General features: G+C 50.5%; 1 protein-coding gene and 1 long non-coding RNA gene across 2 annotated transcripts; both read left to right on the top strand.

Annotated features, from left to right (window-relative positions):
• Nucleotides 1–37,194: 37,194 nt before the first annotated feature.
• Nucleotides 37,195–39,186, top strand: LOC103637679 (RING-H2 finger protein ATL5). Its single transcript, XM_008660274.3, has one exon. The coding sequence runs from the start codon at nt 37,508–37,510 to the stop codon at nt 38,645–38,647; it is 1,140 nt and encodes a 379-aa protein (XP_008658496.1). The 5' UTR covers nt 37,195–37,507; the 3' UTR covers nt 38,648–39,186.
• Nucleotides 39,187–40,133: 947 nt separating this feature from the next.
• Nucleotides 40,134–43,421, top strand: LOC118476029 (uncharacterized). The gene is made up of 2 exons (XR_004855282.1): nt 40,134–42,218; nt 42,293–43,421. It is a non-coding gene; the product is annotated as an uncharacterized lncRNA (long non-coding RNA).
• Nucleotides 43,422–71,421: the final 28,000 nt, after the last annotated feature.

The raw sequence follows: 71,421 nt of genomic DNA on the forward strand, positions 1-71,421 counted from the left end.
AGAGTTTATATACATGGTTAGGGTACTCACTATCTTCAAAGCCGGGAGGTTGCTCAACATAGACCTCCTTGATTGGTCCATTGAGGAAGGCACTTTTCACGTCCATTTGATAAAGCTTAAAGCCATGGTAAGTAGCATAGGCAAGTAAAATGCGAATTGACTCAAGCCTAGCTACGGGTGCATAGGTTTCACCGAAATCCAAACCTTCGACTTGTGAATATCCCTTGGCCACAAGTCGGGCTTTGTTCCTTGTCACCACACCATGCTCATCTTGTTTGTTGCAGAAGACCCATTTGGTTCCTACAACATTTTGATTAGGACATGGAACTAAATGCCATACCTCATTCCTCGTGAAGATTTTGAGTTCCTCTTGCATTGCCAACACCCAATCTGAATCCCTTAATGCATCTTCTACCCTGTATGGCTCAATAGAAGACACAAAGGAGTAATGTTCACAAAAATGAGCAACACGAGATCGAGTAGTTACCCCCTTATGTATATCACCGAGGATGGTGTTCACGGGGTGATCTCGTTGGATTGCTTGGTGGACTCTTGGGTGTGGCGGTCTTGGACCCTCATCATCTTCCTTGTCTTGATCATTAGCATCTCCCCCTTGATCATTGTCCTCCTCTTGAGGTGGCTCCTCTTGATCTTCATCATCATCATCTTGAGCTTGATCCTCATCTTGAGTTGGTGGAGATGCTTGCATTGAGGAAGATGGTTGATCTTGTGCATGTGGAGGCTCTTCTGATTCCTTAGGACACACATCCCCAATGGACATGTTCCTTAGCGCGACGCATGGAGCCTCTTCATCATCTAGCTCATCAAGATCAACTTGCTCTACTTGAGAGCCGTTAGTCTCATCAAACACAATGTCACAAGAAACTTCAACTAGTCCAGTTGACTTGTTAAAGACTCTATATGCCCTTGTGTTTGAGTCGTAACCAAGTAAAAAGCCTTCTACAGCCTTAGGAGCAAATTAAGATTTTCTACCTCTTTTAACAAGAATAAAGCATTTGCTACCAAAGACTCTAAAATATGAAACGTTGGGCTTTTTACCGGTTAGGAGTTCATACGATGTCTTCTTGAGGATTCGGTGAAGGTAGAGACGGTTGTTGGTGTAGCAAGCGGTGTTGATTGCTTCCGCCCGAAACCGGTCTGAAGTCTTGTATTCATCAAGCATGGTCCTTGCCATGTCAAGTAGAGTTCTATTCTTCCTCTCCACTACACCATTTTGTTGTGGCGTGTAGGGAGAAGAGAACTCATGCTTGATGCCCTCATCCTCAAGGAAGCCTTCTATTTGTGAGTTCTTGAACTTCGTCCCGTTGTCGCTTCTAATCTTCTTAATCCTTAAGCTGAACTCATTTTGTTCCCGTCTCAAGAATCCCTTTAAATTCTCTTGGGTTTGAGATTTTTCCTGTAAAAAGAATAACCAAGTGAAGCGAGAATAATCATCCACAATAACTACACAGTACTTACTCCCGCCGATGCTTATGTAAGCGATCGGGCCGAATAGGTCCATGTGAAGTAGCTCAAGCGGTCTGTCAGTCGTCATGATGTTCTTGTGTGGATGATGAACACCAACTTGCTTCCCTGCTTGACATGCGCTACAAACCATGTCTTTCTCAAAATGAACATTGGTTAGTCCCAAAATGTGCTCTCCCTTTAGAAGCTTATGAAGATTCTTCATCCCAACGTGGGCTAGTCGGCGATGCCAGAGCCAACCCATGTTAGTCTTAGTAATTAAGCAAGTGTCGAGTTCAGCTCTATTAAAATCAACTAAGTATAGCTGACCCTCTAACACTCCCTTAAATGCTACTGAATCATCACTTCTTCTTGAGAGCACCTAGAGGGGGAGTGAATAGGTGATCCTGTGAAACTTGAAACTTAATCCACAAAAACTTGATTAGACGTTAGCACAATAATGCCAAGTGGCTAGAGAGGAGTCTCAACAAAACACAATAACCACAAGAGATCAATCACAGAGATGGCACAGTGGTTTATCCCGTGGTTCGGCCAAGACCAACGCTTGCCTACTCCACGTTGTGGTGTCCCAACGGACGAGGGATGCAATCAACCCCTCTCAAGCGGTCCAAAGACCCACTTGAATACCACGGTGTTTTGCTTGCTTTACTATATCCCGTTTGCGAGGAATCTCCACACTTTGGAGCCTCTCGCCCTTACACTTGAAATTCACAAAGAAGCACGGAGTAAGGGAGGGATGAGCAACACACTCAAGACAAGAAATCACAGCAACACCGCGCACACAAGTCGCAACAAGAGCTCACAACACAACTCAATGAGTTCACAACTCAACTAGAGCTCTAATTGCTATCGCAAGGAATCAAAAGCGCGGAATCGATATCTTAGTGCTTAGGAATGCTTTGAGAATGCTTGGTGTCCTCCTCCATGCGCCTAGGGGTCCCTTTTATAGCCCCAAGGCAGCTAGGAGCCGTTAAGAGCATTCCAGGAAGGCAATTCTTGCCTTCTGTCGCTAGGCGCACCGGACAGTCCGGTGCACCACCGGACAGTCCGGTGCGGATTTCCTTCCTTATTTGGCGAAGTCGACCGTTGGCAGCCTTGGAGCCGTTGGCGCACCGGACACTGTCCGGTGCACACCGGACAGTCCGGTGCCCCTACTAGCCGTTGGCTCAGCCACGTGTCCCGCGCGGATCGCGCGGCCGACCGTTGGCCTGACCGACAGTTGGCTCACCGGACAGTGTCTGGTGCACACCGGACAGTCCGGTGAATTATAGTCGTACGCCGTTAATTTCTTCCCGAGAGCAGCGAGTTCGCCTGAGCCAGCCTGGCGCACCGGACACTGTCCGGTGCACCACCGGACAGTCTGGTGCACCCAGATAGAGCTGACTTTGGCTGAACAAAGCCATCTCTCTTCCAATTCAATTTCTCCTGTTTCCAGTACTTAGACACAATACATTAGTCTCTAAAACAATGTACTAAGTCTGAGAAACATACCTTTATACTTGATTTGTACTTTGTCCACCATTTGACACTTAGGCACTTGTATTGGACACTAAATCACCAAAACACTTAGAAATGGCCCAAGGGCACATTTCCCTTTCAATCTCCCCCTTTTTGGTGATTTATGCCAACACAACATAAAGCAAGTAGAACAAGTGCAAAATCAATTCAAATAAAAACTCAAATTTGTTTTGACTCAAATTTGGCATATATGGATCATTCTTTGCCACCACTTGGTTTGTTTTTGCAAATCGACCTCAATTTCCTATCTCTAAGTCAAACACACATGTTGAAACATAAAGAGAGATGTTTCATGAGAAATTGATCAAGGATTCAAAAACTCCCCCTTTTTCCCATAATTAAGCCATTCTCCCCACAAGAGGCCAACTTTTGACAATAAGAGGCAAACAAGAGTATTTTGACAAAAACTCTAACTCTACTATTTTCAAAACTCACAACTCAAGAGTATTTTGACAAAAACTCTAACTCTACTATTTTCAAAACTCAAACTCTAACTCTACTATTTTCAAAACTCACAACGCACAAGTGGTAGCTGATCCATTTATTGCTTTGGCCTTATTTTCTCCCCCTTTGGCATCAAGCACCAAAACGGGATCAATTTTGGCCCTTTAACCCCATTGCCTCACCAAAATCTTCAACTAAGAGTAAAAAGGCAATAAGAGTACAAAGATGAACTTGGAAAAGTTACTCTTTCATCAGAGTGCAGTGGAAGTCTTGCATGGTCCAAGTCCACATTTTCCCTTTCAAACCTCCTTTGAGACTAAAATAAGCAGACTCAAGCACACGGTTAGTCTCAAAGGGTCAAGTTGTAGCACATCTCCCCCTAAATTTGTGCATCACTTGCAAAGGACTTGTGAGGTCCGGGGAGTGCTTGTACAACTTGAGCACCATAAACACACAAAATGTATTAAGGAATATGATCAAGGCATAAAACACATGTATGCTATAAATCAATCCAAGTTCCGCGAATCTAAGACATTTAGCTCACTACGCAACTTGCAAAAGGTCTGCTCATCTAAAGGCTTGGTAAAGATATCGGCTAGCTGGTTCTTGGAGATAACATGAAACACTTCGATATCTCCCTTTTGCTGGTGGTCTCTCAAAAAGTGATGCTGGACGTCTATGTGCTTTGTGCGGCTATGCTCAACAGGATTATCCGCCATGCGGATAGCACTCTCATTATCACATAGGAGTGGGACTTTGCTCAGATTGTAGCCAAAGTCCCAGAGGGTTTGCCTCATCCAAAGTAGTTGCGCGCAACACTGTCCTGCGGCAACATACTCGGCCTCAGCGATGGATAGGGCAACGGAGGTTTGTTTCTTAGAACTCCAGGACACTAGGGACCTTCCTAAGAATTGGCACGTCTCCGATGTACTCTTCCTATCGACCTTACATCCAGCATAGTCGGAGTCTGAATATCCAATCAAGTCAAAGTTAGACCCCTTTGGATACCAGATCCCGAAACAAGGCGTAGCGACTAAATATCTAAGAATTCGCTTCACAGCCACTAAGTGACACTCCTTAGGATCGGATTGAAATCTAGCACACATGCATACACTAAGCATAATATCCGGTCTACTAGCACATAAATAAAGTAAAGACCCTATCATAGACCGGTATGCCTTTTGATCAACGGACTTACCTCCTTTGTTGAGGTCCGTGTGTCCGTCGGTTCCCATTGGAGTCTTTGCGGGCTTGGCGTCCTTCATCCCAAACCGCTTGATCAAGTCTTGCGTGTAATTTGTTTGGGAGATGAAGGTCCCATCCTTGAGTTGCTGAAAGGGAAATGTGCCCTTGGGCCATTTCTAAGTATTTTGGTGATTGAGTGCCAACTCAAGTGCTTAAATGTGAATTTATGCAATGGATGAACAAAGTGCAAATCTAGAGCAAAGGTATGTTTCTAAGTCTTAGTACATTGGTTTTGTGTACTAATATATTTGTCTAAGTGTTAGAAACAGAAAGAAGAAGAGAAGAGAAGACTTGGCTCTGTGCAGCCAAGGGGCTGCTTCGGTCTGGGGCACCGGACTGTCCGGTGGTGCACCGGACAGTGTCCGGTGCGCCAGGCCGCCTCGGCTGAAGAGGCCGCTCTCGGTTTTTTTTTCTCCGGCGACTTCGGCTAAAATTCACCGGACTGTCCGGTGTACACCGGACTGTCCGGTGAGCCAACGGTCGGCCGGGCCAACGGTCGGCCGCGCGATCGGCGCGCGACACGTGGCCGAGCCAACGGTCGGAAGGAAGCACCGGACTGTCCGGTGTGCACCGGACATGTCCGGTGCGCCAACGGTGCGCAGATCTGACTCAGACAGCAACGGTCGGATGCGCTGTGTATGGAAACAAATCGGGCACCGGACAGTGTCCGGTGTGCACCGGACTGTCCGGTGCGCCACGAGACAGAAGGCAAAGATGGCCTTCCAGATTTGTTCCCAACGGCTCCTAGCTGCCTTGGGGCTATAAAAGGGACCCCTTGGCGCATGGAGGAGTACACCAAGCATTCCTACAACTCTTCTAAGCACCAAGACATCAATCTCACGCATTCGTTTCATTGTGATAGCATATAGAGCTCTTGTGGAGTTGTGAACTCTTTGTGTTGCATTGCGAGCTCTTGTTGCGACTTGTGTGCGTGTTGTTGCTCCGATTTTCGAGTCTTGTGTGCGTTGCTCATTCCCACCTTACTCCGTATTTCTTTGTGAACTCAATTGTAAGGGCGAGAGACTCCGAGTTGTGGAGATTCCTCGCAAACGGGAAAAGATCAAAGGAAAGAAAAAACACCGTGGTATTCAAGTTGATCATTGGATCACTTGAGAGGAGTTGAGTGCAACTCTCGTCCGTTGGGACGCCACAACATGGAGTAGGCAAGTTTTGTACTTGGCCGAACCACGGGATAACCACCGTGTCAACTCTGTGATTGCTTTCTTGTGGTTATCGTGTTTTAAGTTCTCTCTAGCCACTTGGCATAAACTGTGCTAACGCCTAATCAAGTTTTGTGGCTATAAGTTTAAGTTTTTACAGGATCACCTATTCACCCCCCCCCCCCTCTAGGTGCTCTCAATTGGTATCAGAGCCGTTCTCTTCATAAAGGGACTTACCGCCCGAAGAGATGGATCCTAAGGGGAAGGGAATCGTGATCAACGACAAAGAGAAGGAATCTTTCGTCAACGAGCCGAAAGACGACAAGCCTACCGACTCCGGCTCGGGGCATAGACGGAAGGAAGGGAAGAAGAAGAAGACAAGGCGCATCAAGGAGATCATCTACTACGACGATAGTGATGAGTCTACTTCTTCCCAAAAGGATGATGACAACGACTACAAAAAGACGGTCAATTCGAACTTTTCATTTGATTATTCTCGTATTCAACATAGTTCGAATTCGCATTTGCTTTCCATTCCTCTTGGCAAACCTCCACACTTCGATGGGGAGGACTACGGATTTTGGAGTCACAAAATGCGTAGTCACTTATTCTCACTCCATCCAAGCATATGGGAGATTGTGGAGAATGGAATGAAATTTGATAGCTCGGATAGCCCTATGCTTATAAATGAACAAATTCATAGAAATGCACAAGCTACTACTGTCCTCTTAGCTTCTTTGTGCAGGGAAGAGTACAATAAGGTGAGCGGCTTGGACAATGCCAAGCAGATATGGGACACCCTCAAGATCTCTCATGAGGGGAACGACATCACCATGCTCACCAAGATGGAGTTGGTGGAGGGCGAGCTTGGACGATTCGCCATGATAAGGGGCGAGGAGCCAACTCAAACATACAACCGGCTCAAGACCCTTATCAACAAAATAAGGAGCTACGGAAGCACGCGTTGGACGGATCACGACGTCGTCCGACTACTGCTCAGGTCATTTACCGTTCTTGATCCTCATCTCGTGAACAATATTCGTGAGAATCCCAGGTACACGAAGATGACGCCCGAAGAGGTACTTGGAAAATTCGTGAGCGGGCGGATGATGATCAAGGAGGCAAGATACGTCGACGACGCGTTGAACGGTCCACTTCACGAGCCTCAACCCATTGCTCTAAAAGCCACAAGGAGCAAGGAGGCACTACCCAGCAAGGTGGCGCAAATTGAGGCAGCCGGTCTTAATGATGAAGAAATGGCCCTCATCATCAAGAGATTCAAGACGGTGCTTAAGGGTCGCAATGGACAGCCGAGCAAGACTAAGACCAAGGGGAAGCGATCATGCTTCAAATGCGGTAAGCTTGGTCATTTTATTGCTAACTGTCCTGATAATGAAAGTGACCAGGAAAAGGGGAACAAAAGGGAGAAGAAGAAGCACTACAAGAAAGCCAAGGGCGAGGCGCATCTAGGCAAGGAGTGGGATTCGGATTGCTCCTCCTCCGACTCCGACAATGAGGGACTCGCCGCCACCGCCTTCAACAAATCGGCCCTCTTCCCCAACGAGCGTCACACGTGTCTCATGGCTAAGGAGAAGAAGGTAAGTACTCGAAACTCTACTTATGCTTCTTCTAGTGATAATGATTCTAGTGACGATGATGAAATAGATTATTCTAGTGTATTTAAAGGTCTAGATAGAACTACAATTGGCAAAATTAATGAATTAATTGATGCATTGAATGAGAAGGATAAACTCTTAGAGAAACAAGAGGATTTATTGTATGAAGAGCATGATAAATTTTTAGAAGCTCAAAAATCTCATGCTCTAGAAGTTAAAAGAAATGAGATGCTTACTTGTGAATTATCCTCATGCCATGAAACAATTTCTAAATTAAAGAGCATTAACGATGAGTTGAATGTTAAGATAGAAATAGCTAGTAAATCAACAACTTGTGTAGAAAATGTTGCTATTTGCAATAGATGTAAAGAATTTGATATTGATGCTTGTAGTGAACACATAGCCTCTATTGCAAAGTTAAATAATGAAGTGACTAGTCTTAATGTCCAACTTAAGACTAGCAAAAGTGAATTTGACAAGTTAAAATTTGCAAGGGATGCCTACACAATAGGAAGACATCCCTCAATTAAGGATGGACTTGGCTTCAAGAGAGAAGCCAAGAACTTGACAAGCCATAAGACTCCCATCTCCACCAAGGAGAAAGGGAAGGCTCCTATGGCTAATAGTGTTAAGAAGAATCATGCTTTCATGTACTATGATAGGAGATATTCTAGAAATGCTTTTAGAGGTCATGATGTTTTTGATTCACATGCTTATGACTCTTATGCTATGACTGCTTCTAGTTCTCATGTTATGCATGGTAGAAATGGGCTTAGAAGAAATGTTGTTCATCAAATGCCTAGGAGAAATGTTGTTAGGAAAATAGTGAATGAACCTTCTACAATTTATTGTGCTTTGAATGCTTCCTTTGAAATTTGTAGAAAGGATAAGAAAATTGTTGCTAGGAAGCTAGGGGCAAAATGCAAGGGAGACAAAACTTGCATTTGGGTCCCTAAGGATATTTGCACTAACCTTGTAGGACCCAACATGAGTTGGGTACCTAAGACCCAAGCCTAAATTTGCCTTGCAGGTTTATGCATCCGGGGGTTCAAGCTGGATTATTGATAGCGGATGCACAAACCATATGACGGGGGAGAAGAAAATGTTCACCTCCTACGTCAAGAATAAGGATTCCCAAGATTCAATCATATTCGGTGATGGGAATCAAGGCAAGGTAAAAGGGTTAGGTAAAATTGCGTTTTCTAATGAGCATTCTATCTCTAATGTAATTTTAGTAGAGAGTCTTGGATATAATTTACTATCTGTTAGTCAATTATGTCATATGGGATATAACTGTCTATTTACAAATGTAGATGTGTCTGTCTTTAGAAGAAGTGATGGTTCACTAGCTTTTAAGGGTGTATTAGACGGCAAACTTTACTTAGTTGATTTTGCAAAAGAAGAGGCCGGTCTAGATGCATGCTTAATGGCTAAGACTTGCATGGGCTGGCTGTGGCATCGCCGCTTAGCACATGTGGGGATGAAGAACCTCCACAAGCTTCTAAAGGGAGAACATGTGATAGGTCTAACCAATGTTCATTTCGAAAAAGATAGACCTTGTGCAGCTTGTCAAGCAGGGAAACAGGTGGGAGGAGCGCATCACAGCAAGAATGTGATGACCACTTCAAGACCCCTGGAGCTGCTGCATATGGACCTCTTCGGACCCGTCGCCTATCTGAGCATAGGAGGAAGTAAGTATGGTTTAGTTATTGTTGATGACTTTTCTCGCTTCACTTGGGTGTTCTTTTTGCAGGAAAAGTCTGAAACCCAAGGGACTCTCAAACGCTTCCTCAGGAGAGCTCAAAATGAGTTTGAGCTCAAAGTGAAAAAGATAAGGAGCGACAACGGGTCCGAGTTCAAGAACCTTCAAGTGGAGGAGTTCCTTGAAGAAGAAGGGATCAAGCACGAGTTCTCCGCTCCCTACACACCACAGCAAAATGGTGTGGTAGAGAGAAAGAACAGGACGCTCATCGACATGGCAAGGACGATGCTAGGAGAGTTCAAGACCCCCGAGTGCTTTTGGACGGAAGCCGTTAACACGGCTTGCCACGCCATCAACAGGGTCTACCTTCATCGCCTCCTCAAGAAGACATCGTATGAGCTACTAACCGGTAACAAACCCAATGTATCTTACTTTCGTGTATTTGGGAGCAAGTGCTACATTCTAGTGAAGAAGGGTAGAAATTCTAAGTTTGCTCCCAAAGCTGTAGAAGGGTTTTTATTAGGTTATGACTCAAATACAAAGGCGTATAGAGTCTTCAACAAATCATCAGGTTTGGTTGAAGTCTCTAGCGACGTTGTATTTGATGAGACTAATGGCTCTCCAAGAGAGCAAGTTGTTGATTGTGATGATGTAGATGAAGAAGATGTTCCGACGGCCGCTATACGAACCATGACGATTGGAGAAGTGCGGCCACAGGAACAAGATGAACGAGATCAACCTTCTTCCTCAACTATGGTGCATCCCCCAACCAAAGATGACGAACAGGTACCTCAAGTGGAGGAGATTGATCAAGGGGGAGCACAAGGTGATCAAGTGATGGAGGAAGGAGCGCAACCGGCACCTCCAACCCAAGTTCGAGTGATGATTCAAAGGGATCATCCCGTCGATCAAATTCTGGGTGACATTAGCAAGGGTGTAACTACTCGATCTCGATTAGTTAATTTTTGTGAGCATTACTCCTTTGTCTCTTCTATTGAGCCTTTCAGGGTAGAAGAGGCCTTGCTAGATCCGGACTGGGTGTTAGCCATGCAGGAGGAGCTCAACAACTTCAAGCGCAATGAAGTTTGGACACTGGTGCCTCGTCCGAAGCAAAATGTTGTGGGAACCAAGTGGGTGTTCCGCAACAAACAGGACGAGCACGGGGTGGTGACGAGGAACAAGGCTCGACTTGTGGCAAAAGGTTATGCCCAAGTCGCAGGTTTGGATTTCGAGGAGACCTTTGCTCCTGTGGCTAGGCTAGAATCAATTCGAATCTTGCTAGCATATGCCGCTCACCATTCTTTCAGGTTGTACCAAATGGATGTGAAGAGCGCTTTCCTCAACGGGCCAATCAAGGAGGAGGTGTACGTGGAGCAACCCCCTGGCTTCGAGGATGAACGGTACCCCGACCATGTGTGTAAGCTCTCTAAGGCGCTCTATGGACTTAAGCAAGCCCCAAGAGCATGGTATGAATGCCTTAGAGACTTTCTACTTGCTAATGCTTTCAAGGTTGGGAAAGCCGATCCAACTCTTTTTACAAAGACATGTGATGGTGATTTGTTTGTGTGCCAAATTTATGTCGATGACATAATATTTGGTTCTACTAACCAAAAGTCTTGTGAAGAGTTTAGCAGGGTGATGACGCAGAAATTCGAGATGTCGATGATGGGCGAGTTGAACTACTTCCTTGGGTTCCAAGTGAAGCAACTCAAGGACGGCACCTTCATCTCCCAAACGAAGTACACGCAAGATCTGCTAAAGCGGTTTGGGATGAAGGACGCCAAGCCCGCAAAGACTCCGATGGGAACCGACGGACACACTGACCTCAACAAAGGAGGTAAGTCCGTTGATCAAAAAGCATACCAGTCCATGATAGGTTCTTTGCTTTATTTATGTGCTAGTAGACCGGATATTATGCTTAGCGTATGCATGTGTGCTAGATTTCAATCCGATCCTAAGGAGTGTCACTTAGTGGCGGTGAAGCGAATTCTTAGATATTTGGTTGCTACGCCTTGCTTCGGGCTCTGGTATCCAAAGGGGTCTACCTTCGACTTAGTTGGATACTCAGACTCCGACTATGCTGGATGTAAGGTCGATAGGAAGAGTACATCAGGGACGTGCCAATTCTTAGGAAGGTCCCTGGTGTCATGGAACTCTAAGAAACAAACCTCCGTTGCCCTATCCACCGGTGAGGCCGAGTACGTTGCCGCAGGACAGTGTTGCGCGCAACTACTTTGGATGAGGCAAACCCTCCGGGACTTTGGCTACAATCTGAGCAAAGTCCCACTCCTATGTGATAATGAGAGTGCTATCCGCATGGCGGAAAATCCTGTTGAACACAGCCGCACAAAGCACATAGACATCCGGCATCACTTTTTGAGAGACCACCAGCAAAAGGGAGATATCGAAGTGTTTCATGTTAGCACCGAGAACCAGCTAGCCGATATCTTTACCAAGCCTCTAGATGAGAAGACCTTTTGCAGGCTGCGTAGTGAGCTAAATGTCTTAGATTCGCGGAACCTGGATTGAACTGTAGCATACATGTGTTTATGCCTTTTGATCATGTTCATTCTGCATTTTGTTGCTTATTTTGGTGCTCAAGTTGTACAAACACTCCCTGGACCTCACAAGTCCGTTGCAAAGTGATGCACATGTTTAGGGGGAGATGTGTTACAACTTGACCCTTTGAGACTAACCATGTGGTTGAGTTTGCTTGATTTAGTCTCGAAGGAGAATTGAGAGGGAAAGGTGGACTTGGACCAATGAAAGACTTCCACTGCACTCCGATGAGAGGGTAACTTATTCCAAGTTCATCTCATGACATCTTATTGCCATTTGCTCTTAATTGAAGACTTTGGTGAGGCAATGGGGTTAAAAGGCCAAGATTAATCCCGTTTTGGTGCTTGATGCCAAAGGGGGAGAAAATAAAGGCCAAAGTGATAAATGGATCAGCTACCACTTGAGAGATTTTGAAAATAGTAGAATAGAGTTTTTGTTTTGTCAAAAGCTTTTAGTGTCTCTTATTGTCTCTCTTATCAAATGTTGGCTTCTTGTGGGGAGAAGTATTGATTATGGGATTTAGGGGGAGTTTTTGAAATCTTTGATCAATCTCTTTTGAAATGACTCTCTTTATGCTTCAACATGTGTGTTTGACTTAGAGATAGAGATTTGAGTTTGATTTGCAAAAACAAACCAAGTGGTGGCAAAAGATGATCCATATATGCCAAAATTGAATCAAAATCAATTTGAGTTTTATTTGAAGTGTTTTTGCACTTGTTCTAGTTGCTTTATGTTGTGTTGGCATAAATCACCAAAAAGGGGGAGATTGAAAGGGAAATGTGCCCTTGGGCCATTTCTAAGTATTTTGGTGATTGAGTGCCAACTCAAGTGCTTAAATGTGAATTTATGCAATGGATGAACAAAGTGCAAATCTAGAGCAAAGGTATGTTTCTAAGTCTTAGTACATTGGTTTTGTGTACTAATATATTTGTCTAAGTGTTAGAAACAGAAAGAAGAAGAGAAGAGAAGACTTGGCTCTGTGCAGCCAAGGGGCTGCTTCGGTCTGGGGCACCGGACTGTCCGGTGGTGCACCGGACAGTGTCCGGTGCGCCAGGCCGCCTCGGCTGAAGAGGCCGCTCTCGGTTTTTTTTTCTCCGGCGACTTCGGCTAAAATTCACCGGACTGTCCGGTGTACACCGGACTGTCCAGTGAGCCAACGGTCGGCCGGGCCAACGGTCGGCCGCACGATCGGCGCGCGACACGTGGCCGAGCCAACGGTCGGAAGGAAGCACCGGACTGTCCGGTGTGCACCGGACATGTCCGTCCGGTGCGCCAACGGTGCGCAGATCTGACTCAGACAGCAACGGTCGGATGCGCTGTGTATGGAAACAAATCGGGCACCGGACAGTGTCCGGTGTGCACCGGACTGTCCGGTGCGCCACGAGACAGAAGGCAAAGATGGCCTTCCAGATTTGTTCCCAACGGCTCCTAGCTGCCTTGGGGCTATAAAAGGGACCCCTTGGCGCATGGAGGAGTACACCAAGCATTCCTACAACTCTTCTAAGCACCAAGACATCAATCTCACGCATTCGTTTCATTGTGATAGCATATAGAGCTCTTGTGGAGTTGTGAACTCTTTGTGTTGCATTGCGAGCTCTTGTTGCGACTTGTGTGCGTGTTGTTGCTCTGATTTTCGAGTCTTGTGTGCGTTGCTCATTCCCACCTTACTCCGTATTTCTTTGTGAACTCAATTGTAAGGGCGAGAGACTCCGAGTTGTGGAGATTCCTCGCAAACGGGAAAAGATCAAAGGAAAGAAAAAACACCGTGGTATTCAAGTTGATCATTGGATCACTTGAGAGGAGTTGAGTGCAACTCTCGTCCGTTGGGACGCCACAACGTGGAGTAGGCAACTTTTGTACTTGGCCGAACCACGGGATAACCACCGTGTCAACTCTGTGATTGCTTTCTTGTGGTTATCGTGTTTTAAGTTCTCTCTAGCCACTTGGCATAAACTGTGCTAACGCCTAATCAAGTTTTGTGGCTATAAGTTTAAGTTTTTACAGGATCACCTATTCACCCCCCCCCTCTAGGTGCTCTCAGTTGCCTCACTTGGAACCCAAGGAAATAGCTTAGCTCGCCCATCATCAACATCTCAAACTTTTGAGTCATCACCCTGCTAAACTCTTCACAAGACTTTTGGTTAGTAGAACCAAATATAATGTCATCGACATAAATTTGGCACACAAAAAGATCACCATCACAAGTCTTAGTAAAAAGAGTTGGATCGGCTTTCCCAACCTTGAAAGCATTAGCGATTAAAAAGTCTCTAAGGCATTCATACCACGCTCTTGGGGCTTGCTTAAGTCCATAGAGCGCCTTAGAGAGCTTACACACGTGGTCGGGGTACCGTTCATCCTCGAAGCCAGGGGGTTGCTCCACGTACACCTCCTCCTTGATTGGCCCGTTGAGGAAAGCACTCTTCACATCCATTTGGAACAACCTGAAAGAATGGTGAGCGGCATATGCTAGCAAAATACGAATGGACTCTAGCCTAGCCACAGGAGCAAAAGTCTCCTCAAAGTCCAAACCTGCGACTTGGGCATAACCTTTTGCCACAAGTCGTGCCTTGTTCCTTGTCACCACCCCGTGCTCGTCTTGTTTGTTGTGGAACGCCCACTTGGTTCCCACAACATTTTGCTTGGGACGAGGCACCAGTGTCCAAACTTCATTTCTCTTGAAGTTATTGAGCTCCTCTTGCATGGCCAACACACAGTCCGGATCTAGCAAGGCCTCCTCTACCCTGAAAGGCTCAATAGAAGAGACAAAGGAGTAATGCTCACAAAAATTAACTAATCGAGACCGAGTAGTTACTCCCTTGCTAATGTCACCCAAAATCTGGTCGACGGGATGATCCCTTTGAATCATCGCTCGAACTTGGGTTGGAGGTGCCGGTTGCGCTTCTTCCTCCATTACATGATCATCTTGTGCTCCCCCTTGATCACACGCCTCCTGTTCATCATCTTGAGTTGGGGGATGCACAAATGTTGAGGAAGAAGGTTGTTCATCTTGTTCCTGTGGCCGCACATCTCCAATCGCCATGGTGCGTATTGCGGCTGTTGGAACTTCTTCTTCATCTACATCATCAAAATCAACAGCTTGCTCTCTTGGAGAGCCATTAGTCTCATCAAATACAATGTCGCTAGAGACTTCAACCAAACCCGATGATTTGTTGAAGACTCTATACGCCTTTGTATTTGAGTCATAACATAACAAAAACCCTTCTACGGCTTTGGGAGAAAATTTGGAATTCCTACCCTTCTTCACTAGAATGTAGCATTTACTCCCAAAAACCCGAAAATATGAAACATTTGGTTTGTTACCGGTTAGTAGCTCATACGACGTCTTCTTGAGGAGGCGATGAAGGTAGACCCTGTTGATGGCGTGGCAAGTCGTGTTCACGGCTTCCGACCAAAAGTGCTCGGGGGTCTTGAACTCTCCAAGCATCGTCCTCGCCATGTCTATAAGTGTCCTGTTCTTCCTCTCTACCACACCATTTTGCTGTGGTGTGTAGGGAGCAGAGAACTCATGCTTGATCCCTTCCTCCTCAAGGTACTCCTCCACTTGAAGATTCTTGAACTCGGACCCATTGTCGCTCCTTATCTTCTTCACCTTGAGCTCAAACTCGTTTTGAGCTCTCCTTAGGAAGCGCTTGAGGGTCCCTTGGGTTTCAGATTTGTCCTGCAAAAAGAATACCCGAGTGAAGCGGGAAAAGTCATCAACAATAACTAGTCCATACTTGCTTCCTCCTATGCTTAGATAGGCGACGGGTCCGAAGAGGTCCATATGTAGCAGCTCCAGAGGTCTTGATGTGGTCATCACATTCTTGCTGTGATGCGCTCCTCCCACTTGTTTACCTGCTTGACAAGCTGCACAAGGTCTATCTTTTTTGAAAGTAACATTGGTTAGACCTATCACGTGTTCTCCCTTTAGAAGCTTGTGAAGGTTCTTCATCCCCACATGTGCTAAGCGGCGATGCCACAGCCAGCCCATGCTAGTCTTAGCAATTAAGCATGCATCTAGACCGGCCTCCTCTTTTGCAAAATCAACTAAATAAAGTTTGTCGTCTAATACACCCTTAAACGCTAATGAACCATCACTTCTTCTAAAGACAGACACATCTACATTTGTGAATAAACAATTATATCCCATTTTGCATAATTGACTAACAGATAACAAGTTATATCCAAGAGACTCAACTAAAAACTCATGAGATATAGAGTGCTCGGATGAAATAGCAATTTTACCTAACCCTTTTACCTTGCCTTGATTCCCATCACCAAATATTATTGAATCTTGGGAATCCTTGTTTTTGACATAGGAGGTGAACATCTTCTTCTCCCCCGTCATATGGTTTGTGCATCCGCTGTCGATAATCCAGCTTGAACCCCCGGATGCATAAACCTGCAAGGCAAATTTAGGCTTGGGTCTTAGGTACCCAACTCTTGTTGGGTCCTACTAGGTTAGTCACAATTGTCTTAGGGACCCAAATGCAAGTTTTATCTCCCTTCCATCTTGCCCCTAACTTCCTAGCAATCACCTTCTTATTCTTTCTACAAATGGCAAATGAAGCATTGCAAGCATGATATATTGTAGAAAGTTCATCAACTTTCCTAGGAACATTAACAACATTTCTCCTAGGCATATGAGCAACATATCTCCTAGACATATCTCTACTGTGCATATAGGTAGAACTAGAAGCAAACATGGCATGAGAGTCAAAAGCATCATAAGCATTACAACTCCTATAAGACTGTCTTCTATCATGGTACATAAAAGCATGGTTCTTTTTAGCACTACTAGCCATAGGGGCCTTCCCTTTCTCCTTGGCAGAGATGGGAGCCTTATGACTTGTTAAGTCCTTGGCTTCCCTCTTGAAGCCAAGTCCATCCTTAATTGAGGGGTGTCTACCAATCGTATAGGCATCCCTTGCAAATTTTAGCTTGTCAAATTCATTCTTGCTAGTCTTAAGTTGGGCATAAAGACTAGCCAATTCATCATTCAATTTGGAAATTGAAACTAGGTGTTCGCTATAGGCATCAATGTCAAAATCTTTACACCTCTTGCAAATCATAACATGTTCTACACAAGAGTTAGATTTACTAGCTATTTCAAGCTTTGCATTCAAATCATCATTTATGCTCCTTAAGCTAGAAATTGTCTCATGGCAAGAAGATAGTTCACAAGAAAGCATTTCATTTCTTTTAACTTCTAAAGCATGAGATTTTTGTGCCTCTACAAATTTGTCATGCTCTTCATATAAAAGGTCCTCTTGTTTCTCTAAAAGTCTATCCTTTTCATTCAAGGCATCAATCAATTCATTAATCTTATCTATTTTAGTTCTATCCAATCCCTTGAACAAACTAGAGTAATCTATTTCTTCATCACTGGACTGATCATCACTAGAAGAATCATAAGTGGCATTGTTTCGAGTACATACCTTCTTTTCCTTTGCCATGAGGCATGTGTGGCGCTCGTTGGGGAAAAGGGATGACTTGTTGAAGGCGGTGGCGGCGAGTCCTTCATTGTCGGAGTCAGATGATGAACAATCTGAGTCCCACTCCTTGCCAAGGTGTGCCTCGCCCTTAGCCTTTTTGTATGCCTTCTTCTTCTCCCTCTTGTTCCATGTTCCTGGTCACTATCATTATCGGGGCAGTTAGCGATAAAATGACCAATCTTACCACACTTGAAGCATGAGCGCTTCCCCTTTGTCTTGGTCTTGCTTGGCTGTCCCTTGTGACCCTTTAGCGCCATCTTGAAGCGCGTGATGATGAGAGCCATCTCTTCATCATTTAGCCCTGCCGCCTCAACTTGTTCCACCTTGCTAGGTAGCGCCTCCTTGCTTCTTGTTGCTTTAAGAGCAAAGGGTTGAGGCTCATTGATTGGACCATTCAATGCGTCATCCACGTATCTCGCCTCCTTGATCATCATTCGCCCGCTCACGAACTTCCCAAGAACTTCTTCGGGCGACATCTTGGTGTACCTAGGATTTTCATGAATATTGTTCACCAGATGTGGATCAAGTACAGTAAAGGACCTTAGCATGAGGCGAACGACGCCGTGGTCCGTCCATCGCGTGCTTCCGTAGCTCCTTATTTTGTTCATAAGGGTCTTGAGCCGGTTGTATGTATGGGTTGGCTCCTCGCCCCTTATCATTGCAAATCTCCCGAGCTCGCCTTCTACCAACTCCATCTTGGTGAGTAAGGTGACGTCGTTCCCCTCATGAGAGATCTTGAGGGTGTCCCAGATCTGCTTGGCATTGTCCAAGCCGCTCACCTTATGGTACTCGTCCCTACACAAAGAGGCTAACATCACAGTAGTAGCTTGTGCATTTTTATGAATCTGTTCATTAATAAATATAGGACTATCCGAGATATCAAATTTCATTCCATTCTCAACAATCTCCCATATACTTGGATGGAGAGAGAACAGGTGACTACGCATTTTGTGACTCCAAAATCCGTAGTCCTCCCCATCAAAGTGTGGAGGTTTGCCAAGAGGGATGGAAAGCAAATGTGCATTTGAGCTATGCGGAATACGAGAGTAATCGAAAGAAAAGTTTGAATTAACCGTCTTTCTTTTGTCGTATTCGTTGTCGTCGTTGTCCTTTTGGGAAGAAGTGGACTCATCGCTGTCGTCGTAGTAGATGATCTCCTTGATGCGTCTTGTCTTCTTCTTCTTCCCATCTTTGCGTTTGTGGCCCGAGCCTGAGTCGGTAGGCTTGTCATCCTTCGGCTCGTTGACGAAGGACTCCTTCTCCTTATCGTTGATCACAATTCCCTTCCCCTTAGGATCCATCTCTTCGGGCGATTAGTCCCTTTGTGAAGAGAACGGCTCTGATACCAATTGAGAGCACCTAGAGGGGGTGAATAGGTGATCCTGTGAAACTTGAAACTTAATCCACAAAAACTTGATTAGACGTTAGCACAATAATGCCAAGTGGCTAGAGAGGAGTCTCAACAAAACACAATAACCACAAGAGATCAATCACAGAGATGGCACAGTGGTTTATCCCGTGGTTCGGCCAAGACCAACGCTTGCCTACTCCATGTTGTGGCGTCCCAACGGACGAGGGTTGCAATCAACCCCTCTCAAGCGGTCCAAAGACCCACTTGAATACCACGGTGTTTTGCTTGCTTTACTATATCCCGTTTGCGAGGAATCTCCACACTTTGGAGCCTCTCGCCCTTACACTTGAAATTCACAAAGAAGCACGGAGTAAGGGAGGGATGAGCAACACACTCAAGACAAGAAATCACAGCAACACCGCGCACACAAGTCGCAACAAGAGCTCACAACACAACTCAATGAGTTCACAACTCAACTAGAGCTCTAATTGCTATCGCAAGGAATCAAAAGCGCGGAATCGATGTCTTAGTGCTTAGGAATGCTTTGAGAATGCTTGGTGTCCTCCTCCATGCACCTAGGGGTCCCTTTTATAGCCCCAAGGCAGTTAGGAGCCGTTAAGAGCATTCCAGGAAGGCAATTCTTGCCTTCTGTCGCCTGGCGCACCGGACAGTCCGGTGCGGATTTCCTTCCTTATTTGGCGAAGTCGACCATTGGCAGCCTTGGAGTCGTTGGCGCACCGGACACTGTCCGGTGCACACCGGACAGTCCGGTGCCCCTACTAGCCGTTGGCTCAGCCACGTGTCCCGCGCGGATCGCGCGGCCGACCGTTGGCCCGGCCGACAGTTGGCTCACCAGACAGTGTCCGGTGCACACCGGACAGTCCGGTGAATTATAGACGTACGCCGTTAATTTCTTCCCGAGAGCAGCGAGTTCGCCTGAGCCAGCCTGGCGCACCGGACACTGTCCGGTGCACCACCGGACAGTCCGGTGCACCCAGACAGAGCTGACTTTGGCTGAACAAAGCCATCTCTCTTCCAATTCGATTTCTCCTGTTTCCAGTACTTAGACACAATACATTAGTCTCTAAAACAATGTACTAAGTCTGAGAAACATACCTTTATAATTGATTTGTACTTTGTCCACCATTTGACACTTACGCACTTGTATTGGACACTAAATCACCAAAACACTTAGAAATGGCCCAAGGGCACATTTCCCTTTCACTTCTAAAGACAGTAACACCTATATCCGTAAAAAAAGACAGTTGTAACCCATTTTACATAATTGAGAAACAGAAAGCAAGTTGTAATCTAAAGAATCTACAAGAAAAACATTGGAAATAGAATGGTCAGGAGATATAGCAATTTTACCCAATCCTTTGACCAAACCTTGATTTCCATCCCCGAATGTGATAGCTCGTTGGGGATCTTGATTTTTCTCATAGGAGGAGAACATCCTTTTCTCCCCTGTCATGTGGTTTGTGCACCCGCTATCGATGATCCAACTTGAGCCCCCGGATGCATAAACCTACAAAACAAATTTAGGCCTTGTTCTAAGGTACCCAAACGGTCTTGGGTCCTTTCACATTAGAAACAAGCACCTTGGGTACCCAAACACAAGTCTTTGACCCCTTGTGTTTGCCCCCAACATATTTGGCAACTATTTTGCCTGATTTGTTAGTTAGCACATAGGAAGCATCAAAAGTCTTAAATGAAATGTAATGATCATTTGATGCAATAGGAGTTTTCTTCTTAGGCAATTTAGCATGGGTTGATTGCCTAGAACTAGATGCCTCACTCTTATATATAAAAGCATGATGAGAGCCAGAGTGAGACTTCCTAGAGTGAATTCTCCTAATTTTGTGCTCGGGATAACCGGCAGGGTATAAATTGTAACCCTCGTTATCCTGAGGCATGGGAGCCTTGCCCTTAACAAAGTTAGATAATCTTTTAGGAGGGGCATTAAGCTTGACATTGTCTCCCTGTTGGAAGCCAATGCCATCCTTAATGCCAGGGCGTCTCCCACTATAGAGCATGCTTCTAGCAAATTTAAAGTTTTCATTTTCTAAGTCATGCTCATTGATTTTGGCACTAAGTTGAGCTATGTGATCATTTTGTTGTTTAATTAAAGCTAGGTGATCATGAATAGCATCAACATTTATATCTCTACATCTAGTGCAAATAGTAACATGCTCAACGGTAGATGTAGAGGGTTTGCAAGTGTTTAATTCAATAATCTTAGCATGTAAAATAGCATTCTCATCTCTAAGATTGGAAATGGAAACATTGCAAACATTTAAGTCTTTAGCCTTAGCAATTAATTTTTCATTCTCAATTTTAAGGCTAGAGAGGGATGCATTCATTTTGTCAATCTTAGCAATTAAATTAGCATTATCATTTCTAAGATTAACAATTGAATCATCACAAACATTTGATTTCTCAACCTTAGCAATTAGTTTGGAATTTTCATTTCTAAGGCTAGAAATAGTGTAATGGCAAGTGCTTAGCTCACTAGTTAATTTTTCACATTTTTCTACCTCTAGAGCATAAGCATTTTTAGTCTTAACATGCTTTTTGTTTTCTTTAATAAGGAAGTCCTCTTGGCTATCCAAGAGTTCATCCTTCTCATGAATAGCACTAATTAATTCATTTAAGTTCTCCTTTGGTTGCATGTTAAGATTGGCAAAAAGAGTGAGTAAGTTATCCTCATCATCACTAGAATTATCCTCATCACTAGAGGTTGCATACTTAGTGGAGGATCTTGATTTTACCTTCTTCTTCTTGTCGTCCTTTGCCATGAGGCATTTGTGGCCGACGTTGGGGAAGAGAAGTCCCTTGTTGACGGCGATGTAGGCGGCATCCTCGTCGGAGCAGTCGGTGGAGCTCTCGTCGGAGTCCCACTCTCGGCAAATATGAGCATCATCGCACTTCTTCTTGTAATATCTCTTCTTCTCCTTCTTTTTCCCCCTCTTGTCGTTATCCCTGTCACTATCACTAGACAAAGGACATTTAGCGATAAAATGACTGGGCTTACCACATTTGTAGCAAACCTTCTTGGAGCGGGGTTTGTAATCCTTCCCCCTCCTTTGCATGAGGATTTGGCGGAAGCTCTTGATGATGAGCGCCATTTCCTCGTTGTCGAGCTTGGAGGCGTCGATGGGAATCCTACTTGGTGTAGAATCCTTCTTTTCTTCTTCCGTCGCCTTGAATGCGACGGGTTGCACCTCGGGTGTTGAGGTGGCGCCTTGCTCGATGATTTTCTTGGAGCCTTTGATCATCAATTCAAAGCTCACAAATTTTCCTATCACTTCCTCGGGAGACATTAGTTTATATCTTGGATCACCACGAATTAATTGAACTTGAGTGGGATTAAGAAAATCGAGTGATCTAAGAATAACCTTGACCATTTCATGGTCATCCCACTTGGTGCTCCTGAGGTTGCGCACTTGGTTCACCAATGTCTTGAGCCGGTTGTACATTGCTTATGGCTCCTCCCCTTGGTGAAGCATGAAGCGACCGAGCTCCCCCTCGATCGTTTCCCTCTTGGTGATCTTGGTCACCTCGTCTCCTTCGTGCGCGGTCTTGAGCACATCCCAAATCTCTTTGGCGCTCTTCAACCCTTGCACCTTATTATACTCCTCTCGACTTAGAGAGGCGAGGAGTATAGTAGTGGCTTGGGAGTTGAAGTGCCGGATTTGGGCTACCTCGTCCGAGTCATAGCCTTCATCCCCTACAGATGGTTCCTGCGCACCAAACTCAACAATGTCCCAAATGCTAGCGTGGAGTGAGGTTAGATGGTGCCTCATTTTATCACTCCACATACAATAATCTTCACCATCAAAAACCGGTGGTTTGCCTAGTGGGATGGAAAGTAAAGGGGTGCGTTTGGAAATACGAGGATAGCGTAAGGAGATCTTACTAAACTTCTTGCGCTCATGGCGCTTAGAAGTGACAGACGGTGTGTCGGAGCCGGAGGTGGATGGCGATGAAGAGTCGGTCTTGTAGTAGACCACTTTCTTCATCTTCTTTTTCTTCTCGCCGCTTCGACGCGACTTGTCGTGTGAAGGGGATCCCTTCACTTTGTTGCCGGACTCTCCGAATGGAGCCTTCCCATGGCTTGTGGCAGGCTTCTCACCGGTCACCATCTCCTTCTTGGCGTGACCTCCCGACATCACTTCGAGCGGTTGGGCTCTAATGAAGTACCGGGCTCTGATACCAATTGAAGGTCGCCTAGAGGGGGGTGAATAGGCAAATCTAAAATTTACAAACTTAAGCACACACTACAAGCCGGGGTTAGCGTTAGAAATATAATCGAGTCCAAAAGAGAGGGAAAACAAATCAACAAAGAAATAAAGCGGATGAACACGGTGATTTGTTTTACCGAGGTTCGGTTCTTGCAAACCTACTCCCCGTTGAGGTGGTCACAAAGACCGGGTCTCTCTCAACCCTTTCCCTCTCTCAAACGGTCACTTAGACCGAGTGAGCCTTTCTCTTCAATCAAATGGGACACTAAGTCCACTACAAGGACCACCACAACTTGGTGTCTCTTGTTTTGATTACAAGTGAGTTGAACACAAGAAAAAAGGAAGAAGAAAAGCAATCCAAGCGCAAGAGCTCAAATGAACACAAAAGTCTCTCTCTCTCTCGTCACTAATTTGGTTGGAGTGATTCCGGACTTGGGAGAGGATTTGATCTCTTTGTTTGTGTCTTGTATTGAATGCTATAGCTCTTGTATGAGGTTTAAAGGCTGAAAACTTGGATACTATGAATGGTGGGTGGTTGGGGGTATTTATAACCCCAACCACCAAAATAGCCGTTGGTGAAGGCTGTTGTCGCGTGGCGCACCAGACAGTCCGGTGCGCCACCGGACACTGTCCGGTGCGCCAGCCATGTCACCGACCGTTGGGTTCTGACTGTTGGAGCTTCTGACAGCTTGGCCACCGGACAGTCCGGTGGTGCACCGAACAGTCACTATTCACTGTCCAGTGCGCCTTCTGGCGCCTGTCCTGACTTCTGCGCGCGCAGGCGCGCACTGTAGCGCATTTATTGTTCGTTGCAGACGACTGTTGGTGCTGTGTAGCCGTTACTCCGCTGGCGCACCGGACAGTCTGGTGCTACACCGGACAGTCCGGTGAATTATAGCGGAGCGGCTCCCAGAATTCCCGAAGGTGAGCAGTTTGGAGTCGGGTTCCCTGGTGCACCGGACACTGTCCGGTGGTGCACCGGACTGTCCGGTGCGCCAAATCAGGGCACACTTCGGTTGTCTTTTGCTCTTTTTATTTGAACCCTTTCTTGGTCTTTTTATTGGTTTGTTGTGAACCTTTGGCACATGTAGAACTCATAATCTAGAGCAAACTAGATAGTCCAATTGTTTGTGTTGGGCAATTCAACCACCAAAATCATTTAGGAAAAGGTGTAAGCCTATTTCCCTTTCAGTTATCTCTCTTCTCACAATGCAAAGGACCCAACCCTTATTCCCGGCTTAGGTAGTGGTAGAAAGAGTAGGTAATTTATGCATCAAGGGAAGAATGGACTTGCCTTTGTCAAAGTTCTCCTGGCACAAAAGATCTATTCCAGAGAGGTCGGGTTCCTGCCCTTCTTCCGGAGCTACAAATTCTAGAGGATCGGATCCCTCTTCTCCTAGAAAAAAAAGGTAATGAACAATACATCAACCATGGTGGCTTGGTGGAGTGTGCCAAGTTTTAAATATTATTATTTTGTGCCCTATAATTTATTTAGACTATTTTTGGTGCATAAAATATCAATACATGCATTTTTATATGAAAATAGGAAAAGAAAAAGGGGAAAAGAAAAAGGGAAAAGGAATTATGGATAGTTGGGCCCGAGGGGGATTTCAGCCCGGCCGAGTGCGGGCGCGCGGCGCCACGACAGAATGAGCCTAGACGACCCACGAAGAGAGGGGACAACGCGGAGGACGCCGTGGGTGCGGGCCCACGCACCAGAGAGAGGAGGGGGGTAAGGCGTCAGGAGGGAGGAGGAGAGCGGTCCACGGCGGTGAGAACCGATCGCCGGTGAACCTGACGGCGGTTCCTCGCCGGTGGTCCGGTTCTGGATTGATGGAATGGTGGCGAAGCACGAGTGGGGTAGGGGGTCACGGAGGTGGAGTCAATTTGGTCGGTGGACGCTCGGGATGGCCGGTCCACGGCGGGTGGCGGGCTCTGTGGCGGTGAGATCGCCGACGAGGCCAACGGGTGTAATAGGCGAGGGGAAAAAGGTGTGTCGTGCTCGTGGTGAAGCGGCGGAGCTCAAGAGCTACACTAATTTGACTAGAACCCAACAGAGAGAGGAGAGCGGAGCTCACCGGAGATGGGAGGGATGACGGCGTCGAGCTCGATTGGGTCCGAGGGAGGAAGATGGAGTGGCTAAGGCCTGGTGCGGTGAAGTAAGGGGCTTGGGGCGGTCCTTTTATAGGCGGCCAGGGAGGGGGAGGAAGGGGAGGTGGCAAGCACCGGCGACGCTTGTCGCGGCGGCGATGATGGCGCACAGTGGTGGCGATGGGATGGCTCGGGCAGACGGGGTGACAGGATGGCTCGGCCAGGTGCAAGGCGCCAAACCTTGTTGGCGAGCGCGTTAATAGCGAGGCGACGGGGCGGGTGGTGGCCGGCGGCGATCGCGCCGATAGCTTGATCACGGGCACGAGGGAGGGGCTGACAAGCGGGGTCGGGCTGTCAAGTGGGTGCAGGCACGCGGGAGGTGGGCCGAGTGGGCCACAAGGGAGAGCGTGGGCGCGCGGAAGAGAGAGGGGGGACTTGGGCCGGAAACCGGCCTAGCCGGGGGGGAAGAGAAATTTCCTTTTCTTTTTTTATTTTCCTATTTCCAAATCTATTTTACTTTCTTCTTTGCTATAATCTCCTTTTTCCTTTAAACAAATATTTATCTATATTTCTTGGGTGTCAAAATATTCTATGTGAGGTGCTACTAACAACCATAGTGTATGCATATGATGAATGAAATGCCTCATGAGGTGGGGGTCTTAGGAGATAATTAAGGGGGGTTTAGGAGTTTTAGAGTTTCTAACCTTGGGATCAAAATTGGGATGTTACAAACCTACCCCACTTAAAAGAATCTCGCCCTCGAGATTCAGACTGGGATTGAGAGAAGGTAAGGGTATTCCCTCCTCAAAGAGTCCTCACTCTCCCAGGTAGCTTCCTCTTCTCCTTCTCTACTCCACTGAACTTACAGAGTTTCACTTCTGAGTTTCGGGTCTTTCGGATGGCTGAATCAAGAATCTTCACTGGCTTTTCTCGGTACTGTAGATCCCTCTGAATCTGAATTGTCTCTTCTTCGATGTGACTTTCTAGCACTTTCAGGCATTTGCGGAGCTGGGATACATGAAACACATTGTGGATATCTGACATGGATTCTGGCAATTTGAGGCGGTAGGCTGCGGGCCCTATTCTGCCAATGATAAGATAGGGACCGATGAATCGTGGAGCTAGCTTCCCTTTTACTTGAAATCTTTTGACCCCGCGCATTGGGGAGACCTTGAGGTAGACGAAGTCTCCTTCTTCGAAATTGAGTTCTCTCCTTCGGTTGTCTGCGTAACTCTTCTGCCGACTCTGAGCTTTGAGTAGTCTTTTTTGGATCAGGGCAACTTTTTCTTCTACCTCCTTAATGAAATCAGGCCCTTCCAGTGTCTTTTCCCCTACTTTGGACCACATCAGAGGGGTCTGGCACTTTCGTCCATACAAGGCTTCAAACAGTGACATCTTGATACTGGCCCGGTAGCTGTTGCTATAAGAAAACTCTACATACGGCAAACTAGACTCCCAACTCTTGTCAAAGGTCAACACACAATCTCTCAATAAATCCTCGAGGACTTTGTTGACTCTTTCTGTCTGACCATCTGACTGAGGGTGATAGGCGGTGCTGAAGTCTAGCTTGGTGCCCAAAGCTTGCTGAAGACTCATCCAGAATTTTGAGGGGAACTGTGTTCCCCTGTCTGACACTATCTTCTTTGGAATACCATGGAGTCTGACTATTTCTTTAAGATATATCTGGGCAAGGGTGGCTCTCCCGAAGGTAGTTTTTACTGGAATGAAGTGGGCTACCTTGGTGAGACGGTCGATTATAACCTAGATAGAATCATTCCCTTTTGGGTCCGAGGCAGTCCGATTACGAAATCCATGCCTATTTCTTCCCACTTCCATTTGGGCACTAGGAGGGGTTGCAGTAGACCTGCAGGCTTCTAATGCTCTGCCTTAGTTCGCTGGAAAGTATCACACCGGGCCACATACTGGGCTATCTCCTTTTTCATCCCTCTCCACCAGTATCTGGTTTTGAGGTCTAGGTACATCTTGGTGGTCCCTGGGTGGATAGAGTAGGCTGAGTTGTGGGCTTCGTCGAGCAGGATTTCTCGTGCCTCTCCCTTTGGTATACACAAACGGTCCCTGAACTAAAGGGTTCCTTCTTCATCTATCTTGGGGTCTGGGAGTTGTTCTTTCCGAGCGCTTTCTACAAGACTTGCCGTCTCGGTGTCTCGGCGCTGAGCCTTGCGTATGAGGTCTTCTAGCATTGGCTTGACTTCTAGGCTGCCATTGTCTCCCAAACAAGCATTTAGTTTAGCTAATTCTTTCTTCCAGTCTTCCAAGAAGTTGGTTGCTTTCTCCCCGAAAGGTTTTCGGCTGAGGGCGTCGGCTACAACATTGGCCTTTCCGGGGTGGTGGTGGATCTCAATGTCATAATACTTAATCAATTCCAGCCATCTTCGCTGATGGAGATTGAGGTCTGGCTGAGTGAAAATGTACTTCATGCTCTTGTGATCTGTGAAGATGTGACATTTGTTTCCAATCAGGTAGTGCCTCCGTATTTTTAGGGCGTGCCCTATGGCTGCCAATTCCAAATCACGTGTTGGATAATTCTGCTCATGTGGCTTGAGTAGGTGTGATGCATAGGCGATGACTTTCTCATTTTGCATAAGCACACATCCTAAACCTTGCCTTAAAGCATCACAGAAGAAGACGAAATTCTAGTGGATATCTGGTAGTGTCAATACTGGCGTGGTCGTGAGTTTCTTCTTTATGATTTGGAAGCTTTCCTCACACTTTGGGGTCCATACAAATTTATTGTCTTTCTTGAGGAGCTTGGTCATAGGTCTTGCTATGCTGGAGAATCCTTTGATAAACGGTGGTAATATCCTTCCATTCCCAAAAAGCTTCGAACTTCACTAACGTTTGATGGTTGCTTCTATTTGGATACTGCTTCTACTTTGGATGGGTCCACTTCTATTCCTTCTGCAGTTAAGATATGCCAAAGGAAGGCTATCTTTTCTAACCAAAATTCACACTTGCTGAGCTTAGCATAGAGTTGATGTGCTCTGAGTCTTCCGAGGACAATCCGGAGGTGATGCTCATGATCCTTGCGACTTTTGGAGTAGATCAGGATGTCGTCAATGAAGACTACGACAAACTTATCTAACTCTTCCATGAATACCTTATTCATAAGATTCATGAAAAAGGTGAGTGCGTTGGTTAGTCCAAAGGGCATTACTGTGAACTCATATTGTCCGTATCGGGTGACAAACGCTGTCTTCTGAACGTCTGCTTCCTTGATTCTCAGCTGGTGATATCCTGACCTTAGGTCTATATTGGAGAAATACTTGGCCCCTTGAAGCTGGTCGAAGAGGTCATCGATCCGAGGTAGTGGGTACTTGCTTTTTATTGTAACTTCATTCAAGGATCGGTAATCAATACACATCCTCATACTTCCATCCTTTTTGGTGACGAACAGGACTAGTGCTCCCCAAGGAGATGAGCTGGGACGAATGTACCCTTTCTGTTGAAGTTCTGCGATCTGGAGTTTTAGTTCTGCCAATTCGGTGGGAGCCATGCGGTATGGTCTTTTTGCGATTGGTGCGGTGCCGGGAATTAGATCAATGTAGAACTCCACTTCTCTTTCTGGCGGCATCCTGGCAATTCTTCTAGAAACACATCCATGAATTCTTCTACTACAGATATGCTTTCTGCTGCTAGATTAAACACCATTGGATCTTGGGCGGGTGGCTAAGCCTGACATGAGACTGACTTTCCTTGGTGGTCAGTGAGAAGAACGGTCTTATCTGTGCAACTTATGACGCCATTGTGCTTGGTTAACCAATCCATTCCTAAGATCACGTCAATTCCGTCAGATGGCAAGATGGCTAATTCTGCCAAGAACACTACCCCACTTAAAAGAATCCTAACTTGGGAGCATTTGAGGTGGCATAGAAGGTCTGGCCCTGGGGTTCGGGTGACTAAGGGAATTTCTAGATGTGCAGTGGGAATGCCATGCTTTTCCACAAAACCAGTGACTATGAAAGAATGAGATGCTCCTGAATCAAAAAGTACAGCAGCGGGAGTAAATTCAACTAGGAACTCACCGAGCACTACTCCCGGGGTTTGCTGAGCCTCTTGAGCGTCGACGTGGTTTACTCATGCCCTACCATGATACTGGGTCTTGCTTAGCTGGCTGTTGGAGGAGGGTGCCTTGGAGGCAGGTGCTAGGGCACTCTTGGGGCCATTCATCGAGTTGGAGTAGGTAGGCACGGATGTCTTCAACTAAGGACAATTATTCTTGTAGTGACTGGGGTCTCCGCAGTGCCAACAGGCATTGGCTGGAGGTTGGTTGCTTGCAACGGAGGGGGCCTGAAGGGAACTTTGACCCGGATGACTGAAACATGACAGAGTGGGTCCAGCTGGCTTGTTGAAGCTTGGTCCCTTGGGTGGAAACCCAAAGGATCAAATTCTCTGGTGCCTGTCCTGCTGCTGAGCTCGGAGGACTTGGAACTTCCTCTTGAGGTGACCCTTTTCTTCTTCCCTAGCCCTTTCTACTTGTATGGCCTTGTTTGAGAGGTGCGAGAAGCTGAGGAAGTCTTGGCTGGCGAGGATAGTCTTGAGTTCTGGTCTTAGCCCTTTCAAGAAATGAGCCATCTTCTTGGCTTCCGTGCTGACATCGTCAGGCGCATAGTGAGCCAATTCTGTGAATTTGTGGACATATTCACTAACAGATCTCCCTCCTTGAGTTAATTCCAGAAATTCATCTTCATTGAGCTAGACGATTCCTAGGGGCACGTGATGTTCTCGGAAGGCGGCTTCAAATTCTGCCCAGGTAGCATCTCTAACGACAGCGCTGAAGGTATCCCACCAGGCTAGGGCCATCCTAGAAAGTTGATGAGCAGCCAGATGAACACGCTGGTTTTCAGGGCATCCGATGGCCTCCAACTTCATTTTTATTGTGTGCAGCCAGTCATTAGCGTCAAGTGGGTTGCTGGATCCAGCGAATGTGGGAGGCTTGAGCCTTAGAAAATCTCCCATTCTGTCCTGAGGCCTTCCACCATTTGGGCGCTGGTTCTCAAGGCTTCTGGTGAGGACCTCAATGAGTCAGGTTTGGTTGGCCAGAACATGGGCTAAGTCTAATGGCATCTCCGGAGGTGCGGGGAGGTGGGTTTCACTCCCTTCTCCACCAACTTCTTCTTCAGCACCTGGGGGAGACCTTGCTCCAATACTTGAGGTGGTAGGTGTGGTTTTATCCGAAGCCATCTGCCAGGGGAAGGGATTACTACTATGCACATGCCATATTTTTTCAAACATGTTATTTTATTCATCACACAAGTTCATTACAAGCATACAGTTGCCACAGATCACACTACGCGCGAGCGTTTTCTAAGGTGCTTCCGAACTCCCTTTCTAAGGTGTCCCCAAATTCTCTGAGAAGATCGTCAAGGCTAGCCAGGGACATCTCCTCAACGTCAGACAAGCTTTCTAACCTTGAGGGAGGTAGTGTTGGCGGGGCTTCCTCTTTTCGTTCAGTCTGGCATCCTTGGCTCTTGGTCCGCTTCCGGATTTTCTTAGTGGGGGCGAGCTTCTTTAACTTCTTATCATAGTCCATCTTCAGGGTTCGGTAGGCTTCACAAGTGTTGGCATCTTCACCTTCTGCTATTTCGAGACTTTCTTGGAGGGACGCCTTTTCCTTTTTTTTAATTCCTTGATTTGTTGCTCTAGGCTTTCCACCCGGGAATTTAGGTGGGTGCAGTGGGAGAAAAGGTCGTCATAGTGGTTGTCAAGGGTGTGGAGATATCTGGCCATGTAGACTATGGTGGGGTCATCCTCAGTAGGATCTCTTCCGGACAAGGCCTGAAGTCTTTTCCTTCAGGTAGGGGTATTTTTGTTGCTAGGTGGAAAGTAACAAAGGGGTGTCTCGGAGACTTCCCTGTTGTAGTTTTGGCATAGCTGGCGGAGGGCTTTTTGGGCAACATTTTGGCAAGTGTCTGGGAATCAGTGTCTAGTGGAAGTGACTTGGAAGGGAGGGTGATTTGGGTAGTTTTGGCTTTCTCCCAGGTAGACTGCCATAGAGCATTTTTCAATTCCATTCTTGTGGTATTCCTTCCAGACGTACTCCGGCTTCTTACGGATCCCCATGTGAAGCGCGCAACTCCATAAAAGATGAGGGAATCCTTCCACCTCTGAGCAGTAGGATGTCCTAATGACAAAGGAGCCTTCCATCTGGTAGAATAAAAGAAGGGTTTGTTAATATCGGGGAAAGGAGAGAAGATTCTTTTTAGGGGGTAAGAGGTCTTTTCTTTTTTAGGCAAACTTTTAAGGTGGGGGCTGCGATCTACGGCCAGTCCTATGGCTCCGATACCACATGAAGCGTCCCGATCCTTTAGGACTCAAATGTGATACAATTACTAGTCCTAAGAGGCTAGTAACCACATTCCTTACTTCAAATAGTACAGAGTTCGAATAAAAGTTATTACAATACCGGAGTACAAGCTCTAGCGACCCTGAAATACAAAGCACAGTGGAAGTTCAACTATCCCAAGCCACAGGCAGACTGGGTGCAGACATAACCCCCTTCTAGTCGAGCATAGCAGAAAAGAAGTCTTCAGATGCTGAAAAACATAAATAAATCTGGGTGAATACAGTAGGTATTCCGCAAGCCCATCCCGCCCGTAAAGAGAGAGGGACCTATATAATACATGCTTTTACATGGTGGAGTTGAAGTCACTCTTCTTTTTCAGGAAAAGGCAATACTTTGATGGTTTTCCCCAAAGGAAGAAGTAGCACATTTTCACACTCAACCACCACTAAGCTTCCTGCTCCCGTGGTATTGTTTTCATTTCCAAAAACACTCACGCACACATTTCCTTGTTCGCGGAGATCATAAACACTAATTGTCATACCACACCAGACTTGTCCATACCAGTGGACACGGACTATTCGAATAGGTTTCAACTCTGCGCAGAGGGGTACACTTTACCCACTAGTCCGGCTCTGCGGTCTCATGGCCAATGAGACCCGAATCCGAATCTCTTTCTTTCCTCGCACATCCTTACCTTAACGGTTATACCGGAAGGATTCAGGCCACCACCATGTCCAAACCGGACAAAACATTCCCCCTCCTTATCCTCCAGGTGCTCCCCAGCCATCATAACCCTGGGGTTTGGACCGTACGAGTTCAGACTGAGTGACTGTCCATACAGTCTCGAGTGGTTGTACTTGTCATGAGTACATGTAGTGAAGGATGACAAACTGGTCCTTATATGAGGAGACAATCCTTCTGCTCACGCCTAACCCGGCTGAGCCAATCACCTGAGGCCCTCCCCTAAACCAGGGAGTCCCTGATTATCCCACTCAAAAGGTGATAAGGGTGAATACCCTTCATCATACACTTTTTGAAAACATCGTTTAGTAAAAACACCACCCCTTTCTCATCCCACATTTTGTACTCAAAAGATATTCTTTAATGCGGGCTATATCTCTTCTCACAATGCAAAGGACCCAACCCTTATTCCCGGCTTAAGTAGTGGTAGAAAGAGTAGGTAATTTATGCATCAAGGGAAGAATGGACTTGCCTTCGTCGAAGTTCTCCTGGCACGAAAGATCTATTTCAGAGAGATCGGGTTCATGTCCTTCTTCCGGAGCTACAAATTCCAGAGGATCGGATCCCTCTTCTCCTAGCAAAAATAGGTAATGAACAATACATCAACCATGGTGGCTTGGTGGAGTGTGCCAAGTTTTAAATATTATTATTTTGTGCCCTATAATTTATTTAGACTATTTTTGGTGCATAAAATATCAATATATGCATTTTTATATGGAAATAGGAAAAGAAAAAGGGGAAAAGAAAAAGGAAAAAGGAATTCTGGATAGCTGGGCCCGGGGGGATTTCGGCCCGGCCGAGCGTGGGCGCGCGGCGCCGCGGCAGAATGGGCCCAGACGGCCCACGAGGAGAGGGGACGGCGCGGCGGACGCCGTGGGTGCGTGCCCACGCGCCAGAGAGAGGAGGGGGCTAAGGCATCAAAGGGGAGGAGGGCGGTCCGCGGCGGTGAGAACCAGTCACCGGTGAACCCGACGGTGGTTCCTCGCCGGTGGTCCGGTTCTGGATTGACGGAATGGTGGCAAAGCACAGGCGGGGGTAGGGGTCACGGAGGTGGAGTCAATTTGGCCAGTGGACGCTCGGGATGGCCGGTCCACGGCGGGTGGCGGGCTCCGCGACGATGAGATCGCCGGCGAGGCCAACGGGTGTAATAGGCGTGGGGAAAAAGGTGTGTCGTGCTCGTGGTGAAGTGGCGGAGCTCAAGAGCTACACTAATTTGACTAGAACCCAACAGAGAGAGGAGAGCGGAGCTCATTGGAGATGGGAGGGACGACGACGTCGAGCTCGATTGGGTCCGAGGGAGGAAGATGGAGTGGCTAAGGCCTGGTGCGGTGAAGTAAGGGGCTCGGGGCGGTCCTTTTATAGGCGGCCGGGGAGGGGGAGGAAAGGGAGGTGGCGAGCACCGACGACGCTTGCCGCGGAGACGATGATGGCGCACAGTGGTGGCGACGGGGTGACGGGATGGCTCGGGCAGGCGCAAGGCGCCAAACCTTGCTGGCGAGCGCGTTAATGGCGAGGCGACGGGGCGGGTGGTGGTCGGCTGTGATCGCGCTGATAGCTTGATCACGGGCGCGAGGGAGGGGCTGACAAGCGAGGTCGGGTTGAAAGAGGGAGAGTGGATGCGGGGGAGAGGGCAGGAGCGGATGACGTGCGGGGTCGGACTGTCAGGCAGGTGCGGGCGCGCGGGAGGTGGGCCGAGTGGGCCGCGAGGAAGAGCGCGGGCGCGCGGAAGAGAGAGGGGGGGACTTGGGCCGGAAATCGGCCCAGCCCGGGGGGAAGAGAAATTTACTTTTCTTTTTTCTTTTCCAATTTCCAAATCTATTTTACTTTCTTCTTTTCTATAATATCCTTTTTTCTTTAAACAAATATTTATCTATATTTCTTGGGTGTCAAAATATTCTATGTGAGGTGCTACTAACAACCATAGTGTATGCATATGATGGATGAAATGTCTCATGAGGTGGGGGTCTTAGGAGATAATTAAGGGGGGTTTAGGAGTTTTAGGGTTTCTAACCTTGGGATCAAAATTGGGATGTTACAGGCAATGGGGTTAAAGGGCCAAGAATGATCCTGTTTTGGTGGTTAATGCCAAAGGGGGAGAAATTAAGGCCAAAGCAAAATGGATCAGCCAACCACTTGTGAATTTTGAAAATAGGGGAGTTAGAATTTGGTTTTTGTCAAAATACTCTTATTGCAAAGTTTGGTCTCTTATGGGGGAGAATTTTGATTATGGGGAAAAGGGGGAGTTTTTGGCACTTGATCAATCTTACTCTTGGAATGTCTCTCGATTTGCCCAAACAAGTGCGTTTGACTTAGAGATAGGAAAAAGAATTTGATTTGCAAAATCAAACCAAGTGGTGGCAAAGAGTGATCCAAATATGCCAAATATTTAGTGAAAAAGAAATTGGTCTTCATTTGCATTGATGTTGCACTTATTTTGTTGCTTTTTGATGTGTTGGCATAAATCACCAAAAAGGGGGAGATTGAAAGGGAAATGTGCCCTTAGGCCATTTCTATAAGTATTTTGGTGATTAGATGTCCAACATATATTGAGTGAGTTAATATGTACCAAATGAGTGAGAAGTGGGAAATCAAGAACAAGGTATGTTTCTAGACTTAGTGAATTGTTTTTGAACACTAACATGGTTATCTAAGTGCTAGAAATAGTGCCAAGAAAAGAAGATTCGAATTGGAGAAAAGTTGGCAAAGTTCAGCCAACACCAACTCGGGCCTGGCACACCGGACTGTCCGGTGGTGCACCGGACAGTGTCCGATGCCCCAGGCTAGCTCGGCGTTAACTAGGCGCTCTCGGGAAAAGAGAAAGGCGACGTGGCTATAAATCACCGGACTGTCCGGTGAGCCAAAGGCGCTCGTGGCCAACGGTCGACTGCGCAATCCGCGGGCGACGCGTGGCCCGCAACAACGGTCGGTTGGGCACACCAGACTATCCGATGCGCCAACCAATCGTGAGGACCAACGGTCGGCTGTGCCCGATATGGAAGGAGATCACGCACCGGACTGCTACAGGAGTTGTCCGGTGGTGCACCGGACTGTCCGGTGCACCACTCGACAGAAGGCAAGAATTGCCTACCAAATTGATCTACAGCGGCTCCTAGCTGCCTTGGGGCTATAAAAGGGACCCTTTGGCGCATGGAGCAGAATACCAAGCATTCTCTAAGCATACTAAGACATCCAGACTCCGCCTCCACGTATTCGATTCGTTGTGTTAGTGATTTGAGTTCCGTTCGAGTTGTGAACTCTTTGTGCTGTACTTTGAGCTCAAATCTTGGCTTGTGTGCGTGTGTGTGCTGCGGATTGAATCTTGTGTGTGTTGTTTTCCCTCCCTTATTCTTGTGCTTCTTGTGATCAAAACTCTGTAAGGGCAAGAGGCTCCAACTTGTGAAGATTCCTTGCAAACGGGAAAAGATCTCAAAGGAAAGACCGTGGTATTCAAGTTGATCATCGGATCACTTGAAAGGGGTTGAGTGCAACCCTCGTCCATTGGGACGCCACAACGTGGAAGTAGGCAAGTGTTACTTGACCGAACCACGGGATAAAAATCGTGTGTCTCTTGTGTTGCTTCTCTCTGTGATTGCTTGTGTTTGCAAGAGCTCGCTTCACAAACTTGATTAACTCATGCTAACATCCTTATAATCAAGTTTGTGGCTATTTAATGTTTAATTTTACAGGATCACCTATTCACCCCCCCTCCCTCTAGGTGCTCTCATGAGTGTGTCCTCTCCCTGTTCGATTAGGGATATTTATAAGGTAACTAAGGGGTAGACCCATAAAATATGTGTTTATCCTTGGTTACCTACCATATTCCCGCAATATACTTTAAAACGGCGTAAATAGGGAACAATGCAACCTGAACCATAATTACACACATTATTGTACCATCAACCGTGATAACGGTGTGTCCTAAACCGACAGGTGGGCCTTCTGTGTTCGACGGAAGGCCCACCATGCCTTTGCTACCTAGACTCGGCTCTTGACCCCTCGTGCTGAGGGTCTCCAACTAGAGGTCCTCGGCGTCCCCTTAGTTCACCCTAACGCTCCGCCATCGATCGGCCAAGATGGCTTTGCCTTCGGTTGAGGCTTTGCCAGGGCTTTCGTCGTGGTCCATGCTGGAGAGGGCAGGTATTGTGGGCACCCGTGCCCTTCGAAGGGCCCGAGGTCTTGGTGGGCGAAGTCCGTTTGAGAATCCTGACCCTCGACGAGACATCCGCTTCTGTTTAGGTTCGTCGAGGTCGATCTTCAAAACAACCTCGTCCTTCGACAAGTGGGGACGACGACGTAGGTGTCGTCACACCCCGGAGGGGCGCGACCAAAGCGGGGCCCTCATTCAGGTTGTGGTTGGGGTCTTTGGCTTTGTGCTCGAAACAAAGATTTAGTGTCTGACCAGTTTGTGGTTGACTTAGTGTATGATCTAGATCTTGTTCGACCTTCTCTTCAACAGTATCATCACGTAAAAATTTAGTCTAAAAATAACATTATACCTATTTCACTACTTACCACCCAGTCTATTGTTAATAAACATGAAACCATTCACATTAATGCAAATATGATATTTGAATGATACCCATATGTTAATAAACATACCCATATGTGATTGGGAAATGTTGACATGTAAAGTATTACGAAGCATAGTTTGGCACTTTTGCTAAAGGGGCGACTCCATGAATGCTTTAGTCATGAAGTATTTTCCTCGAAAGCTCTAACTTCCCTCAAGTATTTTCATGGTAAATCAAATCATATCGTCTCCTGCTGCATATTACATAGCCATCAAAGCCACGGGCGTTTGCGTAGTTGTCGCGGTACGATAACTTTACCACTTCGTTTTTTCCGGATATATATATGGTGTGATTGGTTGCCTGAATGGGCACGGCCAGACCCGACGCGTGCGTTGACCACGCTTGAAACAGTGATTAGTTACCTGTATGTCATCGGCGTAGTCTGCACACGCGGACGCAACTTAGACAGAAAACCACCCGTAAACCTGCATGGACGGAGACGCGAGCGTGCGGCCTTCTCAACAGGACCAGGCCGAGGCGAGCCGGACGCCCTCCAACCCACAAACCAATCACGCATATAGAAATCGGAAATAGCCGCTCACCACTCCTTTATTCTCCTGGGAACGATCTCTGGATATTTTGTAAGAAGTCAAATCAAAAGAGGAAAAGAAAAGGTGCGGCAGCGGCACGATTCAATGGGGAGTTTGGGCCCCAGAAATCCCATTTGTGAAAAATCTAAACACTGCCTCTGCTAACATTTTCCATTTGTTGTGTAGTACGTAATATACAAAGAGAAGATTAATCACAACCGGGTCCACTCCCAGTCCCAACCCCTCTCCTTTGTCCGTCCCCCTGGACAAATTAGCCGGCACAACTATAAATGGCAAGCCGCCATTGGCAGCGCCAGGACCGGACAAAACCACACTTACAAGCCACGGACCACGGACCAGTCTGCAACAGCGCGACGCTCTCCTCCTTCCACGCCAGCAGGAGTCAGGAGGAGAGCGCGCGGCCGGGTGCCGGGTGGGACAAGCACACTTGATGGCATCTACCGCCATCCCGTCCCCGCCGCCTCCGGCGGTGCCAGAGCGGAGAGTGCCACTGGTGCCGCGGCTGGCGGACGATGGCGGCGGGGGCGTTATGGGTGACGCGCGGGGGAGTAGTGCGGGAGGAAGCGGGAGCGGGAGCGTGGCGGGCATTTCGCCGAGCATCCTCATCATCGCAGTCATCGTGGTGGTGATGCTGCTTGCGTCGCTGTGCATCCACTACTTCATCCGCCACCTCTGCCGCCACGCGGGCCCAGCGGTGTCCTCCTCCCCTTCGTCCCGACAGGCTCCGCCGCTCCCGCTCGTGGCGCACCCCGCGGCGGTGGCGTCCGTGGCGGCCGCCGACGGCCAGGGGGCAGGAGGAGGGAAGGCGGCGGAGGCGGAGCGGCTCATCGCGCGCCTGCCGCTGTTCACGCTGTCCTCGTCGCTGGCCTCGGTGCCCAAGTCGTCGCGCGACTGCGCCGTGTGCCAGAGCGCGTTCCGCGACGACGACGAGCTCCGCCTCCTGCCCGCCTGCCGCCACGCCTTCCACTCCCGCTGCGTGGACCCGTGGCTCCGGGGCAACCCATCCTGCCCGCTGTGCCGCGCCTCCATCGCGCTGCCCTGCCCGCCGCTCACGGACCTCCTCCGTGTGGAGCTCGGCAGCGTCAGCAGCCGCCGCTCCAACCCGGACGCTGCGGCCGCCGCCGTTCGCGCGTACCCGCTCCCCGGTGGCCTCCCCAACTCGGAGTCGTCGGAATACCTCGTGGAGGAGGAGCTCCAGGTCGTGCTCAAACGGAGCCCGCGCGCCGCCGCCGGGTCCAGCGACCCGCCAAGCCAGCAGCAGCAGAATCAGCTTGCCGCGGTGGAGCGCGGGCAGCCGTCGTCGTCGTCGTCCGTCGGCCTAACCCCTACGGCATCGTTCAGATCGACGGCGGAGCGGTGGAGCAGCCGCTGGAGCAACCGGTGGAGCAGCCGGTGGAGCAGCGGGCGCTGGAGCAGCCGGTACGACGCCGGGACCGTGACGGCCGCGGCCACGGCGGAGTGGTGGTGGGACATGGACGGCGGCGTGGCCCCCGCGACGCGGCGGAGGGACGCGGACGACGGCAGCGCGTCGTTCTACGGGTTCGTGCGGTGGCTCACCGGTGCATACTAGTAAATACGATCGTACGGTGCTGTTAGCATAGCATGGTACCATCGATCCATGAAAGCGGTGAAAGCTAGCTTCGCCCCTGCGGCAGCGTCTTCGTGAAACGAATCGAAATGAACTGGGGGTGTCTGTCTGTCTGGCTGGCTCTCCTTTTCGGCATGCGAGCGTCGAAATTGTTTTGCTTTATTAGTATTAATTTTTTTTGTTTCGGTTTCGGGGCGGGCGGGTGGATTCCGAGGACGGAGATGCATGCAGTGCAGATGCGGTGCCTCCCGATCGCGGATTTCAAAACTGCTTCCGAATTGGAGAATGTCGGCGGGAAGAATGAGGAATGGATTTGTGGACTTCCAGGCAGGTTGGCACAGCGCAGCGCAGCAGTCTCGGCCAAACAAAAAACAAAATTGGTAGTTTTTTTTTTCCTTTTTGCTGCATTTTTTATTTGCTCTTGGTTTTGTGCTACTCAGCATTTCTGTATACACCTTCGATTTGTATGCATGTTAGTTGCATAGCAAATAAATTAAGCAAAGGCAGGAGGAGTTTATTCATCGATCTCTCCTGTCACCTGGTGGTATGCTTATCCCACTTCCCATGCTATAGTGGTGCACATCTACAAGGGATGAAGGGCGTCTGAGCACTGTGCAGAGATATATCAAAGAGTGTACATGGAGCAGGACGGAGAGCACCAGCAGAATGCAACGCACATGGGATAGAGTCATAGAGGAGGAGAGGTTAGGATATGGACCAAGCTAAGATTGGTGGTCCATGAGATTACGCACAAGCCTACAAAAGAACTCCCTCTCCCTAGCTAGCTAGTCCTGGCATGGCTGCTGCGCCCGCACTGGAAAAGGACTCCGCTGTCCCATTGCACCGCGCTCACTGGCTGGCCCATGTCCTGCCCGGCTAATAATACTATTCACCACCACACACATGACACATGCCTCCGTGCGCTTGCTTCGCTATCCCAGTCATTATTAGCGCAGATAACCAAATGGTGATTGCTCAAAGTACTGATTAGAAAGGGCGTTCCTTTTGACCGTACGCTCTGCCATTGACCTGCCTTGCCTTGTCTGTCTCTCCTCTCGTCGTCCTTTGCCGCTAGCTGCTGTGAACGGAGGAACCGGACCCGACCGAAGTTCTGGAGTGGAGTGGACCGACGACGAGACGAGGGAGAGGGAGGTGGAGCGAGCTCGTGTCGCTTTTGGTGGTGGAAGCCTTTGTCCTTGCTCTCAACTGTACCTGCTGCAAGCTTCAGCCAAAGGACTGGGGCTTGCCGTGCATGTGGTGTACGGCATTGCCTGGCTGCCTGCCGTGCCTTGTGGAAAGCAAGTGCTGTTTATCATGCGTTGGCCTCCCTCTGCCCGCCAGCCATGGCGTTGGTCTCCTAGGTCGTGTTTGTGACCCTGTCCCTGTCCAGCTCAGCCCATTCAATTGGTCCAGGCTGAGGCTAGCCTGTCCCGACTACTGCAACTCACTTTGTTTACGCACTTATACCATATGAGCCTGGCTCAGACGAGCTGGTATTTGTCACCCAATATGCAGACAGGCTAGAAGACCAAAACTACCTAAACGCGGAATCCTTGCGCCACGAGCAGCCAGGCTCCCAGAAAACGGACCTTGAGCTCGTTTCTGTGGAGCCAGGCTCAGAGGCTCAATTTGCACGTGCACAGCCTGGCTCCCAAGCCGACCAGGCGACACAAACACAGGAGCTGCATCCCGGGAGCGCAGCCAGGCTGCTGGGCCATGGCGGCAAACACACCCCTAGAGATTACAGGAATCGGGGATTCTGTGTAGCTAGGGTTTGTAGAATCAAGGTTTTAGAAAATGAAAATCTATGATGTTCCTCAGGCTTCTATATATTGATTATGGGTTCTATATAGGTATATTGTCTATAATACCCTGAGAATGACTTGAGGAAAAATAACAAGGTGAGGGGCAAAACCGTATTCTCACACATTACAAGCGAGGAATATCCCTATTGGCTCTAAGCCTACATTCATATATGGCCAATGGAACATATATGCATTTATATTTTATATTATATGCTTAAACATAAATGAAAACCGTAGCAATGTACGGTTACTTTGCTAGTAGTACTACATTTAGATGTTAATTAGAAGGATTAAATACGAATTGATTTTAAAACAAAATATGTATAAGCCGTAACTAATCGGCAAGGCGAGCCTACATCCTAATTAGTTATTGATTAGATGTAGCACCGTATAAGCTGACCATGATCTAATTAGAATTATTATTATATTTATCTCGCTAAATAGATATTACTTGTACACACATGGGCGGACCTAGCGGGTAGGCTAGGTAGGCGCCCGACTACCTAGAATTTGGTCTAAAAACAAATTGCTTCTTGGCGTTTAGACCAAAAGAAATAAATTTATGCATCTTGCAACATAACTTTATGAATTCAATGTATTATCAGACGTCTTGGTTATTTTCAACCCATATACCGAATTGATTGAAATTATATGTACTTGCTACCAAATTACATACGAAAAAAATTAAACCTTAACTACTCTAGGTTTAAATCCTAGGTCCGCCACTGCTTGTATAATTAAATTTTAAACTAGTTCGCGTTAAAGGTCTTTTTTGTTTGGAATTATAATTTGGTCAGATTAATTTATTTTAAACTAAGTGTCGTGTCTAAATGCAATGCTGATTTTTAGCTGCTTCAACAGATCAGGCGGCACCTTAGGCTGTCCGCGGCCGTTCCCCTTAAATTTTCCCCCTAAATCTTACTATGCAGCCACGTCAGCAAAATTCTCTCCCCTATATTTACTCGTCCCACAACCGTTTCCCCTAAATTTTATCCTACATATCCCTCTACTCATTAAATATACATTTCCCTATAACTAACTTCTTTTTTTATTTATATTCTTTTCTTTGAACACGTTTCGATTAAAGATCTTACTTGTTTAACAAAAAAAATATTTTTTAATTATTTCTCTTAATTTACACATACTATGTAATAAATCAAATAATTTATCATTTAATTGTCAAAATTCTTACATCATTACATTTAACATTTAATTGGTAGCATGCAAACATTAATTAACATTTGTGGTACGCGCAAATTTTTCATATATATTGGGACGGAATATTATGAAGGACACTTACATTGCAACACAAACCGTCGAGTCGTACGGTCGAAGCCACGAGTGTCTTACAATGAAAGACACTGTTGGCTTTCATAGGAAGCCAAGGTTGGCTTTCAATGCAAGCCCGCAGCTTCCCCCGCTCTTTGCTCTCCCCTATATATATTCAATCAACCTCTACCATATTGTTCGCCCATTGTTTTGAGTGAATCAAGTTATCCATAGTTCGGTATGTCTCAGAGTCATACGGAAGATGAGTTTGCTTCGAGTGATTCGAGTGATAGTGAGGACGAAACTCTTTTGCTTGTCAACCTACTCACCCTCAACATTGCGGCTCAACGCCATCACCGACGACGGTCGGGTTTACCCCGCCGTGTCATTCACAGAGATCATTTCGCAGGAGAAAACCTCATCCAACATCACTACTTCGTCGCTAACCCAGTGTATCCACCCCATGTGTTTCGTAGAAGGTACGCACTTCATATATTTGTCATAGGTTATCATTTGTTCAACTTTTGACAAATATCCAATGCAATTTTGTTAGGTTCCGCATGAGTAGGCCTTTGTTTCTCCGCATTCTGCAAGGTCTTCAACAACACGATATTTACTTTACACAAAGAGTTGACGCAACTGGTATGCCCAGACTAAGACCCTTACAAAAAGTTTGTGCGGCAATGCGGATACTTGCTTATGGGTTACCTTCTGATGCGGTAGACGAGTATATTCAAATTGGGGAATCAACCTCTAGGGAATGCCTTCATCATTTTTGTCGCGCAATCATTGCATGTTTTAGTGCCTGGTATTTACGCACTCCAACTCAAGATGACATTACACGCATCATGCATAATAGTGAGTCTCGGGGTTTTCCTGGCATGTTGGGTTCCATTGATTGCATGCACTGGGAGTGGAGGAACTGTCCAACGGCTTGGCGTGGTCAATTTTGTGGGCGAAATGGTAGAGCATCGATGATACTTGAAGCAGTTGCATCGTATGATCTATGGATTTGGCATGCTTTTTTTGGCATGCCTGGGACAAACAATGACGTTAACGTGCTCCACCGATCCCCAGTATTTGACCCTATGACTTCTGGTCGAATGCCACCTGTCAATTACACAATAAATGGTCATGCGTACAACTTCGGTTATTACCTTGCTGATGGTATTTACCCCAACTGGCCTACATTTGTCAAAGCAATCCGACACCCATATGAGGAAAAGAAAGTCTATTTCACTCAAATGCAGGAAAGTTGTCGAAAGGATATTGAGCGTGCATTTGGAGTTCTTCAAGCCCGGTGGGCGGTGCTCCGTGGACCAGCTTATGGTTGGGATCGTAATCGTTTGACAGAGATAATGACGGCTTGCATCATCATGCACAACATGATCGTCGAAGATGAAGGGCCTTTTGCTGAAAACATTGATTTCGGAGACAACTCTTCAAGGATTGAATCATCTCAAATTATAGGGGAAGGCCGGGCGGAATGGGTTATTAACCACTTTGATCTACGTCGCCAAGAAAGATCGTGCTCACTTCAAAATGATCTTGTCGAGCATTTATGGGCTCGCCGTGGAAGTATGTAACAATTATGTGTCGTAGCTGCTTAGTTCGCACTTATATTCAGTACTTGTAATGTCATGTCCTCTTATTAAGTATTCCAATAAATTACCAAAGTTGTTTCCAAAATGTCCCGACAGCCGGCTTCATATGTGTTGACATACTTCGATTATGTGTACCACCTACACCTGAACATGTATCTTCATTTCTACGAAGTGTAAACATACCATTGCAATTGATCTTGGGATTCATGTTTTCTTGTACAATATATAACATACCATACAATAGGCACAAATATTGTTCAAACATTTATCACATCCGAGTTCATTATTGTCTAATACAACAGCAAACAACTTAACATACACTGGTTCGACCAAATAAATAGTGTTCTCAAAAATACAGTTTCTTAAAGGAACTAAGATAAATTGTCTCAACAAGTGTCAACAGCACTCTCGCGGACATGTAACAGAACCGTTCAGGATGACTCAAAAGTAAATATAAACTGCTGCAATTTTTTTTCTGTTCCTTCATCATTATCCAAACTTCTGGATCAACATCTTCTTCGTTTGTCGATAGCAGCATCTGCAAACGTTTGTTTGCCGATTCGAGTTCTTCAAGTTTGAGTTCCCTTTGTCGAATGCTTAACTTTTGTGCTTCCAATTCCAATCTCTTCTTCTGTATGTCCCTGTCTTCTTCACTGCTCTTTTCTTTTTCCCCCCTTTTCTATGGACCTCTGTATTTGTTTTTCAGTAATTTCTTGTAATCGGCTTAAGTATTCAGGAGAAGAACAAGATGCACCTTTCTTTCTTTCAGCTTTACTGTAATCACGCCCACGGGGCCTTTTTCCTGTCAACCCAGCCGACCCACTGTCAGTCTCTGGTGCTTCCACTGATGGACACCCCGAAGATGGTATTGATCTTGCATGTAATCCTCTAAACGAATGTCCTTGACATATGCTCTCCCATTTCGGTTCCCCCTTCAATTTATGCCAGCAGTGCATATAATGGAATGGTTTGTTCTCCTCATGAGCGAACAAAGTAGCTGCCTTCGATGTCTGCAAAATTGGAAGTTCAATTATAATTAGTTCGAGGACAGAAAGTTGTAGTACAAATAATCATCATTTCAATTGTTGTACCTTATCCTCGTCACTTATACCACTTTGTTTCTCTCTTAGGACTCTGGCGTAGTATCTAGAGAATTTACTGACATCAGCCCTGATCTTGTCCCATCTGCTGCTAAGTGCTCTGTTAAGTCTACAAGGAAATTCCCCCCTTTGTTCATTGTACCTTTTTTCAATTCTGGCCCAAAGACCCTCCCTCCTTTGTCCAGTATGCACAATAGGGTCACTACTTATTTGCAACCATGTAGTACAAAGGAGTATGTCTTCTGGTGCTGTAAAGTTTTGTTCCTTGGATTTCTTTTGCTTTTGAACAGGAGGTGCATTTTTCCCTGGACTATTGATGTCCTGAACACTGTGTTCAGCATCTGACTCCAAGTTTACAGGGAATTGAGGTATAGTGTTCGAACCCTGCAATGGTGTACTTGTATGTGATGCAGGATAAGAATCTGTGTATGGACTCACTCCAACTGAACCAAGAGGGTTCCTCACAAAATTCATGTAGTGATTCCAATATAGTGCAGATTGCGAAGCAGGAATCATGGTAGATTGGGAACTAGTATTCCCTGGCTGAATTGGAGCCCACATTGTAGTTGGACCTTGACCAGGACTAGGAAAATTAATGTTTCCCATGATGTTGCAATCGACAGGATTCTGGTGCATGAAGCCCGTTGGCCATAAAGGGGGTGGGGGGAAATTGCTGGGCATTTGAGGGATTTGACATCGCCTGCGCCGATGTCGCATTGTTGGCAGGGTCCATGCTAGGATATGTGGAGATGGCACACATTTAGTCATATGTTATAAACTGAAGCCAATCGACAAAACGAGGTACATAAACATCAAACAAAGCATATGAACAACGATAATAATAATATAATCATGTCATGAACTTATTCAGGACGAACAGCAGCATTAGAACATTTAAGAGTCAACATAGTTCACATACTACAAGGATCTTAACATCATAATAACTTAAGGTCACGAGGTAGCATTGAGACTTAGACATACATCATAGGACTAGTTCGACAACATGACAAGTTGGACACCCCGAGTACTTGGATGTTCAAAAGGCTATCCTGCTTCTACTGGTGGAATACATGGAGCTAATAAATATTCCAGTAGCTATTACGAGTTGACCTATTTGAGTCGCTGAAGTACCACTCATCACTCACATCGGGGCAGTAGAACTCCTCTTTGTCCACAGATGGTTCAGTAACTGTTGGAGGGGTCGAAGGAGATGTCGGTTCAACACTTATGTCATCCCCCTCGTACTTAGCAATTTCAGGAAAAGCTTGGACTTTAGCCTCTAAGGCATCTTGGTGAAGCAAATCAAGTTTTTCTTTCATGGCAAAGAGGGTTCTAGCTAATATCTCTTCGTCATGCATGTGGTCTAATGCATGATCTACTAATCCACGAAGGGATTTTGTGGCATCCTCGGCACAGTCGACAAGTACTTTAACCAAAGACTTCATGGTATCTTCTTTCGAGGATGCCATTCGGAAGAGTGCTGCAAAGAATAATATATGAACAAACACGTGCATATCCTTATATACCATATAGGCTATACGAATGAAATACTTCCCAAAACCATTAACAAATTTTTTGGCAGTGACATGTAATGATTTGAAATGTAGCAGTCATATAGCAGGAAGGAACATAACAAATTTATTGAAGTATAACACTGATAATGTTATGACTGGTAAGGGCAACGTGTGACAATGAAAATTAAATAAAATTGAGTAGTAGGGTATAGAGATGTTTGTCATTGCTGGGTCTTGACTTATAGAAACTTGTTGTATCATTAGTTCATGGACAGAATAAACAAGCAATGCACTCCATGTAAAGCAGAAACAAAACTTGAATGTGAGGGTTGTACAAAACATTGAAGGATACAAAAAAACAAGCAATGTACTCCATGTAAGCAGAAACATAATTTACATAATAAAGAACTGTGTGCTCATACCATAAGTTGCTGAACAAAACAAAATGTTCATGGACAGATATTATGAAAAAGGTGAGGGTTGTACACATTACTACAACAAAACAAAATTACAGACATTGTACATAATGTAAGGAAATATAATACGGCATACTAAAGATATGTGTGTTCAGCCATATTTCGGTGAACAGAACAAAGTCATGTAGTTGTTGTAACAATATACAAACCAAGCATATCAAGGTCCACAAAAAATATGTATCCTCCAGTCGTATACAAGGTTGACAAAAAATTTGGGATGAAGTAGAGGAATACAATAAGGTACGACATAGACCTAACAATTATACTGAACATCATTCATACTAACTAAGGAAGTAATGGACCCTCTGATATGTTAATGACATTTTTACGAACTTTAATAAACAATGACCATTACCCTTGCTTGGCTAAGATAACACATTTTGCCTTACCCTACGATGAATCTTTCTGGTACTTTACTAAAATGGGCTATTGTTCTGGACAGTGGGGAGCAAAAATTTATTGGCACAAGACTTGACAGTTTTAGGCACTATCGAAGTGAAGCCGTAGTGTAGGGATTACAAATTAATGCAATCTGCAGACCATTAGGCAGTAATAGTTTGCAGTACCATTCCTTCCAGTTAATATGAAGGATATTCAGCGGGAGAGTACCATATAAATGTGTAACCCTAAAAGGCACACCAGATCCGTGGAGTTCTTTGAACCGGGGATAAATCGGGTGTTCTCGGATGTAATCAATTATGGTTCACAGGATTAGTCGATTGGTGTAGTAATTAGTTCATCACAGATGTGCGCATGAAGAACAGAAACAATAGGAGTCGAAGGGCGTACCTGAAGATCCGAAGATTTGGGCAGAAAGAAGAGGAATCGAAGCGAAGATTTCCGGATCCGAGGAACGCGTCGATGCTCGGAGCGGGAAACGAAGCAAGCGGTCGCGAGGAACCTCGACGGAGTCGGATTTGCGGCCGCTTCGTCTTCGGTCGCGACCGGAGCTGGTTGCTCACCACCTCCACTTCGTCTTCCACAGACCCGACAGGGACCGGCGCGGACGCTACCTTCCCGCGGAGGAATCGCCGCCGCCTCGCCGGAAATCGCCGATTCGCAGACGCCTCGAACGGGAGAGAAGAGGAGCGCGAAGGTTCCGATCGGTGGCGCGGGCGGATTCTTCCGCGTGAAGCAGGCGAGGGGGAGTGCACAGTGACGCCCTGCATCTGGCGTGAGAGAGAGGAGGGTCGCGGCGGAGGGGGGCGGGTAGCGGCGACCGCTGCGGCCTCAAGGGGTGAACAGTGTCCCCTATTTTGTGAATAGTGATAGGGGAGGGGAGGGGAAGGGGGGAGCGCTCCAGTCAGTCTTATGTATATATAACACTGCCAGCTTTTCTCGGCGTAGCAGTAGGAAGGAGACATGATAATACTTGTGTGAGCTGTTGCGGCCATGCTCGCAGTCACAGCTACTAGCTTTTTCCCCCCCTAGCCGTGAACAGTGGATGCACGGCTAGGGTGAGACAGGGAGTGCAACAAGTACCGTACTGCATGGCTAGCTAGGCTATCGAGCGAGCTACTACGAGCAGTGACTGATGCCTTGACTTTGTTTTCTCACGCCTTAGCTACGTGGGGGGACAAGGGCAAGAGACAAGGCCAAGAAAGCAAAAGACCTGCTTCTGGACTCTGCTGCAGTTTCCTCTTTCTCTCCTTTTTCTTTCCCTTTTCTTTTCGATTTTTTAACTTTCCTTTCGTTTCAGCTGCATCCATATACATACACGGCCTTCTTCCCCAGTTTGAGCTAAATTTTCGTGACCCGCCATGCAGCTTGGGTTCAGCCGGATCAAAAAATTAAAATACTTGACGTCGACGACGAACGCAGGACGCACACGAACTGTTGTTGTGACCATTGGCGCCCGATCACAAGCACTGGATGCAACTCTGCTGCACACAGTGCCCTTTTTCTGCTCCCATAGTCCCATGCATGGCATGGCATGGCCTGTGCTGTGGCTGACGACCTGTTGCGGCTCAAATCTTGTACCAACGCTACATGCCTACTCCTACATCTATATGTGGAGACAATGGACTGGACGGCTGGACCAGATGTGCAGAACTGATGCTTGCGCCGGTAAAAAAAAAGAAAAGAAAAGAAAAGGAGCTCCGGGGATTTCTTTTTGCTCTTGGGAACAAAATTTTTTTTCACCTCGCATCGCATGCGCGCGAGATGTCTGGTGCTGGGGAAGGGGAACACCAGCAGCAGCAGCGCACCTCAGCGGACATGGAGGACTGATCCTATCTTCTTTTGTCGGACAGCAGAACTTCAACGGGGCAAGGCAGGAGTCACCTCAGTTTTGGGCATCGGAGTGGTAGTTTGTGGGACACCTGTCGCCAACCAAACCCCCGTGGGGCCAAGATTGGAAGCCGATCAGCGCAGCCACCTCTCAGTTCTCACTACTAGTGTAGTGATCGTGCCCCCTTCCAGCTACCACACGATCCTCTTCGACCGACTCCAACATAATACCTAAGGCTATGTTTTGTCGGTGTTTCGAACCCGCGAGGACCCTCAACCAACAAGTGAATTTGTCGTTGCGTGTCCCTACCCAGATGAGTTGATGCAAGATGGAACACAAGAGGGAGGATGAGCCTTATATTATCTTGCACCGAGGTGCTCGTAGTAGGGGTAACAAGCGTCGCGAGAGAGGGGGGGAGAGGATTCGGCCTTGAGGTGAGCTGTCTGAGTTAGCGTCCTCCGCGTCTCTCCCACTCTGCCCTCCTCCTTTAGGAAGGCCCTAGACATCCCCTTTTATAGATACAAGGAGATGGTCCAGCTATACAAAGGGAGTGTAGCTATGTGCTAATGTGGCCGGTGGAGAAGTACTTGAGCCCTGTAGAAGCGCAGCTAGCGTTGCGGCCCGGGGTCCTGCTGACGTTTCTTTGCTTTCGTAGAGAGTTAAGAACAACCGACGTCATGGACGCACGCATGGAACCATCATTACCTGTTACCGGAGTAATCTAGATGGGACACCGGTCTTGTTCCTTCGTAGCCTGAGGCAGCTAGCTAGGGATAGGGTAATGATGTATCCCCAGTTGCGTAGTCGGTCCGAGGCCGAGGTCGGGCGAGGCGGAGACTTCACCTGAGGCCGAGGCTAAGGTCGGGCGAGGATGTGACTCCTCCCGAGGCCGAGGTCCGAGGTCGGGCGAGGCGGAGACCTTCTCCCGAGGCCGAGGCTGAGGCCGAGGCCTGGGGTCGGGCGAGGCGAAGACCTTCTCCCGAGGGCGAGGCTGAGGCCGAGGCCTGAGGTCGGGCGAGACGGAGCTCCCTGTTGCGCCCGAGGCTGAACTCGGGGGAGGTCGTGACTTACTGTCGTTAGTTTTACCCTGGTGGTTGGCACAGTAGTCGGAACGGGGTGAATAGTGTTGTTTTCCTGTCAGAACGATCAGTAAAGGGGCGAAGTGGCTTCGGTCACTTCGACCTTGCCGACTGAGGCGCGCGTGTCAGGATAAGGTGTCAGGCGATCCCCGCATTAAATGCGCATGCGATACGGTCGGTTGGTAAGGCGATTTGGCCGAAGTCGCTGCACGACAAAGTTTGCCCGAGCTTGGCTTCGGGCGAGCCGAGGGTGCGCCCACTGCCTGAGGAGGCCATCGAGCGAGGTATGAATCCGTTCGGGACTACTGTTCTTGCCCGAGGCCAGGCTCGGGCGAGGCGAGATCGCGTCCCTTGGTAGACGAGGCCTTGACTTGAACCGTGCCTATCAGTCTTTACGGTCTGTTTTGAGGATGTTTTCCAGCCATGTTAAGGAGTATTTGGGGTACCCCTAATTACGGTACCCGACAGTAGCCCCCGAGCCTCGAAAGGAGTGTAGGTACTCGCTTGGAGGTTCTGCCGGATTTTTTGCAAGGGGACCAGCCTTTCTCGGTCATATTTTGTTCCGATGGGTGCGCGCGAGCGCACCCGTCGGGTGTAGCCCTCGAGGCCTCAGAGGAGTGGTTTGACTCCTCTGAGGTCTTAATTCTTTTTGTGATTCCTCGGTCGGCCTTGTTGTTCCCTCATGCGGCCTGGCCGCAGCCCGGGTGCATGGTCAGGCTCCGAGCTTTTAAGCTGGTTTCGTCGACGTGGTCAACAATTTGGTCGTAGCCTGGTGCGAGAGCAGCCTCCGAGCCTCTGCACGGAGCGAGTGGACGATCGGGGACTGTCTCGGCTTTTTATTGTAGGCCCCTTCGTCGCCTTTCTGCAAGGAGGGGGGGGGGAACGCGCCATGTTACCCTCGGTGGGCGCCGAACATGGTGTTTCCAGTGAGTTGCTATCGGGTGATCCGAGTGGACGCCCGAGCCCCGTTCGATAAGGGTCGGCTAGTGGCCCAGAGGCGCGCTCCAAAAGTACCTGCAGGTGATTTGCTGGACCCGGACCCATTTGATAGGGTCCGAGGGCTCGGTGCCTCCCTCTGGTGGGATTCCATTACAAATCGTTCCCGCTAGTCTCAGAAATGTCCTAGGGTACCTCGGGAGCGTAGCCCGAGCCTCGGCCATGTAACGGACGTACCCAGGGTCATCCCTGACTCTGCATGCTCTGGGGCGGCTGTCGAACCCTTCCAAGGGGCCAGCCTTCGATCCCCTGATCAGTAAAGGGCTCGGAGCCCGGGTGCTCTGAGGCAGTTGCCGAACCCCGCAGGGCGCAACCTTCGAACCCCTGATCAGTAAAGGGCTCGGGGCCCGTTTCCTTCGCTGAGAAGGATCCTTCCGAAATATCCCCTTTTCCGATCCCTGTGGCAAGAGAGAGAGGGGGGGAAAGGAAGACAGGATATAAATTTAAACAATGTGGCGCACCTTTTTTGAGGCGGTCATCATGACGGAGACGAAACGGCGCCTGCTTCACCTGCCAGAGGTGTCGCGTGCCCTGCCGGGGAGTTAATGCGACGGGACGGGCGATTCGCGGGGCATCTGTTGTGCGTGCACGGGTCGTTCGAGGAACGGAAAAACCGTTTTGCCTTCGAGTTTGAATTTCACGAAGGGTTCGGGTGAAGTTTGGGTGGATCTCGCCCGGGCCTTTATATACCCGGAAGAGGGGCCGGTGGTGGTTCTTTACCCTGCCATCTGCGCTTGCCTTCTGCTTTTGTTTTCGCAACCTAAGAGAGTAGACAGAGAAGAGAAAATCGCGCACCTCATCCCCTCCGCTTCCACCGCTCCTGCTCGGCGATGGCTGACAAGGCGACCGTCATTCCGCAGCGCGACCCGTGGCCTTTCTCCACCGTTTCTGTGCAGGATCTGGAGGCCCTTGTCGCCGATGGTTTGCTCCGTCCTCTCTCCGGCGGGCCGCAGCCTGAGTGGATGGCCCCCGGGAGCGAGGCCGACCCGACTCCGGCGCTGGGGTACGTGGTTAGTTTCACCCCTTTCCATGAGCGGGGGTTTGGGATGCCGGCGACCCGCTTCATGCGGGCACTCCCGCATTACTACGGGGTGGAGCTGTGTTGGAACTTGCTTTCAAGCGCAAGGAGGCCAACAAGGGTGAACAGTGGTGACAACAGGGTTACGTGCTAGGAGGCAATAGCTCTGTTAATCTAGCCTCTCACGGGCACTGTGCGGGGGTATTTATAGGTACCTGAGCGCCCAGCGCCTTGTGTTAAGGACGCATGTGCCCTCAGCTACCCAGGTTATCCCCAGAATATTCCCATAAAGCAGGGTTACAGACCGTAATTACAGGAATGCCTTTACAAATGAGGCCCGTAGCACACAGCGACCGCGCAGGGCCCGTTACAATGGGCCGGATCGTACGTGGGCCTCCGAACTGGACGAGGCCGCACGGTGGGAGGACCTCGTCGCAGGCCTTCGTCTGGCGTCGTACCGAGCGAAGGGTGTCCTTGCCCGTTTTGTCTTCGTCGGACCGGCGGCACCGGCGAGGACTTTGAGCGGAGGGTGGCGGCTATGCCTTCGCCCCAACATTTGCCCTCCGAGGGACCAGTTCGACAAAGTCACCTGGTGCCGAAGACGTCGCTAGATGGCGGAGACGCTGCCCTCGCTCGAAGTGGTTCCGCGGGGGTTTTTGATGTGACCGTTGATTGACCGCGTACTGTTGGATTGCGGGTTTCCCGAAGCGCCGCGCTCTGCTGGATTACGGGTTTCCCGAAGAGCCGCGCCCTGCCTATAAAAGGGGGCGGGGGCCGGCGCTTTTTGAACTTTACTTTCCGCGCTCCGCGAAAACCCTAGCCGCCCGCCGTCTTGCTGCTCGTCTGCCCGCCGTGCTCTTGTTCGCCGGAGATCTGGCGCGAGTGAAGCAGACTGCCCGCCGCCGCCGACGGTACGTAGCGATGCCGTCTTCCTCTTCTTCCGCTGCCGCTACGCCGCCGGCCGGTTCCTCGCCGCCGGCCGCCGCCTCGTCGGAGGAGACGCTGAGCAGTTTGATGCCGGAGGAGTTGCGCGCCGGCGATTCTGTTGATTTCGGCGTGTCGCGAATGTCGTCGGCCCGCGTGGAGGATATGCAGCGGTTGGGCTACTTCGGCGGCGGAGTTGCCCGTGCCCCAGGGACGGAGAAAGTCCCCGAGCCGGAGGGCGAGTTGGTTGTTTTCGAGGCGTTTTTCGCCGCCGGTCTCCGCTTGCCTGCACATCGGTTTGTTGGCGAAGTCCTGCGCAGGTTCAACGTGCAAATACATCAGCTAACGCCGAATGCCGTGGTGGCCCTGTCGAAGTATGTCTGGGCGACGACTTCATACGGCGGACAGCCATCGGTCGAAGTTTTTGCGAAGCATTATTGTTTACACTGGCAGAAGAGGATGATCGGGGACGAAGTTGCTCAGTTTGGGTCCTGCACATTCACGCCGAAGACCGGCAAGACCACGATGCCAGTAGTCGAGTTGGTCCCTTGCGCCCGCAACAAGTGGGGCAACTGGAATGAATTTTGGTTTTACGTTGCTGAGGGTACCGTCGAAGGCCACGAGGGACTTCCCGTGTCCGAGATGTGCTCTTATTTTTACTCGGCGTACCCGCCCTTTGAAGTGGCGGAGGATGACGTGGACGAAGGGGCCCTTCGGTGTGCCGCCGGCCAGAGTAGTGGGCGCGACTTGGTTGAAGAGTTTGTGGCGTACGGGGTATGGCCCTTGGCGCATGGTTGGGCGTTGGGCGAAGTATGCCCTCGCCAGATGCCTTTCCGTGGTGGAGAGATGGTGCGGAGTCCCGCCTTCGCGCTAAATCTGCGAAACCGTGATCCGGCCGCCTTCGTGCGTGAAGCTGAGGATGAGGCGGCGCGGATTGTTGGGCGTTATGTGCCGAGGACCGAGGGCCAGCGCAGCTGGGAGATCCGCGGGTCGAATGACCGTCTGAATAGGGTCTTCGAATTGAACCAACTGCCATATGACGGCTATCCTGGTCAAGACGACGCGGACCGCCGGGGGAAGAAACCGGTGGTGGAGACTAAAGACGACCCTGCGCCGGCGGCCGCCCCATCCTCTAAGAAGAGAAAACTAGGTACTGCCATGGGAGGACTTGGGGTTTTCGATGGGTTTGCTAGAGAGTTGATGAGGACATGCGCGGCCCCGGGGGAAAGGATGTCTTCGCCCGAGCTCCGGGAGTCTTCGGCTCGGATGCTGAAGGTTACCGGGGGCTGCTGGCCTAGGAATGTTCCTATCCCCCCGCGGCCGACGAAGACTCTTTTACATCTCGCATGGTTCGTAAATGGAGAGTTTTTCCTTACGGGCGGAATATTGCTGCTGTTGTGTCGGCAGTGATGGACAAGGATCGCCAGGGAGCTGCACAAAAGCGGCATGCGGCCATCCGGCTTGTTGAAGCCAGGCCGAAGAGGCAGCGGTTGGGTGCGAAGGCTGGGGCCCCCGGCGGAGTCAAGCCGCCGCTGCCGGCGAAGTCGGGCACCCCTGCATCTAGCAAGGTGCCGGAGGCAACGACAGGCGCCGGGGGCTCCAAATCGGCAAAGGTGGTGCCGCCTGCCGGCGGAGTGGCGGAGGTCGCGAAGGCGGCCCAAGCGTTGCCGTTGTCAGGCAAACGCGTCGCCGACTTCGCCACCAACATTAGCGTGGACGACTATCTTGGTGGTAAGTCGCTGGTTTTTTTAATGTATTGTTGTTTTTTCGTTGATACGTTGCAGGGTCGGACGAAGGCCAACTTGTTATGGTTGCGCCTGCCGCGGCGACAGCGGTTGCTGCCACAGCACCGAAGGCGAAGGGCGGGGCTCTTAGCGCCGGAGGCGAGGTGTCGGCCCTCGCGGTTGTCATGGATGAGGCGGGCGCTGCGACCCGCCGGCTGAAGGAGGTGACAGAGGCGCTAAGTCAGGTCCGCTGAGCTGGACTTCGTTCCCCCCTTCTTTTTTTTGGCTTGCTGGGGCCGCGGTCTTACGATTGCTCTGCAGGTGGCTGACTTCGCCAGCCGCACTGCGTCGGGGGCTCTCACGGCAGCTGTGGCTGCCGAAGTCGAGAGACTTCGGACACAACATGCTGACGCCGTCCGTGAGAAGTCGGCCGCCGACAGCAAGTGCCGCAAACTGGCGGACAAGGTGGCCACGCTGGAGGGAGAGAAGGCTGACCTCCGGCGCCAGCTGGCGGGGGAGAGGAGGGAGACCAACGAGGCTCTTGTTAAGGCGAAGGCTGCGCAGGCGGAGGCTAACCTGGCACGAGCGGAGGGCAATCTTGCCAGGGAGCACGCCGAGCAGCTGCAGGAGCGGCTCACCGCCCTGGAGAGCCGCGTGGAGAGGGCCGAGGCCATGTCGCGCGCGGAGGCGGAGCGGACGCGCCAGCTGCTTGTGGATACATACCGTGGGCTGGGCGCGGGGACCGGTGATTTCGAAGTGCCGGACCGGGAGTCCGGACTTCGCTGCCTGGAGTGGGTGCAGGAGGAGTTGCAGGCTCTCCCCACTGTCGTGGAGGGGTTTATGGCGTATGCCTCCCTGGTCACCTGCGAGGGGGCGATGAATGCGCTCTCCCGGGAAGGGTGCCGGCACTTCGAGGTCTTTGACCAAGTCGAAGAAGATTTTGAGCGAGATATCTTTAAGGTTGAGGACCCCGTAGTGAAGGAATCCGCCGGAGCTATCTTCGACCGGCTATGGGGCGAACACGGTCGCAAGGTGGTCAGAGAGCGGGCTGAAACAGCGAGGGTTCAGGTAACGTTTTCGAATGTTTGGTGTTTTTTGGATGTAGGCTGTGTGTGTGTTTGATGAGTTTGGTGTGTTTTGTCTTAGGCGGCGCGTGGCGAGAGGGTCGACGACTTCGGGGCGCTGAACAGCATGCTATCTGACCCGGAGCCAGCCCCGGCGGAGGCCGTGCCTGGGCCCGTCCTGGGGCCGACCCCGGAGACTGCGGGAGACGCGCCGGGTGCCTCCGTAGCCGTTGCGGCCGGCGAAGGCCTGCCCCCAGAGGTCGCCGAAGTCGCACCTGTTGCCTCCGCGGCGGCTGCGCCGAGCGCCGTAGATCCCGCAGCGGTGGCGGCGGAGATAACAGCGGAAGCAACGGTGGAGCCAACGGCGGAGGATCCCGCAGCGTCAGGGCCGTCGCAGGTGGCGTAGTGGGTGTAGAGGGTTGGGGAAATTTGTACATGTTACTGAATTTTGGTTGCTGCGCAGGTTCACGATTTTGGGCCTGCGCACACAACCGCTACTACTAAAATTTTGGCGGCTTCGACCGCGGAAGATGGTAATGAATGTGGTGGGTCTGCATCTGAGTTTTTGGATTTTGCTGACTCTGGGAGCTCGGTTGAGTGGACTGAGGAGTCGTCGGAGGAGGACTTGGACTACTTTGCGGCCTTGGATGTGGCTGCGGCGGAGGCTTCGCCGCACGTCGCGGACGCAGGAGATGTGCCAGGTCCTAGCACCGGGCGACGACGACGAAGGGCGGTTGCGAAGCGTAGAGTTAGTGGGACGGAGGGGGCTCGGCTTCGTGTGAGTGGGACTGGCCGGCAGGAACTGTTGTCTTTGCCGGCCGCCGTGAATACGGGTGAGGGGGAACTGCGAAGTCTTTTTGCGGGTGAGGAGCTTAGGATAATGTTATTTAGTTATAGGGAGATGGGAATTATTCCTAAGGTTGAGCCGATGTAGAGTGTGGTGCCCTCGCTTGTATATGTAGAGGCCTGTATGATGAAGTTGTGTGCCCTCGCTTGTATACGTGTGCGAAGGCGTTGTATACTTTGTCTAGTATGTTTTGTTATGCTGTGTTGGTGTGATTATGGTTCGGCTGCGCCCTTAGGCGGCTTCTGTGGGGATAGCCTTCGCGGTAGGCTTCGGTTTTTTTGCACTTGTGCTAATCCGGCTGCACCTTTGGGCGACTTCTGCTCGGATAGTCTTTGCAATAGACTTCGGTTTTTTGCGCACTTGTTGTGCTAGTCCGGCTGCACCCTTAGGCGACTTCTGCGCGGATAGTCTTCGCGATAGACTTCGGTATTTTGCGCACTTGTTGTGCTAGTCCGGCTGCACCCTTAGGCGACTTCTGCGCGGATAGTCTTCGCGATAGACTTCGGTATTTTGCGCACTTGTTGTGCTAGTCCGGCTGCACCCTTAGGCGACTTCTGCGCGGATAGTCTTCGCGATAGACTTCGGTTTTTTGCGCACTTGTTGTGCTAGTCCGGCTGCACCCTTAGGCGACTTCTGCGCGGATTTGTCGCACGCGAGGGTGGCTAGCGCTTAGCTTCGCGGTGACCTCGAATTGGTCGAATGTCGAAGACCGTCGTCGCGGTCTTTTTTTGACGCATGTTTTTGCGGGGGATTTTTCACACATATATTACATGGCTCCGCCTCGTTAAAAACCTCACCCCCCGGGAGGAAAAGAGTGCGGGCCGGTACAAGATTGTTTTTGGCGAATTACAAGGGCAGAATCAGCCCCGATGAGTCAAATAAAAAATTTGCGAAGGTTGTCGATGTTCCAGGAGTGCTCCAGGTCCTCGTCGTTTGGCGTTGTGAGCCTGTAGGCGCTGGGGGAAGCTTTTGTCTTGACTATAAAGGGGCCCTCCCACTTGGGCTCCAGCTTGCCCCTGGACTCCGTCCGAGCTGTTCGGACGAGTACGAGGTCCCCTTCGCTGAACTCCCTCGGGATGACTGCGTGGTCGCGCCATGCTTTGGTCTAGGCTTGGTATTTGTTTAGGGCCTGTAGGGCGAAGACCCGCTCTCCGTCAATGAGATCTTTTGAAGTTGGCTCGTCCACGTCGGGGACGGCTGACGGAACTGTACGCGGGGACCCATGCTTTATTTCTTGCGGGGTCATGGCCTCCGACCCGTATAGAAGGCGGAAAGGAGTGAACCCAGTCGCCCTGCACTCAGTTGTGTTTAGCGCCCAGACTGCCTCCGGTAACAAATCGGTCCATCTGCCTTTTTTTTCATCAAGGAGCATCTTCTTGACAGCTGTGAAGATTTTCCCATTGGCGCGCTCCACGACCCCATTGGACTGCGGGTGATAGACTGAAGCGAAGGCAAGCTTGGTGCCGATGGAGAAACAAAAATCCTTGAAATCTTGGCTATCAAACTGCTTGCCGTTGTCAACTGTTAGCTCGGACGGTACTCCGAAGCGGCAAACAATGTTTTGCCAGAAGAATTTTTGGGCAGTCTTTGATGTTATTGTAGAAACAGCCCTCGCTTCAATCCATTTGGTGAAGTATTCGACGGCTACGAAGGCGAACTTGAGGTTCCCCTGAGCGGTGGGCAGGGGCCCGACAATGTCCAGGCCCCAGCGCTGGAGAGGCCATGTATGGGCAATCAGCTTTGTATACTGCGAGGGGCTGCCTGACCGAGGAGAAAACTTCTGGCAGGCTTCGCAGGACCTTGTGACCCGATTTGCGGCGCAGATCATTGCGGGCCAGTAAAACCCTTGGCGGATCACCTTGGCAGCCAGGGCCCTTGGCCCTGCGTGCGAGCCGCACGTGCCACTGTGGACTTCACGTAGGATCTGCATGCCTTCGGTTTCAGTGACGCACTTAAGCATTGGCTGACTGACCCCTTTCTTGTAGAGTTGGCCCTCAATCAGTGCGAAGTCCCGGCTTCGATGTCTGAGGCGCTTGGCCTCACTGACGTCGGCTGGATGATAGTACCCCTATAGGAACAGGGTTATTGGTGCCCTCCAGTCTTCGGTCATGATTAGGTTGACTATGCGGTGGCCCTCGCTATCATTAGTTATTTGGAGCCCTTCGGGGCTTCGAACGGCTGGCGTGCCGATGGTGTGAAAGAACACGTCGGAGGGCAAGAGCTCGCCCCTGGCGGCAGCCTTGGCCAATGCATCGGCCTCCTCGTTCTTGGCCCTATCCACATGCTGCAAGGTGAATCCCTTGAACTGTCTCTCGAGACTTCGGATGGCTGCGAGGTATTGCATGAGCGCGGGGTCTTTTGCTGCATAGTCTTTCTCGACCTGGCCGGCAACTATCTTGGAGTCTGTTTTGATGATACATGTGGTGACTCCAAGGGCCCTTAGCTTGCAGAGGCCGAGGATAACCGCTTCATACTCTGCTATATTGTTTGTGCATCTGTCGGATTCCAGGGCGAAGCTGAGGCGTGCTGCATATCTGTGTTTGACTCCGGCTGGTGAGGTGACGACTGCAGCGACGCCTGCCCCCGCATGGCACCATGCGCCGTCGCAGTGGATAGTCCAAACCTTCTCTGTGGACGGGTCTGGCTGCGTTATTGGCCCAGTCCAGTCGACGACGAAGTCTGCCAGGACCTGTGACTTGATGGTTGTCCTGGGCTCGAAGCTGATGTGGTAGCCGGATAGTTCGGCTGCCCACTTGGCAATCCTCACCGATGCCTCCGGGTTTCTGAATAGTTCGCCGAGTCCCCTGTCTGAGGTGACTCGGACCTTGAATGCTTCAAAGTAATGGCGCAGCTTGCGCGAAGACATAACGACTGCGTAGGCGATCTTCTCCAGCTCTGTCATGTTGCACTTGGACGGTGTCAGTACTTCGGAGACATAGTAAACAGGGCACTGTCTGACCGCACCCTCAACCGTCTGCTCTTACACTAGTGCCGCGCTGACCGCGTGCGGCGAAGCCGTGACATAGAGCAATAGGGGGAGCGAGGAGTCGGGGCTCGTGAGGATTGCCAGCTCCGACAGGTACTGTTTCAGTGAGGCGAAGGCCGCTGCCTGCTCCGGTCCCCAGGTGAAGTCTTTTGCACCGCGGAGTGTTTTGAGGAAGGGGAGACTTCGCTCGGCGGACCTGGAGATGAACCTGTTGAGAGCGGCCAATCTGCCTGTCAGGCGCTGGACGTCCCTGGCGGACTGCGGAGGCGTCATGTTTATGATGGCCTGGATCTTGGTTGGGTTGGCCTCAATGCCGCGATGTGATACCAGGTAGCCTAATATCTTGCCCTGGCGAACACCGAAGACACACTTTTCCGGATTTAGGCGGAGTCGTGCGTCTCGCATGCTCGCGAATGTCTCGGCGAGGTCGGCGAGATGGTCCTCCTTATTCTTGCTGGCGACGACGATGTCGTCCACATATGTAAATATATTTCTGCCAACCTGCCCTTCGAGTACTATTTTGGTGAGTCTGGAGAAGGTGGACCCGGCATTCTTGAGGCCCTCCGGCATTCTGATGAAGCAATAAGTGCCAAAGGGTGTTATGAAGCTGGTGCTGGCCTTGTCTTCCTCCTTCATGTATATCTGGTGATAGCCGGAGAAGCAGTCGAGGAGTGACATGACCTCGCATCCGGCCGCGCTATCGACTATTTTGTCGATCCGTGGCAGCGGGAAATTGTCCTTTGGGCAGGCCTTATTGAGACTGGTGAAGTCTATGCACATTCGCCATTTCCCACTTTTTTTCTGCACCATTACAACATTGGAGAGCCACGTGGGGTAAGCCACTGGCTCGATGAATTTAGCCTCTAGGAGGCGGTGCACCTCCGCCTTGGCGACCTCTGTCTTTTCGTCGGACATTTTGCGAAGCCTTTGCTTTTTTGGTCGCACCGAAGGGTCAATTCCCAAACTGTGCTCAATTATGGATCGGCTGACTCCGACCAGGTCGAGGGCGGACCAGGCGAAGACATCTTTATTCTTGGCTAGGCAGCAGAGAAGCTTCTCTTCTTCATGTGATGTAAGGTCTTCGCTGATAGTGACTGTCTGCTTGGGCGTGGCCTGATCGAGGGGGACAATCTTGGTCCCGTCTTGGCTCTGCAGTTGTGCCTTATCGTGCTGTTTATCGGTTGGGCTGGCGGGCGCGGGGACTTCGCGCTGGGTCGTGAGACAGTGCACGTTCCTCTGACCAGGCACGAAGTCCCGCTCTATGTTGCGCGCCGTCTGCTGGTTGCCGTAGACCGTAATAGCGCCTAGCGGACCTGGTATCTTCATACATAGGTACAGCCCGTGGATGGCAGCTTCGAACTTATTGATGGAGCCCCGGCCCATGATGGCGTTGTATGGATATACCATGTCCACGATATCAAAGGTTACTTGCTCACTTCGGGCATTGGGTGCTACACCGAAGGAGAGGGGCAGCTCTATCTTGCCAACGGGAAAGGTGCCCTTGCCGCTGAAGCCATACAACGGGTTGTCCGAAGGCTTGAGCAGGCTGTGGCTTATACCCATGCGGTCGAAGGCGTGGAGGAAGATGATGTCCGCCTGACTGTCGTTGTCGACTAGGACTTTGTGTAAGTCCCAGCCTGCCACGCTGCAATTGATGACCATGGCGTCGATGTGGGGGGCGCTGCGCAGGTCGACGTCTCGTGCGTCGAAGGTTAGCGGTATGTGGGACCACTTTGTCTGCACGACTGGGCCAGTGACGGCGACATGGTTGATGCTGCGGTAGTGGTCCCGCTTCTGCCGCTTGGTGTCGAAGTCCGTGCTTGACCCTCCTGTAATCATGTGAATGACTCCGCGATATGGTTGATCGGCGAAGTCTTCCTGCTTTGGGGCGTGGGGGATGTTTTGGTGTTGCTGGTGTGGAGGTGGGGGTGGAGGAGGTACGATTTGTACTTCCTGATGGTGTTGGTAAGCGTGGTGCGGTGGATGCGGAGCGGGGGCGCGGATATATGGTGGAGGGGGTTGCTGGTAGTTGTGCGCGACAATTCTGGGGTTGTCGGCTGGCTGCGCCCGTGCCATTCTGTCTCTGGTGGCCTTCGTTTCGGGGTAGTCTTTGGTTTGGTGGGCGCAGTCTTCGCCGTGAAAAAGGCAGTAGAATCGGCGCGGCGGCTGCGCGCGCCCTCGGCCCCTGCCACGAGTTCCATTTCCGCGGCCCTAGGGGGGATATTCCTGGCGGCGAGGGGGGTCAGCAGCGGGATGCTGGTTGGCGATGTTGTGTACTTGCTGCTGACTGCGGCTATCTCGACCGGAGTCTGGCTGCGGAGTCCTCGTCCATGTGCGGCTGGACTGCGGGGCATCTTTGGGCTTCCGCTGTGACTCAACCTTGCGCTGGTGGAGCTCTTCGGATTTGGCATATTTTTCAAAGAGCTGATATAGCTCCTGGAGGTTCTTGGGTGGATCTCTGATATAATGACTGTAGAGGACGCCGGCACGAAGGCCACTGATGGCGTAGTGGATAGCGATCTGATCATCGACGGAGGGCAGCTGTGACTTGAGTGTTAAGAATTTGCGGTAATACTCCCGCAGGGTCTCCTTTTCCAGCTGCTTGCAAAGCGAGAGCTCGGCCAAGGCGTCGGTGTCTGGGCGGTACCCTTGGAAGTTGAGCAGGAACTTGTCCCTGAGACTTCTCCATGAATCAATGGACAGCGGAGGCAATCTGGTGAACCGGTGAGTGTTGGGCCCTCTAGGGCGATGATGAAAGACTTCGCCATTGTGGCGTCGTCCCCTCCGGCGGATGCAACGGCGACCTGATAGCTCATTATGTATTGCGCCGGGTCGGTGCTGCCGTTGTACTTGGGATAGGCTCCTGCTCGGAAGTTAGCTGGCCAAGGCGTCACTTGCAGGTGTGGCGCGAGGGGGCTTCGCTCGTCGAGGTAGTTGACCCCTTGGAATGGCGCGCCGTGCTGGAAGGTGTAGTCACGCTGGGGGAAACGCGGGTTCTCCGGCTGTGCTCGGTGTTGCAGGGGTGGTCCATGCTGCAGGCCGAGGTAGTCTTCGCGCGTGTCTTCCGGTTGTGCTCGCGGCTGGAGGGGTGGCTCTTGCTGCAGGCCAAGGTGGCCTTCGCGCTCGAGGTCTTGGGCCTTCTGCTCCTCGTCGCGTATCATTTGCCGCACTTTGGCTAGTGTAGACACACGTTGGCGCTTGGCCTCCAGTATCTCTTTCTGCCTCTGGAGATTGCGGTTCTTGAGGCGCAGGGCGCGCAGCTGTAGCTGTTCTTCCGTTGAGACACCGAGGACCTCACCGTCCTCAGTGAGGTCCGCGCCTTCCAGTGGGGCGAAGCCTGGGGGCGGCTGCGATTGTCCTTCGGGCCCGCAGGTGCGGAAGGTGTCGTCTTCGCAGGTGCGGGGAACATTGTCTTCGGTGGGCTCTTGGTGGGTGGATTGGGTGAGGGCGAGGGCCTTGCCCTTTCTTGCGGCGAGCAGTGCTGCCTTCGCAGCCTCGTCAGCCTTCGGGTTAGCTCTCTTGGGTGCCATCGCGGGTGGTTTTGTCGTAGCACGAACGGTGGGCGCCAAATGTTGGAACTTGCTTTCAAGCGCAAGGAGGCCAACAAGGGTGAACAGTGGTGACAATAGGGTTACGTGCTAGGAGGCAATAGCTCTGTTAATCTAGCCTCTCACGGGCACTGTGCGGGGGTATTTATAGGTACCTGAGCGCCCAGCGCCTTGTGTTAAGGACGCATGTGCCCTCAGCTACCCAGATTATCCCCAGAATATTCCCATAAAGCAGGGTTACAGACCGTAATTACAGGAATACCTTTACAAATGAGGCCCGTAGCACACAGCGACCGCGCAGGGCCCGTTACAATGGGCCGGATCGTACGTGGGCCTCCGAACTGGACGAGGCCGCACGGTGGGAGGACCTCGTCGCAGGCCTTCGTCTGGCGTCGTACCGAGCGAAGGGTGTCCCTGCCCGTTTTGTCTTCATCGGACCGGCGGCACCGGCGAGGACTTCGAGCGGAGGGTGGCGGCTATGCCTTCGCCCCAACAAGCTGCATAACTTCAACCCCAACTCCATAGCGCAAGCGGATATTTTCGTGGCGGTTTGCGAGGGGTTTCTAGGGATTGACCCCCACTGGGACCTGTGGACCCATCTCTTCTCTGTGGAGTTCTTCGCCGCATCGACGGACGTGAAGAAGGTCCGTATGGCGGTGTGGGCTGGCGGCTGCACCCTCCAGCTGAGGTCGGGGCGGGCAGCGCAGTACATCCCTGCCTCCCTTGTGTCTTCGAACAAGGGGTGGCAGAACCGGTGGTTTTATCTCCGGAACGACGACGGGATGCTTCCGCCGTTTTCTCAACGAGTGGTGATCGCCGCTGGTGATAACTGGCACTGAGGGGCCACACGCGAGAACCAGGAGAAGCTCCAGCCCATTCTACGTGCCTTGCAGAAGTTACAAGCCGAGAGCCTTACCGCTGCGGGGGTCGTCGCCGCTATCCATCGCCGGAGAGTGCTCCCCTTGGCAGAGCGGCGGTTGCGGCTTTCGGAGATGAAGCCGGGGGTCGATTTGGAGGGTTCGCGGATGTCCTCGACCTCCCTCTCCATCGATGACCTCCTCAGACGGGTAGCGGGTATGGTAGGGAGGCTGGATGCTGGCGCCCTCAGCCAGCCCCCGATGCGTCCCGACCGTGGGTTTGTGTCCCTGGTAAGTGTCCGGTCCTCCTCCTGTTTTGCACCGAGTTTTTTACGTTTTTAGCTCTCACTGTTGGGATTTTCGTTCGTCCCCAGGGGTTGAGGAGTTTTAAACTCTCCCTGCCACTGGTCCCGGAGGACGCGGCAGACCAAACCGCGCGTAGGCTCGCCGCGGAGAAGGACAAGGAGAAGAAGGACGCGGAAAAGGCCTGAGCTCGCGAGAGGATGCGAGCTCGGGAAGCCTTGGAGAAGCGTCGTCGAAGGCAAGCAAGGGAAGGGCTCCCGTTGGAGTCGTCACCGGACACGCCTGACGACGATGAGGATGACGATGATGATGTTGACGAAGATGACGACATGGCAGCCCGGCTTGGCCTCAGCCCGAACCCGAGGCTGGGCCAGGGGTCGCCAAGCCAGCCTCCAGGTGGGCTGGCACCACTAGTGTTTGGGGTCGGGACATCAGGGTCCCGGTCCGAGGAGCGGAGGCCGGCCGAGGGGGTACTTGACCCCTCGGTCGAGATAATTGGGGTGACTCCAGGGGGTCAGGCCGAGCCGCATGTCCCCCAAGAGCAAGTGCCCGTGCCGGCCGTACGGGAGGTTGGTTCCTCGGCCGTCATGGCGTCGCCTGGGCAGGCCGCTCCCTCAGCGCCTCGGGCGTCTGAGATGGAAGCGGCGTTGAAGCCTGCTACGGGGCAACCTTCGGCAGCACCTGCGGAGACGGGGGCCCGAGGGGTCTCCCCGCAGGCACGATTGGCCTTGGCCCGGAGCGGGTAAGTATTTGAGGATACCTCTGCTTTAGTTTTTTCGCTGTGTGTCTTGAACTTGCCTTCTCTCTCTTTCAGCAAGCGAAGGCGGGGCTTGGCTGGTCTGGCCCCCACGAAGGCCCTTAAGACGAGGCCGGCCTCTGCAGCCGGTGCTGCGGCGCGCCACGCTGGTTGGCTGGCCTCCGCACAAGGCGCCCTCCGGCGGGGGGCCCAGGCGACGCGGGTTGCCCTAGGGCAAGCCTCTCAGGTTGACCCCCTGTTGGAGCGGCCATCATGCCAGGGGAGGCCGTTGACGCGGCCGCGGCTCCGAGCCTGCCTGTCTTGTTGTCGACGCCGGCATCGATTCCCGCCGGGGCCGTCGCTGATTCGCCCGCGGAGCCGCCTGTTGTCGTCGATGTCGGGATGGTTGAGGCGCCCCCGCCCCTGGTCATCCCCGACCTCCCCATTCTCGACCATGAGGAGAGGGCGGCCGTCGTTGCCGAGGTCGGTGTGCGGAGGCCTGTCACCTTAGCCGAGGAGAGGCCCGATACGTCGACTGTGGTGGTACCCGATGCATCGACTGCAGGGGGACGCAACGCCTCGGTGGAGGGGCGTGCAGAACCGTGGCCCGTCTTGGGGAGCAGCGGCCTTATCCCCGCGTAGCTCAACCCCAATGAGTGGTGTGGGCAGCCTCTCCTGCTCTGGAGCCGCGACACCTCGGAGCCCCTCCTCTCCGTCAACGATGAGTTGGAGGAGCAGTCTTGGAATAATTTCCGTGAATATACCGAGGCGGCGATGAGGTCGCTTCGGTCGACCATGGAAATCCTTTCCAGGGACATCCCTAGGGTTTTCCAGGTAAGGATTTTGATGTACACCTTACATGATCAGGGCATTCTTTGTGATATCTTGTTTTCCTTCATCAGGAGCTTGCGGACATGAGCACCGCCAAGTCGCTGTTCATATGCCGCGAAAGCGACGTTTGGGAGTCGCTCTGATCCGAGTGGGTCGCGCTTACTAAGGCCAATGAGCGCCTTGCCCAATGGAGCACCGAGGTGGCGGACCTTCGGTTGCTCTGTGATGAGCTGAAGTCGGAGGCAGCGGCAGCGCGGACAGAGGCGGTGTCGGCACGAGCGGAGGCTTCGTCGGCCCGGGAGCAGGTGGCTTCCCAGGTCGAGGAGATGCAGCAGCGGCAGCTGGAGCTTGGCCAGGTCATCGGCGAGCGGGACCAATCTCGGAGCCAAGCTGCCAAGGCCATGAGCCGGGCTGAGGCCCTTAGGGGTCAGCTGGCTGAGGCTACGGAGCGGCTAGCCGAGGCGTCCGCTCAGGTCGGGACCCTTGCGGAGGGCCTGGCTGTGGCCGTCGGGTCTGCCCAGTCCGCCCAAGCCATGGCCTCACAGCAGCGCGCCCGGGCCGAAGGTCTGTTTTGTCCGCTTTGTGACTTTGTTTTTGTCTCCATTATTGACCTCGTGTCTGAAGAATATTGTCCGACTTTCTGCAGGGTTCGGGACGGCTCTTAACGAGTCCGTCAAGAACTGCAAGGCGCTTGCCCAGGCGGCTGAGTAGAAGGAGGCCGACTGCATGGCCATGTTCGAGGCTATCTCGGCTTTTTGCTGGGCCTTTGGCCTCGACGACGTCCCCTCGGGTAGCTCCCCCCAGAGTCACCTGCAGGCCTTGGGCGGCCATGTGCGCAGCAAACTCCACGAGACGCTGCACCATGGCGTTAGGCGGGCCTTCGCCGTCCTCGCTTCCCACTACGACGTGGATCTGGAGCGGGTCAGCGAGGGGTACTGCTTACCCGACGAAGAGGAGGCCGCCTTAGCCGAGGTCCAGAGGCTTGACGCGGCTGTCGAGGGCCCAAGCGCGACGCTGGCTTCCTCCTTTGAGGTGGAGATCCTTCCGCGCATGTCGTCGTCTGAGGCCGGGCCAGATTCTACTGAGGGTGGAAACAATGCCGAGGATGCTGCTCCTCCCCCTGTCGATACCTGAGCCTCTTGTTTCAAGCATTAGGACTTGTTCATCGGTAGCAGAACCACTTATCCAAGCGTGAGTTACTTTTCGCGGAAGGTGATGAGTGAGGTATCCGTATCCCGGAGGCGTAGGAGTCCCTCGGCTCGGTCGGCCTTGCCGTTCAAAGTCTCTCTTGCTCGTATAAGTGATTCTGCTTTTGTCTTCATTCTTCTCCTTGTGTCTGAAGAACATTGTCCAGCTGTCTGCAGGGTTCAAGATGGCTCTTAACAAGTCCGTCAAGAACTGCAAGGCGCTTGCCTAGGTGGCTGAGCAGAAGGAGGCCGACCGCATGGCCATGTCCGAGGCTATCTCGGCTTTTTGCAGGGCCTTTGGCCTCGATGACGTCCCCTCGGGTAGCTCCCCCCAGAGTCACCTGCGGGCCTTGGGCGGCCATGTGCGCAGCAGACTCCGCGGGGCACTGCACCACGGCGTTAGGCGGGCCTTCGCCGTCCTCGCTTCCCACTACGACGTTGATCTGGAGCGGGTTAGCGAGGGGTACTGCTTACCCGACGAAGAGGAGGCCGCCTTAGCCGAGGTCCAGAGGCCTGACGCGGCTGTCGAGGGCCCAAGCGCGGCGCTGGCTTCCTCTTTTGAGGTGGAGATCCTTCTGCCCGTGTCGCCGTCTGAGGCCGGGCCAGATTCTGCCGAGGGTGGAAACGACGCCAAGGGTGCTTCTCCTCCCCCTGCCGATACCTGAGCCTGTAAGAACAGTTTGTTTTAAGTATGCGTATGTTTCTTGTGGCCACTGAGGCCTAAACATTTTTAGCATCAGAGTATAAAGCTGTGTTTTCTTTCCTCTTGTTTCGAGCATTAGGACTTGTTCGGTAGAAGAATCGCTTATCCGAGCGTGAGTTACTTTTCGCGGAAGGTGATGAGTGAGGTATCCGTACCCCGGAGGTGTAGGAGTCCCTTGGCTCGGTCGGCCTTACCGTTCAAGGTTCCTCTCGTCGTTTTTAGGATTCCGTTATCGATATAGTCGAAAAGCACGAAAGTCGTTTTGGTAGAAAACTTTTCCGAGGAAAATTTTGACGCAGAGGGGGTTCCCCCCTTCTAGCCCCCGAGGGAGGGTCTGGCTTTGCCGAGGCAAGGCTGATCCTTCCTTGATGGTTAGACTTTATTTATACATGGAAAGAAAGCGAGATACATGAATGACTTGAAACATTTTAAGGATAGAAGCGACGTAGCTGTTCGATGTTCCAAGCGTTGCTGTAGACCTCGCCTTGTTCATTGGCCAGCGTGTATGTCCCGGGCTTTAGAATTTTGGTGATGATGAATGGCCCTTCTCAGGGAGGAGTAAGCTTGTGGCGCCCTCGGGCGTCTTGTCGTAGCCGAAGCACCAAATCTCCCACTTGGAAGCCTCCGGGCCGAATCCTTCGGGCGTGGTAGCATCGCAGAGACTGCTGATACCGTGCCGAGTGTAGTAAAGCTACGTCCCGAGCCTCTTCCAACTGGTCCAATGAATCCTCTCGGCTGGTCTGGTTGTTTTGGTCGTCGTATGCCTTTGTCCTCGGGGAACCGTATTCCAAGTCCGTGGGTAAGATGGCCTCGGCCCCATAGACTAGGAAAAACAGCGAGAAGCCCGTGGCCCTTCTCGGCATCGTCCTCAGACTCCAAACTACCGAGGGTAGCTCTTTTATCCACCGCTTGCCGAACTTGTTGAGGTCGTTGTAGATCCTCGGTTTTAGTCCCTGCAAAATCATGCCATTGGCGCGCTCCACCTGCCCATTTGTCATTGGGTGAGCTACGGCGGCCCAGTCCACACAGATGTGGTGGTCTTCGCAGAAGTCCAAGAACTTTTTCCTAGTGAATTGCGTGCCATTGTTAGTGATGATGGAGTTTGGGACCCCAAAGCGACGGATGATATTTGTGAAGAACGCCACCGCCTGCTCGGACCCGATGCTGGTTAAGGGTTGGACTTAGATCCACTTGGAGAATTTGTCGATGGCGACCAGCAGGTGCGTGAAGCCCCCGGGTGCCTTCTGCAAGGGGCCGACGAGGTCCAGACCCCATACAGCAAACGACCAAGTGATAGGTATTGTCTGCAGGGTCTGAGCAGGCAGGTGCATCCGTCTCGCGTAGAATTGACACCCTCGGTAGGACCGTACAATTCTAGTGGCGTCGGTCACCGCGGTCGGCCAGTAGAAACCTTGTCGGAAAGCGTTACCTACAAGGGCCCAAGGTGCTACATGGTGACCACAAGCCCCCGAGTGTATTTCCTGTAACAGCTCTTGCCCTTGGGCGACGGATATGCATCGTTGGAGAATGCCTGAGGGGTTGCGGTGGTACAACTCTTTTTCATCACCCAGTAAAACGAATGACTTGGCATGCCGAGCCAGTCGCCGAGCTTCGGCCTTGTCGAGGGGCAGCTCTCCTCAGAGGAGATATTCCAGGTACGGGGTCTGCCAGTTCAGGTTTGGTGTAACCCCATTCTGCTCTCCCTCGACGCGCAGGGCCTCACCCTCGGCGGCCGAGGGTACCTCGGGCTGGGCCGAGGTTACCTCGGGTTCGGGCGCGTCGTCGAGTTTGACGGATGGTTGATATATGTCCCTGGAGAAGACGTCCGGGGGAACCGTCGTCTGTCCCGAGGCTATTTTAGCCAGCTCATCCGCTGTCTCGTTGTACCGTCGAGCAACATGGTTGAGTTCCAGCCCGTAGAACTTATCTTCCAAGCGCCGAACTTCGTCGCAGTAGGCCTCCATTTTTCGATCGCGGTAGTGGGAGTTCTTCATGACTTGGTCAATAATGAGCTGCGAGTCGCCACGAGCATCGAGGTGCCGAACCCCTAGCTCCACGGCGATACACAATCTATTAACCAAGGCCTCGTATTCAGCCACGTTGTTTGATGCCGAAAAATGGAGGCGTATCACATAGCGCACATGTTTCCCGAGGGGTGAGATGAAGAGCAAGCCAGCTCCTGCTCCGGATTTCATAAGCGACCCATCGAAGTACATGGTCCAAAGTTCGGCCTGGATTGGAGCTGTCGACAATTGGGTGTCGACCCATTCAGCCAGGAAGTCTGCCAAGACTTGGGACTTTATGGCCTTCCGAGGGGCAAATGAAAGTGTTTCCCCCATGAGTTCCACTGCCCATTTTGCTATCCTACCCGAGGCCTCTCGGCACTGGATGATCTCTCCCAGGGGGAAGGATGACACCATAGTCACCGGATGAGACTCGAAGTAGTGTCGCAACTTTCGCCGTGTTAGAATCACCACATACAGTAGCTTCTGGATTTGCGGGTAGCGGATTTTGGTCTCGGATAGCACCTCGCTGATGAAGTAGACTGACCTCTGGATGAGCAGTGCATGCCCCTCTTCTCGTCTCTCGACTACGACCGCGGCGCTGACCACCTGAGTGGTTGCGGCTACATAAATCAAGAGGGCTTCTCCCGCAGCGGAGGGGCACCAAGATGGGCGCATTAGTAAGGAGTGCTTTAAGGTTTCCGAGGGCTTCTTCGTCCTCGGGAGTCCAAGTGAAGCGCTCGACCTTCCTTAAGAGGCGGTACAAGGGCAATCCTTTCTCGCCAAGGCGCGAGATGAAGCGGCTCAGAGCCGCAAGGCATCCCATGACCCTTTGTACTCCTTTTAAATCTTTGATGGGTCCCATGTTGGTGATGGTCGTGATTTTCTCCGGGTTGGCCTCGATGCCTCGTTCGGAGACGATGAACCCTAGGAGCATGCCTCGGGGGACTTCGAAGACACACTTCTCGGGATTGAGTTTTACGCCCTTCGCTCTTAGACACCTGAATGTTATCTCAAGGTCAGAGAGGAGGTTAGAGGCTTTCCTTGTTTTGACAACGATGTCATCGACGTAAGCCTCGACCGTTCTGCCGATGTGCTCTCCGAACACGTGGTTCATGCACCTTTGGTATGTTGCACCTGCATTCCTCAAACTAAATGGCATAGTAGTATAACAATACATGCCAAAAGGTGTGATAAAAGAAGTCGCGAGCTGGTCGGATTCTTTCATCTTGATTTGGTGATAGCCTGAATAGGCATCGAGGAAGGACAGGGTTTCGCACCCAGCAGTGGAGTCCACAATTTGATCGATGCGGGGCAGAGGGTAGGGAACCTTTGGACATGCTTTATTTAACCTAGTGTAGTCTATGCACATACTCCATTTCCCACCTTTTTTCTTTACAAGCACAGGGTTAGCTAACCATTCTGGATGGAATACCTCTTTGATGAACCCTACAGCCATTAGCTTGTGGACCTCCTCACCTATGGCTCTGCGCTTTTCTTCATCAACATGACGCAGGTGCTGCTTCACGGGTCGGGCACCGGCTCGGATGTCTAGCGAGTGCTCGGCAACATCCGTTGGTATGCCGGGTATGTCCGAGGGACTCCACGCAAAAATTTTGGCGTTTGCGCGGAGAAAGTCGACGAGCACTGCTTCCTATTTGGGGTCGAGCTCGAAGCCGATCCTGACTTTCTTGTCGGCGTCGTTGCTGGGGTCGAGAGAGACGGACTTAACCGCCTCAGCTGGTTCGAAGTTGCCGGCGTGCCGCTTCGCGTCGGGCGCCTCTTTGGAGAGGCAATCCAGGTCGGCGATGAGGGCTTCGGACTCGGCGATGGCCTCGGCGTACTCCATGCATTTCACGTCACACTCGTAAGCGTGGCGGTACGTGGATCCGACGGTGATGGTTCCCTTGGGGCCTGGCATCTTGAGCTTGAGGTACGTGTAGTTGGGGACG

Source organism: Zea mays, chromosome 1, assembly GCF_902167145.1.
Source record: "Zea mays cultivar B73 chromosome 1, Zm-B73-REFERENCE-NAM-5.0, whole genome shotgun sequence".
NCBI lineage: Eukaryota > Viridiplantae > Streptophyta > Magnoliopsida > Poales > Poaceae > Zea > Zea mays.

Coding starts and splice junctions, on each gene's coding strand:
- LOC103637679 (XM_008660274.3), top strand. CDS start 37,508: ATGGCATCTACCGCCATCCCGTCCCCGCCGCCTCCGGCGGTGCCAGAG.